Below are 72089 nucleotides of genomic sequence, written 5' to 3'. Positions count from 1 at the left end.
TTGGCGGCGAATAAAGGAGCTGACACGAGATTAAATAAAAAGCGGTGTTACTCTGGTGCTTCGCTGCGGACGACTTCAAAGTGCAATAGTATACTGTCTGCTCTGAAGCCTGCCTTCTCCATTGCCAGCCAAACGTCGCACTGTCACCTACGGTGTTTCCTTGGCACGGCGAGCACGGCCGAACTCATATCCCGTCGCCGCTTCTCTTCAGCATTGCACCCCTGAATACGCTCGTTCCTTTTGGGAAGCATCGTGAAAAGTGCGGCATATTCAGTGGGCACCTCGTCCGGCGACCAGCACATGACCGCGAATAGGAAATAAGGACGGCACGTGTATATTCCACTCTTGCGCTTGCGCATGCGTTTCGAAACAATAACAATACGTTTTCGGGAACGGGAGGGGGGGGGGGGGGAGCGGCGCTGACTTAAAAAAATGCTGCCCCATTTGAAAAGCGCAGAAAGAACACCTCGCGCGGGGACGGTTTCCATATGAGCTTGCGTCTATTACCGGAGGTGAGGAGAATAGGCGGACTTTGGCGGAAAGCAGGGCCAACTCTTCGCGGCATGAATTACGAGCGTGGTGCCCATAAACAGCGGCTGCGTTCCATTTACTTACACCTCCAACAGCGCTGTACAAAAGTGTGAAGTGGTGTACTTCCGGTATGTGTATTTAGATACGACCAGAAGTACACCTCCCTACACTTTTCTGCACCGGTGCAGGAGGTGTAAGTAAATCGAACGCAGTTAGTGTGACCACTATCGAGCAGTTGACAGCACTCTCATGTATGAGGACTCTTCGTCTATATGCCGATCGCCGCTGACACAACACAGGCACAACAGCTGCTATAGATACCACAGACGCCTGTTCAGCCGTAGCTCGGGTTGTATCAAAACCGCCTAGATAAGAAAGCCTAAGTAGGGTATTTTCCTGCGTCGCTAAAGAAGGCCTTCATAGGCCAGACATTGAACACCACAACGGCGTCAGCCTTCGAGAAGGAGTCGTGTTGTATCTGATTGGACTAGAGTACCCGCCGAACGCTGACGCCGTAGTCGTGTTCAATTTCTGGCTTTCGGTGGTCTTCTACAGTGGCGCTGGAAAGCACTTAGGCTTTTGTTGTCTAGGAGGTGTTATTTGCATCCGGCCAGTTCACGGGACCTGCAGCATCTACAGGCTGGGATGCTGCGACCAAGGTGACACATACTGGCGCTCTGGTCGGTGGTGCTCCTACAACCAGCCAATTACAGTTATGAGGGCAATTTTTAAATTCTCCGTCGGCTCCTGTTATCTTTTTCGTTGATATGGTGGGGGTACTCTGGACAAATAGCCGGTATAGAACGCTAAAGATACCACTTAAATTCGCGTTCCGGGAAGAGTAGCTTTCTTGTCAGTGGGGCAAGAAATTACGGATTAGCCAGATTAGTGCACGCTACGTAAGGACACTGAAGAGATACATGATAACGCCGCTTTCTTGTCTTGCTGCTCGGTATGCTTTCTCATTACCTAGTGTTGATAATTTAACTCTAACATAAAATAAGGAAAAACTGGAAAGCGCTACATATGTAAGACGGTAATGCGCAAAATTTTCAAGCCCAGTCAGACTAATATCTTCCGAATTTCTGAACATTGGTCCCCATTTTGAGGCATAAAGGTGGCAGCACGGGAGAGAAATGCGTTTCGTACTCACAAAGCGTAATTTTCGAAATATTACAAGGAACGCACGAAGTCATAATATTGTCTCTTGTTGTTTATTTAGGAAAATGAAATGTTCTGAGTGCTCTAGAGAGAGAGATAGAGATAGAGAGTAGATGATTAATTTTCAAGAGCATTAACACGCATATCCTTAAAAACGTTTCCGACATCTTGGAACCTATCGCAAATGTTCCATCACATGGTCAATCCCGTAATACTGTCATAAACAAGGTTGAAAACAATAGATGCCGTGTTTCGCTTAAATACTCCCAGAAAGCATGCTAAAAAAAACTACAAGTTCAGCTAAAGTTTATTTTCATTACACTTTCTACCTTCGATTGTCACTCTTCAACCAAATTTAATTTTTTTAATTATTATTAGGTTCTGCAAGACACCAGGACAAAGGTACCTGAGATCGGTTCCGTGTGGAATATCACACACAGTTTTGTGACTTTTTGTTTCATTTTTACTATCTTAATCTTTGCCCTTATTAAAACAAATACTTTTTTATCTCAATAACCTAGCCTTATATGTGATATTTTGTGGGGAGAGGTTAACCAGACATATTAAACTCCTGTCCAAACAAAATTCAGCTCAGTTCTTATACCATGCAAACTGCTCTTAATTGATATGAGTAAAACAGGTGTAGATAACACAAACATCTGATGATATTTTAAACAGCGCAACATAATGCAAGCTTACCGTCGATCGATATTGCCCTTCCCCGGGCAATGTTAAATTTCAGGAAAGGCCAGGTGAACTAGAATGAACATACACAGTTCAGCTGGCCTTACCTGAAGTATTAACTAACTGGCCCAGGCTTTAAGCCTGTTACAATGTTGAATATCTTGAAATATGTTTGCGCAGCCCCCATCAAGAGTTATGATTTCTAAGTTCATTCGCGCGTATCTTTGCCAAACAAATCACGTCTTGTCGATGATTTGAGAGGAGCCAGCTTTGTCCAATCAAACCTTTAACCTCACGACCTTCGCTTTAGTGACCTCAGGTCTTCCAAAACACTATGCCCATACACACAGACGAATGAGCATGCAGACAGACGCAGATGGGAAGGCTCACAAGGGCAAGACGACCGCCAATCGGTCATTCTGCGAGACAGACACACGGTCGAGCATTTTCGCTGTGGTCTTTCGATTCTCGCTCGTAGAATGCATTTTTACGCAGACAGGGTTAGCCGCGTACCCTCGTGTTTCACGACATACGCACCAACAACGCCAGACCCACATGCACCAGCGTGCTTAGCCCAGTCGTAAGTGAAGCCAGTACTTTCTACATACTCGTATACACCACTACGGCGAAGCACACTCGCGCTCAAACACATACCTATGTGAATACGGTTCTATAAAGGGACCTTATTATTTTCTCAAGACAGTATACGTAGTTTTTTTCGTACACACACACACACACACGCCCGCGCGCGCCCGCGTGTTTGCGTGTGTGTGCGTGTGTGTTTGCGCGTGCACACGCAAACACACACACGCGCAGCACGCGCACACATGAACAGACAAACACACATAAACACACACACACAGGAACAGTCAAACACACACACAGTAGATTCGTGGAGGCCCAGTGGCGCCTCCTGAGACTAAGAGTGCCTCCGCGGTCATAAAGACCTATCCCCCAATAGCTCGCACACTTCGCCGGAGGAACAGACGCATGGGCTCGGAACTTGCAGAGGTGCCCTTCTCATTTCTAATCTCGAGGGAAGGGTCGAAAGAACAAAGAAGGAAGGTGGACGTCCATCCTGATGTGGCAGAGGACGACAACGAGAGTTTCCGTCTCGCCCCATACTCTCGGCGTGGCCACTCGTCGATCCCAGGCGCGGCTCTGTTTGCCTATCGTCCCGGGCTGGGACTCGGGCCGCCAATACCGCGTCCGCGCGACCTGTCCCCGCCCTCTACTCGACCGATCCCCTGCAGGCTCCCCGATACCACCTAGGCGACAAGGCCTTTCCCCTTCGAACGTAATCATTAGTGGGTTTAAAACAGCATCATCTCACTCGCGTCAGACTTGCCGCCAGCGTGTGGTGCGATGTCTCACAAACGGGAGCGACGCTAGTCCGCTACAGCGCCTCTTGGAGAGGGGATCGACTATCAATGACGTCATCGGCAGGCCTTGTTTTCTCGTTGGTTCTGGGCTCACTCGTTTCGCCCCGGGCAAACTCGTCCCATTGTCGGCCGAGTGGGTCTCGGGTCCGCCGCCCTGTGGGCGCTGTGACCGTCGCTGCTTTCCGGAACGGGCCGCGGAAGTGCTCGGATTCAGCATGCATTTATACGCCTGTGGCGCGCCTTTTCCGAGTCCTGGCGGCAGCTTCTTATTCTAGATTATCGCCCGCTCTAGCCATTTGTCTCGCTCATTAGGTTTCTCCTTATTTTTAAATATTGTTATATTGTTATATCCCTTTACGCTCATTTCTTCCACTCACTCTCTCTCTCTTTGTTAAATTTTGCTTAAATGAAAAAAAAACGGTTAAAGTGCTGGCGAACTGGTGTAACATGATGATTGAAACATGAGACTGTGGTTTGAAAAACAGAAACTCGTCAAGGAGGAAGAAAAGAGGGACAGACAACGTACTTTGGTTTGAGTTATTCTTTTTACAGCGCTCGTTTTTTTTCTTTTCTGAACAATGAAAATGGTATTTTTAGGAGGGATGCAACTTCCTCTGGGTACTGGTATTCACCATTGCCTTCTCAACTTCTTCCTAGCTAGCCGTATCGCAGTCGGAACATTATGTATGAAGACTCACAGGCTCTAAAGCATTCGCTCATGAATTCATTCAAGTATCTGGCTGTGCTCCCTCCGTGTGCAGAGCATTCCTTTATGTGCACTGAGCTAAAACAGCAGTACATGTCTTAATTTTTTATATTTTAATATTTGTGTCTCTAACGTTTCCGGTTTAACTTCTGCGTAGATGTAAATTGCTTGTTTTCTCTGCATGTATTCTTTCGATCTTATTTTACACCGTAGCGACAACACCTTGAAAATAGAGCCATGTAAAGTACAGACTATAGTAAAAAAAAAAAATTGCAAAGTATTTTTTATTGTCAAAATAAACTCCGCATTCACGAACTCCCATTCTCTGCTTGAATTTGGGACTAGTGGTCCCCACCAGAGTACCAGAGTACCAGATTTAATCACTATGTTATTCGAAAGTTATAAGTGATTTTGTTTAGTGTTCTATAGAAAAATATCGACCGACTGAGGTGTCAAAAATACATGGAGCTAAATGGCTAAAAACGGAACACGTTTTCACAATAAAACTTTCAGGTAATGAAAACTACTGAATGAAATGACTGTTTGCTCCGAAACTTTGGCATCTCCCTATGACAGCTAGCGCTACATTCAGGTGGAGAAGAAGCGTTGGGCGGTGCGTAGTTTATTTTTGTAGTAAAAATACAACAAAAAACATGCATTTCTTGTTGTTTTTGTACACGTCGTAACTTTATAGTGCCTTTGCGCCTTTTGTTTTCGGGTTTTACGCTTTTCAAAAAGTGGGAGTAAAATTGGGACTCTATTTTCAAAGTTTGTAGAACTTGGGGGTACGAAATCGGGATTTTCTCAAACTACTAGCGAACTCGCGTTTTTCGGGTTATATACAATATCAATTACACTTTCTAGATAATAAGTAGTAGTAGTCGGTTTCAGGACATATCTTGTTTTATTTACACAAACAAAACACTCAAACCAGTCATTAATGTGCAGATAATCTGATTAAAACGTGGTATAAAAGCTCTTTTGGTCATTCCTAGATACAAAATTTTTTTGTTGACATTCGTAAAAATCTGCATACCCAGCATTTCTGTCCTCACCGTGTACCTGTCCAGACTTCAAACATCTCTTAACTAAAAAAAAAAAAAAATTTCATTTATCCTTTTTCAAACAACTTCTAATGGTTCGGCTCTCGCCCGATCGTATTTAATTTTGTGGAAAGTGGACACTCAGTTTTTTTTTTTTTTTTTTTCATTGAGTTCGTTGAGGATACTACAAGTGGCGTCTGAACATATGTATATGTAGCATGAGTTAAAGACGAAGGCTCAAAGCCGCGTAAAGCCTCGAGTAAACACGTCATTACTACTACTACACACCACTTGGGTGCGCTTGCCGCTATCCGCATTTGTTATTCAGTCTGCGCTAGTGTACTTGCCCGTGTCTCTAAAATCTGCGGAGGGATTCTGGTATAGATAGGACTACGTTTGGGAGTCCGTTTGTGTAGGTTCGTGTTTCCATGTCCGAAGGAATTCGCACCAGCTGGCGAAGCTGTGTGATTGCGGGTCCCTGCAGGTGGTAGTGCAATATACCGTTTTGTTTTGTTTTCAGGGGTGTAGCTGCGTTTATATCCATAAGTATTTTTCAATCGAATATTATTCCGCATGCGGTATAATAAAGGTTTTAACTGTCTCTATTCTGCATGTGAACCTTCGCATGTCTACGCAGTGTCGTGTGCGTGTTACTCTTTATTTATTGATATACTCGCGCTCGCACGAGTGTTTATTACTTTTCGCATGCGCGTTTGTCCGTGTGGGTGAGTAGGCGTGGGCAGTCGTCCGGTATTTTTTTTTGTTCTGCGTCGACACGTGCTTGGGTTCGATTCTATTTGCTTTTATTCTTTTAACGTCAGCACAACGCTCCGGATGTCATTAAGACACACTCTCTTCACCCAAAGATGGGTCCCTGTCGTTCGCACAAGGTAAGCAAGGCACGTGCAAACTTCGTATAACAAAATCAAAACAAGCAGAACTAAACACGCGCCCCACGTGCAGAGCTTCAAAGTAAGGCGACTTCTGCTGAGCTTGTCCGCAGTAGTTCGCGACTCCCTCCCTCGCGCGAGACCGCGCATATGGCAGTGCGCTTCTCCAGTCGGCCCGACGTTAGAAAGCGCCGGGGACAAGGAACATCCAGCGCCGTTTCCGCACTGCCGTGCGCGCACCCGACTTGGAGAGCCCCCGAAGCCGCGATACGCTCGTTCGAACCCGGCTCACGTCGACGCCTCCACGCTCAAAACCTCAAACGACGACGCGGAGGAGTGGCGGAACAACAGTGTCTCGTTTTTTCCCCGCCCGAAATGTTGACGCTCTCCCTTCCTCCGTCGCGTACCTTGTTGACGCTCCTCATTTCCAGCGTGGCGTGGTCGCGTCGAGAAAAGACGACGACGACGACGAAAACCGCGTCGGAGACCCCCTGGAACGCGAGGGACGAAACCCAGTCAAATGGAGCGCGAAGCAAAAAAGAAAGGAAGGAGCCTCCATCGCCACAGAAAAGAGGAAAGAGCTCACGCTGCCAGCTTGTTGTATACCTTACCAGCCAAAGAATAATAACGGGGAAAGTTTTATGGTTGTTCGGGGTACAGCGTTTACGGAACAAGTCTCGTTGAGCTTGCCTCGTCCGTCCCGTCGTGGGCTTTGTTAGTAGTTTTTACTCGTGTTTTCTCAGCCAAATTTTGATTAGTTGGATGTCTCGGTAGCTTTTTTTTCGGCGAGAAGCTTGCTTTCGGGTAATCGCCGTTCTTCCACTTGTCTTAGCTCGAGCAGCCACAGTAGGGGCTGCAGCGCTGTTTCTGAAGGGCGGGAAGGGCCTCGCGTTTTTTGCTGCATCGGAGGCTCTCTATGTAAGGTCGACAGCACCATCGAGACACACGTTCGGACGGGTTACGGTCTTGGGTTTTGCTAGTTTGCGTCCGGTTAGGTGGCGGTAGGTAACTTAAGTACCTTTTACCTTTTTTTATTCCTAGCAGTTAGGCCGCTTCGTTTGTGTGTTGGCCACTTCCCTTGAACGAGACTTGAAAGAAAACAAAATAATAGTATGTTTCTCTAATAATATTACCTATGTAATTTCGTTTCTAGTACGTATTTCGTGCAATTTCTTTTTAGAAGGCGATGAAAGCTAGGTTTAATGGAACTTGAACTGCTAGTAGAGTTTTCGAAGCGTGGTCACGTTTACAAAAAGCAGACCAGCTAAACTAGAGTAATATCTTCTCGTAACCAAAGGAACAACAGTGTAAAAACTGAACGTGCCTTTAGGGCAGCTATCCCGTAAAGGTAACGGATGGTCTCGATGAAGCGAACTTGCAGACAGCATTGCCCCTAGACCACTTGGTTGAACCAACTTTTACGCAGTGTTATATCGACGCGCAAAATATGTTATAAGACTTCACCATATTACGCCATTCAGTTCTAAGATTGCCTGCGGCACTGCGCCATTTTAATTGTTTTATCGGATACACCGACCTGTTACGATTCGCTTACAAACGGGATGGGGTCCAAACACTGTAGGAAATGCCTGCGCGTGTACTTACCCGCAAAACAATCAAAGAGGCAATCATTGCTATCTAGGAAATCAGCTCAGCGAATGATGGGGCGAAACATTTGTTTAGACCTTAAAATAAAGTCTGCGCTGTGGCATTACGCAATGCCACAGCGCAGACTTAACTTTAAGGTCTAACAAATGTTCCGCCTCATCATTCGCTGAGCTGATTTCCTAGAAAGCAATGATTGGCTCTTTGATTGTTTTGCGGGTAAGCAGACGCGCAGGCATTTCTTAGAGTGAAGCAACAACCACCCAATTCGCCTGTCAAACAGTCCCAACATATCACACCTGCGAAGTGCCTAATGATATATCGTGTACGCTTTGGTCACATCCCGTGCATCTAGCAGACAGCGAGACGCTTTTTGACGGTTTTTGCGACACAAGACCACCACAATGCGTTTTTTTTTACGACGTGCTATTCGACAACTTGTCGCCCGGTAAAGAAACGAGCGATTCATATTTCGCGGTATTGTTGGAGCGTTCCAACTGATAAGAACAAAAAAAGAAAATAAGAATTTCCTGATTTCTGGATTGACACCCCTGACTTGCTTGATCCTGCCTCCTACAGTTCCTTAGTCTAATTTTTTCACTCGTCCACGCAGTTAAGAAAAGTATTCCAATCGACACGATGAATGGGCCCTTCTATACTTGGTTTTAACCTAGTCTAGACGCAGCTGACTCTACGAGTTAATGGGATCAATCGAGAAACGTGAAAAACGCAAGTCACTAGAACCTATCTGTTTATGATTTGTTCAGCAGTGATAAAATACGTACAGAAACACGAGAAATACGCCTTTTGACGCTGCCTGATTCGTTCAGTCAGCTCAATTGCGTCGGCTGCGTCCAGACCACATCGTGGTCTGGACTTAAAGTGAAACAAAGTATATATTTCCCATTTTGGTATGACAATCCTCCTTTCATTTTTTTGATGTTCAAAACAACCTTATTTTTTTTTTCTTCTCGAGGAAGTTTGTCAAGAACACGAGGAGGTGTCGAAATTGTGCAATATTGCGAAATCACGTAGATATATATTATTTCCTACTAAATCGGTTATTACTCACCCATTTTAGCATTCATTGCAAAAAGATAGGGAGAAAACTTGAATTAAACATATTGAACGAGCTTATCTTGTTTAAGCTTAGACGACAGGAAGTCGCCAATAGACTGCTACATCCCCGCGCCCTCCTATGTTCACATAACAGAGTGAAGGGTGCCGTCGAGTTAGTTAAAAACGACTTTTTCAGGTGAAATAACACCGAACAAAATCATATATAAAACAAATATGATGTTGTTTTTTTTTGTTTTTATTTTTTTCAATAATTCTCTTGTGTGTATACAGCCGGAAGTTAGTCAGCCCCAATGGACGACTTGTCTCTCAGCTGTAGATGAGCAACATAACCAGTGCAGTAAAACCGCTAACCTGGGGTCTTTGACGTGCACAACCAGTAATGTTACACTACCGCGCGTGGGTAGGATGTTGATCTTCATCGAAACAGTCGGGAGTGGGGATTGAGCCTAGGATTCCTGGAAAGAGGGTACAAGAAAGGGGGGGGGGGGGGGGGGGGGGGTTTGCCATCCGGCGGCCGTGCATGTAATGTGATGTGCAAGCGCGCCCGTGAGGGTGCTGCGGTGCAGAGCGCGTCCATCCGTCGGCTGACAGAGGCCTGGGTACATTTGATCGAAGCCGGTGAACTTTAACCGCGGAAACAATATAACTGCCCTAGCACACCAGGTACGTACAAGAACCTAGCCGAGTTTGACGAGGGCTGGATACGCGATAGCTGAATGTTTTATTATGGCGCGGTACTTGGCTTCCTTACACTACTGGTTTGAGCGAATATAACTGGCTTTCGTGGACAGCTTTATCAAAAAGGGGGCCCCGAATACGCGCGCTGCTGAATTTTCGCGACGAAGCGCGGCTTATATTTAAGCTTAATAAACGTTTTATATTGTTCGTAGTTCTAATAATGGGTGATGTAAAACCAAATAAATCAATGTTCAGCAATTTATTCAATAAAACGAGGAAATATAATATTTTCTTGTTTTATGTATGTTCACTGAGGACATAACGTTGAGCATATCAAAACCAAATCCGTTAAGCTGAAAAAAAACAGTATATAAAGCAACCAAAGTTTCACCTCACATCATGGTGACACGTGACATTATAGTGTCCTCCGACTTCGCAGTGCGGTTTAAGATAGATGTATGCTATTAAAAACTGTTGACGAGGAGTCAGAGCGCGCGGGAGCGCCAGGGAGCCGAGCTCTGACTGGAAGGAATCATTCGTGGGTACACACAAAGCTGCCTTTGTCTCTGATCACTGCCCGAACGTGTTCGAAAGCGAACGCCGAAAGCAGGACGCCAGCGTTTGCGTTCCAACGCGTTCAAAGAATAAGTACTGACAAGGACAGCTTGCTTTGCGTCTGCCCACCGAACATTCCAGTCAGAGCTCGGCTCTCTCTCGACCCCGCGGGAACTTGTCTCCTCCGCTTTCTGTTTTACCCGTATAGGTGGGGACACCGCGGGCGTCGCAGCTGCTAGATAAAGTCCTCTCCTCACCTTGGTTGGAAGCGGTGACACCAGATGGCTCCTCGATATGCGGCTAACGGCAGACTGTCGCGGGCCTGGTTTCCCTTTTAATTTTGTTTTCCGGGGTTGCCATGACATGAAGACCTTGGCGCTCGCGCTACGCATGTTGCTTCGAAACTACTTCGTCATTGATCCTAGTTGCGTGCCTTTTTATGAAAGCGCTGGAGCGCGGAGAACCCTGACGCAGTGTTCAAGTTATTGTTCGTCAAGCTAAGAGAAGACGCTCCGAGCGGAATGAGTGCGCGTCCGAAATACATTAAAAAAAAAACGCATTTTTTTTTTTGTGTTGTTGAGTTCTCTGGACGGTGGAGATGTGGTCGGCTAAGGCTACACGTGTCAGGGCCAATACGATTTTATGTGGTCGATCACGTCGCATCATTCGCCGTGCTTTCTGCGCTCCCATATATTTATCTTACACGGTGTTTTACAGGGACGTCCCGACAGAGTGTGACCTCAAAGTGCCACATGAAGTCAAAATCACGTGACATCAGTTTACGTCCCTTGACACTAAGACCAGAAGGTGTCAGGTGGCCTCACCGTGTCGTGACGTCATAATGGTACAGTTCCACATGACGTTAAAGTGTCGCGTGACGTCACCGCGTCGCGTGATGTAATAATTCACGTGACACCATCGACACACAGTCACGCAAAGTCGTAATCTCACGTGACTTTACAGAGTCACGTCCTTCACGGTTTTATGCGACGTCGTTGTGTTATGACGTCACACACCTCTAAATATTATGCATTTAGAACGCTTTTGAACAGATGTCAGAGCTTCTCGTGAGAATATGACGTCATCGAGACAACATAAAAGGGACAAAATCCCCGAGGCTGGCCATCTAAATGCTATGCGTGTCAAACATTGAGTGCTACTGCCAGAAACCGAAATATGAGTCCGTTCAATTTATTAAGAGACCGCCTCTCATTTAGAAACCGCGAGGGTTTTAGCGGCGACGAGACGCAGACATTTCTGACACAGGGTCGGTTCTCGGAAGCTCGGTCGTCATCGCGACTGTTGACTCGGGACGCGGCGGCGAGGTCCCCGCTGCATAAATCAAAAGCGCGCTCCAAGCGGTTCTAAAAAATGCAGCTCCACGATTCAGATCTCGAAGCGGGCCTCGAGCCAGAAACCCTCGAAATCTCATGGCCGGCACACGCGCGTCATTCTCGAAGTCACTTTCAGCGAAATCCTTGAAGAGTTTTTCGAGGAACTCTCGTGTCCACGCTGAATTATACAGCAAAGCGGCTCTCTCTCTCTCTCCATTGGCTTCTTCCTTGCCCAGCCCCCATCCGTCTCTTTCGGCAAATCCTATGATCGCCTTCTGCGCTCTCCCATCGTTCCTTACTAGGCGTAGGTACGCATCCTAAGCACCCGCGGTAGTTTTTTTGTTTTGTTTTGTCTTTTGACATTCAGATATGCATGCACAGCCCAGTGACTAGAAACTTCACGTCCGGGCGATAAGCGCAGGAACGGTCTCCATATTTTCTTTCTCTAGCTTCCGGGATTAGATTTGTTCCCCCGCTTCTTTAGGCATATTTTGTTTCCAACCGTTTTTTCGTGTTTGTACTATGCACCAACTTATGTTTACAAACAAACAGAAAAACCCCTTGTGCCAACCAACCGGCGGCGCGCATGCGCGATGGGGTGTGGACAAGAAGTGACGCTTCCCTTGTCACCAAACCATTGGAATGTAGTGTTGTCCGCGTCGGTGTCTTTCCCCACGCCCTGTTTTACGTTGGAATCGTTGGGTCACGCCTTCCTAGTATTGTCTTACTCCTTTAGTGAAGGGAGCTAAACTAACGAGACTCGATAAACCGTAAAACATGGCGTTTATATTGTGACGTGCGGTGATTCGATCCGCATGAACACAGCAGAACGGACGCTAGACCCTGATTCACATGATGATATTCTGCTGTGTATTTTCAGTCGCAACGCCGCTCGGGCTGCCAAAGCGTGAACGGTAGCTGCGATGCTCGACGGCGATACTGAAACTCGCAAGCAGTATCCGACCAAGTAATGAGGCATAACATGTGGGTGATGGCCGCAGGTGACAATTGTCAAAATATCCCTGAAACTAATGTTTATACCGAGCCAACTTAGCCCAAACAACCTTCAAACTCGGAAGTCTTCTGTGGCCTCAATATGCATCTTTTAGCAACGTTTATCTTCCTGCTTCTTATCGAAATTGTGATCCGACCACGATTAATGCGCTTGTATTCTCGCCCACCGACAGGGCAGAAAACACGTAAAAAGTTATCTTCACCATATTCTCGGCGTTTATGGAACAGCCCCATTCGCTGCGTTTTGGCGAGAAGGCACGTTTTTGTCTGATTTCTCGCAAAACAGCAAAGAAATGCCCTTTCCGCTAGGCGACTTTCGCCCTCACCCCCATACCGGAAGTGCGCCGAAGCCCGTGACGTACGAAAGTTGAGTTGGTTTGCACTTGCGCTCTCTAGGATTGGCAAGTTGCCAGAGAAAAAAAAATAGTTGAATAGTGAGCGGCATGTTTCTTTGAGCTTGAAACAAGTGTCTGAGTAGTCGGTGTGGGTGAGTTGTACACTGCCCTGGAACGTCGCTCGACTGCCATGCAGACTGTGTACTTCATTGACTAATATCCAGAAATGTACACGTTACTGTAATAAAGTAATTAGATGTCTTTATTCGCTCGCTTCTCAATAAATAAGTTACTAAGTACGTTGCTCGTTACAGATGCTAAAAAAGAAAAGCGGAACCTCCGCTTGGAAATAACGTGTTACACTCACGTCTTGTTTAATGCGTCCCCTAGCTGTCTTTGGAGTTTTGTGTCTTTACTTTGTCCCTCTTGTTTCCACTCTCCGAGGATTATTATCGTTATTTCTGCCCAGCTCGTTTGCACATTTGCATTAATTGCATTGTGTTTTATATGTGTCGTCGTTAATATGTACTGGCTATTTAACGAGATTTAGATGAACCTGTGGCAATACTGATATTCCTTGTGCACAATTTTTAGGTCGATAATAGTTTTCTTGTCACGCGAATCGCAAGCGCGAGCTGCACTGAAAAAAAGAAGAAAAAAAAACAAGCCCGTGAGTCTACTTTCTCGTACAACACTCGAAGAGGCAATGACCGCAGCTAAGGGAGGCAGTTCAGCGAATGTCAATGCCGAAATATACGTTTATACCAAAAAAACGCAGTCTGTGTTGGGACATTAAGCAATGCAAGCGTGACGTTTAGCATTGATTAATATCACAACTCAGACATCGTTTTTTTGGTCTAAACATATGTTTCGGCGTTGTCATTCGCTGAGCTGTCTCCGTAAGTTGCGATGATTGGCTTTCCGAGTGTTGTGCGGAGCTGCTCAACAAAAATGAAATATGAAAATACACCCTGCAAACACGAAATATTGACACACGAGTAACAATCTTACTGTCAAGATAAAATCAAAAATAAATTAATTCTTGTTTTTCTAAATACAAAATATGTCTTTAGATCTAAATAGAATCACGAAAGAAAACTATATTAACATCGACTTAGGATAGGCAGAACATGTCCCTACAGAACCATATGGTCATCGTTCGGAAGAATACTACAAATCTATGATATCTTCAGGGAATATGTATAAAATTAAAATATTAAAAAAATAATGCGGTGTAGTTGATCAAACTCAGAATACATTGTCGCATATGTTAGCCTCGCAGTACTCCTCACAACCAAAAGCATTTTGTTAAGTTCTTTAGAACACGAGGAAGACATTGAAGGTTTCTCAGATAGCTGTGGAACTATATCAAGATAATACGGAAAAGCCCATTTTGTAAAAATGTATCTAAAAGCATACCATTGTTTACCATGGAACACCCTAGATATATAAAAATACAAGTTTTGTTTAGGCTTTACAAATTCGTTCAAATAAAGCCGTGAAAAGTACTTTAATGGGATCGTTCAGGGCTGCTGTTTTCCACCTCTGCTAATTTTCGTTATCTCTTCGCAATGACGGGTTGATACAGAGAAACGATGCTGAACATACAATGATTTCAAAGTTCAAAATATTTTATTTGTACGCTGTAATTCGCATGAACCTAATGGTCATATGCTCGGTTGTTATCTGTCATCGTTGCAGTGAAGCCGTCAATGGTTCGCATCCGGTCCAAGCAGCGCCCCCTGGCGGCTGGTCTGGCGGCCGAGATTGAGTGCGAGGCCGCCGGGTCCCGTCCTGCTCCGGCAATTTCCTGGTGGCGAGGCAAGGCCAAGATACCCATGGACCACGTCAAGGTGAATCCTGAAACTTTTTACATCCACCTGCTGAGCTCGTTTGCAGATGCTTCGAGAATGTGAATTCTGAAACTTTTTACATCCACTTGCTGAGCTCGTTTGCAGATGCTTCGAGAAAGTTTGCTCGATTCATCATAACATTTGTAACTTGTCGCCGCTCCGAAAAACGTTTGTACTCTTTTGCGAACAGTATTTGACCAGGATACTGTTCACTGTAATGCTACACAATTTTTATGAATATGCCATTGAAAAAATTTCCGTGCCTTTGTTTTCTTTCTAAACACGCTCAGGTCAATTCTGGTTGAAATAAAGAAGAATCCGTGTAAATATCATGGCCTAAAAAAACTTGAAGAGCAAAATGTGAGATCTCTCAAGCAATATTGTACGAGCAATATTTCGTATGTTTGTCAATACTGGGACGTGTTTTTCAATTTATTTTTACTTACACTTATTAATTCTTACGACAGCAAGTCATATTAATATCTTGAACATTTCAAAACCGTCTACCTTTCACACATCATTAGGAACAAATTTAAGGCAATCTTGCCATATCCTCTATATGCTACTTCCCTCTTCCTTGCTCGCTACCTCGGCCCTATTGGGTTGTTGGTGCACTCGCAGATTGTGAGTTCAATTCCATTTGGGTATTAGCAGAATCGTCCTTGTGCAACTGTGGTGGCCACTTTGTCACGCAGGTGATGCTGATCGGAAACCGCATCTTCTCCGTGGTGGCCTACACGCCTACACGGGAGGACAACGGCAAGCGACTGCGGTGCGTGGCCGAAAATCCAAACATCGTCGGCAGCTCAATAGAGGCGTCATACAACCTCGACGTTCACTGTGAGTGGACTGTCTTCTGTGGTTTTTGACTGAAGCCAAAAATTGTGTACATGTGCTCCTGTGTCTGTGTGCACGTACCTGTGCAGTTGTGCTTGATTGAAATGAGGTCAATGACTACGCGGTAAAAAATTATACAGAGAACACTTTCTGACAGCAAATGAGAATGACGAGTGGCGCGGTGCGTGGGGAGTGTGCGAGGCTGCGCGTTATCACCGCTGCGCGTCTAGACCAGGTGTCTCAATTCTGCCGTGTTATTTGCGAGAAGATTGCGGGCTCACTTGACGGCTCTTTGAAAACGGCCGCACGAAAGGATTTTGTCAGATCGAATCAGCCAAACCTCCCTCAGCACTGAGCATAATTTTTTCCAACTAAGACTAATGAATAACGATCACATTCGGTGTAAAGCACTTGGCGCCTTCTAGTTTATTCTATTTCGTTTCTTTTTTTAGCTTGTACCGTTACGTCGCCAGACACCGAGCACAATGTTATTAAAACCAAGAAACGTACAGTGCTCCATTTATCTAACCAGATAAAACGTTGTCGACTAAAGGGAAATATTTTCCTGATAATGCTTGTCGTGTGTGCGTGAAACTTACAAATTATTTTGCCCATCAACACGGATTTCCAAGATAATGGCAGAAAGGTTAGTCAGGCAGCTCTTTGTTTCTTTTAAATATTTATTCTGTATCCACACTTGAGAGCTAAACAATGCTATCAAGCCTACTAAGTACTTCACTAACCCGCGATGCATCCGCATCGCACGACGAGTCATGAAATATACTTTCTTAAGCGCACTTTTTGTTTCAATACTAAATGTTCTTTTCCAATCGACCTTAAAATGATCGTCATGACTCTCACAACTGGCCCACAAAGCGGGGTGCACAACTCCATCGATGGCTTGATTACCGTCTTCATTTATTTTATTACGATTTGTGGTATCTGGGTTAGCAAGTATGGACCGTTATTTTCATTCATGGGCACATGTGTACACAAGTGTGCGCGCAGGCGGAATTGTGCATAAATTTATATATGTACTCGAATATTTCTGAAAGCGTAATGTGTCGTTGTGAATTTACGTTACCGTTGTTGTTTTATATGCCGTGCGAATATTCGTACTTTTGTATGTGTGTTTTTGAGTTGCAGCGGGTGTGTTCATCTGCTGCAGTGCATATGCGTTTATGCCTGGGCACCAGGTTTGTGTACCCCCGCCTACGTATATCTCGGTACGTGTTCGCACTTAGTGCCATACGATTGGGTTAGTGGCTTTGAGGGTGTGACTTCTACGCGCGCGAAGAATCAGAAGGAGCTGGCGAACGTAGCTTCATCCACCCCTCACATCAGAGTAAGAGATCGGTCCTTTTGGGCACCCCAATTCAACCAGTTGGCAATCCCCTCATTCGCGACTACACTTCCGTCTTCCCCCTGCGGCAGACAAACCGCTAGTGACGCTGCAACTGGGCAAGCGTCTTCGACTGGAGGAGATCTTCGAGGGCCAGGACGTGTACCTGGAGTGCAGCATCGATGCCAACCCGCGCGTCTCCGAGGTCGTCTGGCGGTTCGAGGGCAACCAAGAGGTGCACTCAGACCCCGCTGCCAAGGTCATCACCAGCAACCAGTCGCTGGTCTTCCAAGCCATCCAGAGGCAAAACGCGGGGCGCTATGTTTGCGTCGCCATCAACTCTGAGGGGGAGTCCATCAGCAACGAGGTTCAGCTGAGCGTGCAATGTGCGTACCCCCATTCCGCTTTCCGGATCACTTGATACCTGACCGGCCAGCAGGAACGAGGGTCCTTCTTATGAGTGGCAGTAGGTGTATAATACGTTTCGCCTAAAGTCCGAGCGCTACCAACGCTTTGGGTCAATAGGGCCATTCAACCTTTTCGAAAAGCGCAGGATCACTGTATTTTCCGTCTTTTTGTGCTTGCTTCAACCCCAACCGATCCCACCAAGCGCGACGAACGCGTCGCAACATCGCGTTTCTGCTCTGCGCGTTTGTGCTTGTGTTGCCAACTAGCTTTTGTCTTCGCTCAGACTTAAGATAAAACAAAGCGTTACTACAAAAAAAAAAAAAGGCCTCAATATTTATTTTAAGTGAGTGAAATGAGTGAACCACGCACGAATAATCTATTTTCATGAGTGGTCGAATGGTTTACCCTATAGTATTTTATGCATACAAGCAACGACAATGTACACATTCGGTGTTTGTGACTTTAATCACGCTGCTTTAAGGAATATATCGAATCAAAAGTGTTAGTGTTCGGAAGTATCTGAACAACGTTGTACTTAAAATACTACTTCAAGCCCGTTCAAAAAACTTCTGCTTTACTTGAAGTCCATCCACTGTGTACGTACTATTGCCTTGCTTAAAGTATTTTTCTTTGGTGCTTTCTCGAAAACGTGCAACTCCAGATTTCAAAGTACGTTTTGTCCACTATGAATAAATCTGGGAGGCATATTTTACTTCCACCAGAAATGCGAGTAGACAACGCATCACTCGGTTTACTGGAGCGGCTTTCATGCAGTTCTTAAGCTACCGTTACTTCTTGTTCGCGGTCAACGCAGGTGAGGAGGTTACAAATTATTAGGGGAGAACACTCTATCGGCGAGAGGATTGCTTGCGCAGTTACGGAGCTGACGTCATGCTCTTTACCCTAGTACGTTTAGTCCCCTTGTGTGCAAGACAGTACAAGCGGAGCCACATGCAGAAGTCGGAGGAAGCTGAGTTTGACGCCATTGCCGAAAATAACTATTTTGTGCGTACTCGACTCGATTCAGTGCTTGTGAATAGGGCCAGCTGAACATGAAAAACACAGAGAGAAAAAATTGTAACATTCGCACCGCTGGACTAGCAACATCTAATAATGCCTCTTTTCCTTTTCTGCTAATCCTTGATTACGGTTTTCTCTTTCCTTACACTAACTTGTCACTACCTCTTTCTTTACACTAACTTAACAGATATCTAGGCTACTTGATGCTAGGTATCCGGAAACACTACTGGTATCAATATGTGAAAAGATCTCCCAGAAGTTGATGCGCGGACAGGAAGGCATCGAGCGAACAACAAAAAAACAGATTGGAAATCCCATAGTGGTAGCACCCAAAATTACTGGATCGGAGAAGTTGACAAGCTCCCAGAAAAAAAGTGACGCGCTGCCATTCACTGCCGCGTAGCGGCGCTCGTGTCCAAGCGCGCCCGATCCGTTCGGTTTGTCTGGCTTCGGTACCTGTGGATACGCTGTGAAACATCGTGTTTGTGTGGGTTCACAAAATGTATTACTAAGGGGTGTTGCCAGTGTGATAATGTCCGCATTGAGACAACATTTCCTGGGATATTTGAGGTAAATTTAAGCCCGCCGTGCCTTCTTAGTTTTGGCAGTTTTCCGACATTCGGCACCAAGGCAAGCAAGCAGCTCGGAGAAATGGCTGCGTCTATCGTTCGTGGTTTCATTTCCTGCACATAGACCGTTGTGTTTTGGTCGTCTGCAGACTAAAACACCGTGAACTTTTCTCTTCTGGTGTTCTGTGTTTGTGTCAAAATATTCAAACGTAAACTCCTGCATACATACCGAACCCATATTAGGAAAAAATGCCAATTTGAAGACGTCTTCGTCATTCGAATAAATCGGGCTGTTTTTCTATTTTTTATTTGACTACGTCGAGACCTGCTACTGCTAAAAGCAACTGGGTTATTCCTCTCGTGTGTTTTTTACGTGTGTGACAACCTCGCTCCCTTGAGTCTGCGTGCCATTTCAGAGACATGTGACTAATGGCTAAGAATTTCAAGACATCATTTTCGATCAGCTGATCAGCGCGAATTCGTGTGTATATATTTGGAGATTTACGTGTGAACGTGAGGTAGATATTAGAACCGTTATTTTACAGTACCTGCTGCAGCTTCGTGGAAACAGTGCACGAATTGTGAGACATCCTCGTTGACTATGTGAAACGAGTTCATTTGTGTAAATATAAACATGCTTTATGTGCTTGAGAGGAGAGCAACATGCTTGTTGACGTGTTTATAAGCGCGCGTTAATTTAAATTCGCTTTATATTAACTTCTGTTCTCTTAACGTTGTAGTTGTCCATAAAAGATAATGTTGTTTCGTTGATCTCGTGACGTTTCTGCTATCCGATGAATTATAGAGTAAAAATCTAAGAAATCGTTAGCGTGCATAATTACAATCGTGACTGCAGCAGAATCTACTTGCAGAGTTCATTTCTTAAAAAGAAGTGCGCAAGGGCCGTCGACGTGCCACCGACTGCCTAATTTCGGAATAAAAAGCCAGCGTCCCGAGCTTGCCCAGATCTTGGCCGGCCTTGCGAACCGGGCGGACTGCGGCGACAGCGCCACCACTCTCGCGTGAACGGAGGGGGCCGGTTTTCCGAAGCGCGGCTAATGCGGAGCTTGTCAACTGAGCTCATCTTGTAACGTTGGTAGCACCATATCTCCATGGCTCACTCACCGGCTAAAAAAGATCACAGGCCGGCAAGGGGTACAAGTGATAAGCTCCGCGCCGTACAAGGGGTATTCAATGTGCGGCAGGGTAAACGAAAACCAACGTAGGCACCAAGAGGCATGTGACATCGCACACAAAACAAGGTGCGCCAAATGTCAAAAGGAAGTCATTTATAACATTACATTAACATGTGGAAGGTGTTATATTGGGTAGACAGGGCGCTGTATTAATGATAGAACCAGGGAACATGTCACATCTCTACGAAACTTGACAGCAGCAGGACACCTTGCAGCCCATTGTCGCGCATGCCAATGCGAGGCAACGTTGTGCAACGTAAACATCGTGGGCCGACATAAAAATCAACTCGCCCGTGAACTACTAGAAAATCTAGCCATCGAAGAAAACAAAAACAAAAAAAGGCGAGGACTGTGTTAGTGCCCCTTCCGTTGCACTCCACAACTCAGAGAAGATTTTCCTGCGGAATGATATGAGTTCCAGGGAAAGGTAGAAGAGGAAGATCGCTTTAAAGAAGGCAGAAGAAAAGGGATAAGAACATTCCGACAGCAGAAACGTGAATGCGTTCAAGGAAAATAAATTCCAAATTAAGTGTAAAGAGAAAGAAAACCTAAATCAATTGTAAAGATTTAAAAAAAAATCTAAGTGAGTGTAAAGAAAAAGAAAACCGGAATCAAGGATAAGCAGGAAACGAAAAACAGGCATTATTAAATGTTGCTTGTCCAGCGGTGCGAATGTTATAATTTTTTCTCTGTGTGTTTTTCATGTTCAGCTGGCCCCATTCACAAGCAATGAACCAACTTGCTAAGCTTAAGCCCAAAACTTGATTCAATATTCGCCACCATTTCGAAAAATAACTGATGCACGCTCGATTCCGCCGGGGGCAATGCATGCCAGTGTGAAAGACCATGAAACATTGTGTTATACGTAGTTGCATTTTACTTCAAAAGTACATTGATTTAATAGTACTTTAAATTACAGTGCATTTATAGTACTTTGCATCAGGTACAATGCGCTCGGTGTACTTACTACATTACTTGAAGTACCTAACCTCAAATTTACTCTGTACTTTACTTCAAGTACTTTTCAGACACTTAACCAGAAACTAATATTACTTGCCAGATTGTTGCCTCATGTGTCCACGTGGGCCTTAAGCCGACTTCGCTTTGTCCAACCGATTCAATTTCTACTATTTTCTCACTCTTTTTTCTTTCGCCCTTATTGCTCGTTGAATTAAGCCAATTGGTCTTCACTTTCAATTAGGTATCAAAACGGGCAGTTTATTATTAGATTAGGTGGCCTTCATAAGAAAGTAACGTGACTATAACTGTGCTAAAATTTATGAAATACAACATTGGGTAATTAAGAATTATACATGCAAAGATATCACTTTCGCGTAATATCTCCATTTTTTTTTCGCGTAAATATTTATGAACATTTCACTGTTTACCTGACAGAGTCACGATATCGAAGAGAGCACTGCTCTTACCCGATTGTTCCTTTCTTTAATAGTTCGACACTATTTAGAGCTTGTGACGCTATAGTGGCGTCTAGACTTCCTCCAGAGCGTTTATTTTCTGGTTTGTCTCCATATTCTCGATACATCTATAAATAGCGCTGTGGCCCATTAAAAAGAGTAAACGTCCGTGATCTTAAGTTCGGTTCCTCGCCATTTGGCATTACTCGAGTAAGCCAGCCATACAGTTTGAAGGAAATCCGATCTCTGGGCACAATTAGGGTACCGCTTTCTTTTATATAGCATAATGGCTCTTTCAGTAGCCCAAATATGACAACCCGTTGCAGCAGTAATATTAGTAAAATTGCGTGCAACAAAACGCCGCACTGGCCCATGTCTAAACTGAGAGCTTGAATTGATACGCTTTTTATATCTACAAAAGCACGTTGAGCTTGCATAAACGCGGCCTAATTACTTCAAACCGTTAGCCTTTCTCTTCAACAGAAAAGTGTCAGTAGCTTAGAAAAAAAGAACGCAATAATAGCAAAATCAGTATGGCTTGCGATGTCACCATCTGGACACAAATTGATGCGCACATCAAGTTATTATATGTATAACTACAGCGCGAAGCAAAGGGATTGGGGCCTGGTGGAGGGGACCGGATACCTCGGTTAGAGAACGTATTGATTTAAGATTTTGCACAGAGGTGGCCGAATAATGTCCATAAAGGGTATACATATTTAACAAAAAAACGTTTCCGAGTAAAAAATTTGAAATGAAATACTTGTAACCCCTTCATACAGTGGCCTTGTGCAAACCAATGTCGTCGTATCGGCGCAACGGCCCTTGCATGTGGACAGTGCTGCAGGCGTCGACAGGTAGGGTCGGCACTGAGGGCACCGAGTGACGTACTTTTTAGCATCAGCTTCGATGATGAGTCCACTGTTCTCGCTGACTTGTTTTGGAGGTACAAGAGAGCAATATTCACTCTCTCGTTGGGATCTAAGTGAAGCGTCAAGACGAATTCCAACCCAAAACAACACCTTTGAATGTTGCAGACAAGAAATGAGACACTGTAACAAGCAGCGTGCAAAGCAGACGACGACATGTAGTAAAACATAATTCATCAAAAAAGACGAAACGACACATTGATAGTCTTCTCATTTTATCTTAACTTTTTATGTTTTATTGGTAGAATGAAACGTCCGTGCACTCAAAATTTGCGCAGTAAAAAAGCGCATCGCGTTTGACTCAGAAACGTCGCCTGGTAATGCCGAGATCGAGGGAAGTGCCCGTCGTGTGCCCCTGCAGAGAGCCTATACTACAAAGAGCTTTTACCTGCTATATCGGGCTCACGTGGTTCATGGGGCACGTTTGCAACTAGAGTTGCAAGTAGACGAAGAAACCTTTTGACCGTCTGCAAAAGTCTCCGCCCTTCCGGCTGCACTCCTCGTCACCATTTGATAACGCTGCTCGCGCGTACTTTCGAACAATCTTCGCTGGAGGCGCCCGCCATTAAAAGACAAATGCTCCCCATAGTTTGAGATGGATTCTCTTTTTAACCTAAGCTCTGTAGAAGTCTGTAAACGTACGTGCCGCCATCTTTCGGTTGTTTTGCCGGTCATATAACTTTTGCTAGCAGACGGACGCCGTAGGTAGGTAGGTATATTTTAGATTTCTAACTTTTTACTTAGGTAAATTTTTTCAATGAAATTTATGTACACCTAATACACGTTCTTTGGCCACGCCCGTACAAACTCTTAGCACAATACATTAACAAACCGATTCATGCGTTCCCTTTAAACAGTCATCGATCCCTTTGTTTCACGCTGTATGATCAGTTACAGCATAAGACCTGTGGCAGGGGTAATTCTTAAAAAACAAAAGAAATCACAGACAAAAAGAAAATATCTTTTTGTTACTTACTATTTGTATAATATTTCACAGTGGCAGCTGCAAAACACTATAGCACTGACAATTCTATCCAGTAATCACTGTTGTTTCCAAGGATATTCATGTTATTGTAAAAGCGCCTGTTTTCCGGTGTCGGATGTAATGATGCCAGGAAAATATATCGTTTTTATGGAGCGCGTCGCGATACCGTTTTCGTCCTGTACATTGGGGCTTGAGCGTTTTAAGCATAACCTATGTTACCCCCGGCTATACATGGCCATTATAATCTTATACGATCATTGGAGTGGCCGTTCCACCATGCTCTCAACGAAAAAAAAAAATGCAAATTCAATAGTGCAAAATGCAATCTGCAGAATGTACGAGCAGAACCACCTGGCCACAACAGTGGCCCCTGGTATTGTGACATTAATGAAAGTTAACTGTAGGTGTATACTTTTTCTTCCACCCATCCAGATTCTCCTGTCTGTTCTTCGCGGCAGCGCACCGTGTACCCCGCCGCGGCGCACGAGATGCTGCAGGTCTCCTGCGACGTGGACGCCCATCCGTCCGCGGTGGGCTTCCACTGGTCGTTCAACGGCAGCCTGCGCAACCACGAGGTGCAGACCTTCGTGTCCGAGGGCACCCGCAGCATCGCCTCTTACGTGCCGCGCGAGAAGGCCGACTACGGCTCGCTCTTTTGCTGGGCCGCCAACAAGATCGGCCGCCAGAAGACGCCCTGCGAGTTCAAGGTCCTGCCAGTCGGTACGTAAGCCGGAATCTTACAATGGTCCCGCGCAGGGGAAAAATATACTATCACAATATATCGCAGCCTAAGGGACGTCTTCTGAGGTCTGCACGTAAAATTTACGCAAATATAAGCTTTACTGTAAACGCAAAGACAAAAAAAAATCGAAACAAAATTAGACATGAAAAATTGCCTCTGTTTTTGTTGAATGATTATTTTATTCATCGCTGTTACAGAGACTGCTTATTGTAAGAGATACCATATTACATCCAATTTCTTTTTTTAAGATTTGTTTTCATAAACGGTAAGATACATTAATTTTTAGTTTTTGCGTCACAAAAATATTCCGGATTGTTAATTTTTTTTAAATATTTTAAGGATTTTCTTTTTTGGTGTTTTAGAAAAGTATTATTCTTTTCGCGGCTACAAAATGAGAATAGTGCTCCTAAAAAGAAGTGCGGTCAGTTGCGTGATAACTCTAAAACACACAAAACTACGTCATTTTTGGATTCTCGAGCACTTGGTATGCGATTTGCAGTGAATTTCGCTATAACCTTAGGCAGCGGCGCACCGAAAAATGTTTCGTAAACGAAGGGGTGCCACGGCTTCAATGCCGCGGGTAGAGACGCGACGGGCGGTGGCCACGCAAGCCTTTTTAAGTGTGCTATCGTGCTGTAACGACGCCGGTTTCTTTTGCTGGATTTGAACCTGCTCGAGTACCGAAGCACTATAGACTGCTGTAGAAATTAATGTAAAAGAAAGCAAATCACTCAGTGGTTTAGTACCGTATACCATTTAGGCAAGTCACACGACCTCAACAACCACTACTATTTCATCTTCTCTTCATCCCTTTCCATGTAACTATGTGGCAAGAACGGATGCTGCAGGGAGACGAACCACCGTTAAAATGGCGGTGATGGTGATGATAATGTCTGGTTTCTTTTTACTGGAACAGGCGATTTTTTTCCCTTTTTACGTTACTGTACTTCAGCCGGCAATCTATAGGTTTGTTCCGGGTCTAAGGGAGTGTTTTCAGGGTCAATACAATCGACTTCATTGTCGCTTTGGGCAGAATCTACATCGCGATAGCCGTAGTCACTTAGTCCCCTCTTCGAAGTGGGCAACGATCTCGGGGGAGTTTCTGAACGCGTTATGTAATTCACAAAGCAGGATGCACACACAATAAAGATTGCCTCGAGATCACCTGGTAAAAATGTCCTACTTTTTTAATGTCCGGCGCAGAAGCCCAAATTAAGTGCGCTGTGCTGAACACTTTTGACTCCCAGCACGCGTGCCTCTCATGATAGAGACCTACGTAGGTTTTGTCCAGCCTTCATTAGCGCTTCAAAATTTAAATAGGTTAGCGGGTGCCTCAAATCAATGGCAAGTGACCCAGCATGTTTTTTTACAGCATTTACATGTTGGTTTCTGCGAGTTTGCTTGGGTGGTTCCTATGATGGTTCCGTGCTACCGAGAGCCGCCTCAGTCCTCAGTCACTACCGCTTGATTACTGCCACTTCGCTATGGCCTGCCGATTCCCGCGAGATTCGTAAAGAGAGCGATCCACCTTATCTTAGCTTATTGGTAAAGGCGTGGAACAGGGATCATGAGCAATGCTTTGGCTTGGCTTGGTCGCCAGCCAGTGTGGCCGCTGTTCAGCGCCACCAGGCTCACCACCATTCACTGCGGGCGCCTCGGCCACTTCGTTTCCATCGGCAAAAAGAACCACACAGCAGACTGTTCCCAGCGATGCGGGAAACAGAATCGAGCGACCGTGGTTTAGTAGGGCCCTTATCGGCATGTGTGTGTGAGTATGTTCGTAAGCGGAGTTGGGGAGTTATCCAAGGAGTGTTTAAATAGAACTCAGTGCGTCATGGTGAATGTGCCAACTGTCGCTGACAGCGGAAGAAAATGCCGTCGTCATCGTCTTCGTCCGTTGGCAAGGCACCACACAAGAAGGGGGATCTGTGGGTTTTCGGCTTTCAGCGCTCTTTCCCTCTGGCTGCGGCTGCAGCCAGAGTGTCAGTCGCTGTCGCTTGCTCTCTGCAACGCCGATTGCTGAGAAATAGCTGGCATGACGGCGTCTGTGTTGTGGAGCTCTCTTATTTGACGGGGATAATTTCACGAAGCGCTTAATATCGATGATGCGATCCTTTGTGAATCAGTCGTTTTGTGTTTCCCAACCGCCATCCTCCTGACGCTGTTTGATCGTTTATGTTTATATGACAAAAAAAAAAAAGTAAGGGCTACATGAAATTTAAGACTTTATTACATATACAGTTTATTCTGTGTCGAGTGCTGTTGCCACGTGACCGCTGGCCGACTACGTTGGTTGCTCACTTGCGCTACAGCGTTGATACGGACGCAATGACACGCTTCCCAGAAACACTCGTTGTTTTTCTTTCTATTGAAACGCGCTGGAATTATTATTTCAATTAATATTATCCGGTACAAAAACATTGTTTATTATTTGACTCTACCGCGTTACCCCTAGTCTTAGCCGTACACCATACCGCAATGCACTATTAGGGAGTCTTTGTAGACCACGTTTCCCACTCCGCTAAGCCCTACGCAACGAAGCAGCAGCTACTGCGCCTGCGCGCCGATAGCGTTGACTGTAGATGTCCGGGTATTGTAGCGGATTGTGGAGGGCGTTGCGGGTCGGCGAAAACGGTCTACGAAAACTCCCTATTAAAACCATACGCCCTTCGCACGCTAGGCGTGACAGAGCTACTGAACAAGATCTACTCTTCTCGCATAATTATGATGTCTCAAACTCTAAAAACATTCAGCGGAATATTATCCAGACAGCCTCATGTTATTCTCAAGGTGGAATTCTTATCGCTCGCTCTGATGTTCTTAATCCTGAAGTGACTGGCGTCGCGCGGATTACTGCACTTGACGCCGCTGTTGAGACGCAGCGCCGCCTTGCACGTGGGATCTGGCAAACCGAAGTAATTGGAAGTGGAAGCCTTCCGAGTGAGGAGGAACCTAATGTTGAACATAACAAAAACTTGACAAGCAATTTCAAACACCGAAAAAAACAAAACAACCTAATCACTGTTTAATGGCATCGTTGCACCGCTGGCTTCTTGTCTGGTGTTTAAAATTCTAATTAAGAATCCGGAAAAATTGCCGAAGAAAGGATTAGCGCTGTTTACAAAATCTCACAGCGTTCAATTTCTCGCTAGCGTAAACGCTGCTCTCTTTTTTCCTGCGAATTTTCTTGTTCTGTGCGATGATCGGGATTTCCGCGCTTCGGTTGTACGAAAATGAAGGCTCTCTTAAATAGTGAAGTATAGTTTGTTTTTATATATACTTCCGGGACGTAATTTTAGTAATGAAGAAAGACGAGGCAATTTACAAGAAGCACACACTTTCTCTTAAAACGAACAAAATAACGAGGACATTATCTTGGGTAGATGAATAATATAAATACAAGTTGAAGCAGAAAGGGTCCACAGGAGCGGCAAAGAGTGGTGCTTTTTAAATAAGGGTTCAGCGCATGCATAAGCACCCCTCACGCAGTGGAGAAAGTTCAGATAGCGAAAAGAAGTTGCGCCACGTCTCCTGCGCCAGGGGAAAAAAAAAAACTATGGTTCCCAGGTTAATCCAAGTCCGAAACGCCTATACCAACGCAAGGTAGACAGTCGTGGCATTTGACCACTCCACCGTACCAGTCCAAACAGAAGATAATTTTCTTTGCTGTTTTGTACGCAACAGTTTTCTATGAATATACAGGGGACTCAATCAAATGACGTCGTTATACGGTGGTAGTACATAGAATAATAGCCATGTATATTATACAAGGTGTCCCCACAAAACAAGTGACGATTTTGTTCTGTCTGTCGTCAAAATATGTTACGGACCGCTAAATGCTCAGCCTCCACCCAAAGTTAGCACTAGCGGACCGAACCAGTTTCGGTGCAAACAGGTGTCTTGTTAAAAAGGATATGAGATTTTTTTTTTATGAGAAAATGATTGTTGGCAGAGCCGTTAATGCACGAAGCTGGACTGCGCCAATTACCAAAAGTGGGTCCCATTTTGCCATTGAAATTTTCAGAAAATAAAAAAACTGCAGCAAACAGTCGAATGTAATAATGGTAAGGTTTGAAACTGTAGCACTTGATTCCGACTGACAGCGCTGGCTTCCGGCGAAGAATGAACGCTGAGTAATGCGGTGTTTATTTTTGCCGTAGAAAAAAATAATATGGGGGGGAGAGAGGGAGGGAGAGGGGGAAACGTAGTAGTGGGTTGTACATCGAAAGGTTCTTTCGACTGTGTCGGCGTTCTAAACATTGCGAAGCAACGATATCAACGGTCCGTTCTAAACCTCCACCGAGCGCCCTTTTACGACATAAGGTGCGGTTGGCCCACGTGCTTCTTTCCTCTCCAAATTCACGGCCTTTGTTGCCCCGGCCCGGTCGGGAACCGCTCCCCAAAAGAGTCTTCCCCAAAATCCGAGACCGCTCCCCAAAAAGGGTTGACGCTAGAGCGAGAGAGCCGCCGGCGGCAACAACTTTGTATCAGAGAAAAGCGAGGACCGCCTACGCGCGAAAAAAAAAAAAAAAAAATGAACAGGAAAAGGTGGGGGCATATCCCGGACGGCTGTCTCATAAATATTCACTCCGCTTCCACTGGCGCGTTCCTTGGTCGGCGTTTTATAAGCGCGGTGCCCCCGCAGCACGCGGCCACGTCGACGTCCCTGAGGCCAGGCTTCCTGGGCAGCTGGTTCGCAATAAAGTGCCGAGTTTGCGTTAATTGGGCAGTCTCGTTAGTGGGCCCCTTCCTGCCTCCCTCGACCCTCCGGGCGAGAAAGAAATTTTGACGGGAATCTCGGGTGGGAGGAAAGCCCGAGAAGAGGGGAGGGAAAAAGGGAAGCACGACACGGTGTTTTATTTTTTCTTTCCATGATCGGGTCTAAGAGGAGGCCCAGGTGAGGAAAAGAAGGAAAAGAAAAGGTCTACGCAGAGCGTTATCGAAGCGAAATAAAAGAGGAAAGAAAAGTGGAGGAAGAGATGAAACAGCAAATGATTGTAGAACCAAAAACTAGAAGGCAATCTCTACGAACACTAAAATAAAATAAAGAGAAAAGAGTAAAAAAAAGTAAAATGCCAGAAGTGATAACCTCTCTACTGGCGTTAACTTGCCAAATAGCGAGCTCTTTGCGGTTAATTTAACCTCAACCTTTCTGGGTTCCAATGAAGAATAATAAAGATCAGTGTAGTATATTGTGTTCTAAAAAGCATTCGAAGCCATTCCCAAAGGATAAGTGTTTTTCAACGCTAGACATGATTTCTCTTTTTCTGGGACCAGAATTAAGAAAGTAAGAAACCTGCAAGTATATTTCTTTTTTAGCTCCGCATAACTTGGGGGCTGTGAGTAACACTAGAAAAGAGGCGAAGTGCGTTAATTAAGTAGAAAACTAAGCTAGCTAAGAGTTGTCCATGTTGATAAAAAGAGAAGGACGAAACAAGAAGATACACGACAAAGCAAGCTCCTAAAGACATATGCCCAATTCGTCGCAGAGTGAACGCGACAACATGTAACATGTGTTGTAAGAAACACGCCAATGCGATGGTCACAGGTGCTATAAGAATACCGTATTACACACCACACTCTTTTGAGGCCACACATACGTTGGCCGGACGGGACGTTGCCTGAACAACGAGCTCTGATAAGTATTCGAAAGGAGCCACTGCGGGAGGACACCTGCCGATTCACTGTATAGAGTGCCTGTGCGAACCGTAATTTATTTCTCCCACTATCTAAGTACGACACAAGGACAAGGTGACATGCGAAGGGCTTGAGGCATTTCACATTCCTAGAGGGGAAAGAGAACTGCATAAGTGTGGCGTCAGTGGTGTTGTGTAGGAACGAGCTGCAGTTCCTGAAAATTACAATAAAGTCCAGCGCGTGCCCTAGTAAGCAGTTATTATGGGTGGAAGTGGCACGTGTGAAAAAGTTCTTTGCGTGTATTATTTCTCCTTTTTTTAAAGTAAAAAAAAAAATAGTTTCGAGTAGGCGTTTGTCTTTTAGTGTAGGTTCCTTTTTCGTCCTTCTCTTCTGCGGGCATAATGAGAGCATAATGCCGTTAGAGAATTGATTCCTTGCCTCATTATAGTCGACGCGCGACTAAAGTCTCTGGAGCCTGAAAAAAAGCGCCTTTCCCTTTCATGCTTGCTTGCCTGACACAAGCAAATACAAACGTGAAAGCGACTTAACCTCGCAAGGTGATTGACTGACTGATCTTAATTGCCATGTCAATCGCCATTTTGGTCCATTCAAATCTTCGAAGCTTCCAAAGGGTTTTTATGGAGCATCGCTATGGCGCACAGTTATGAACGCGTTCCTCGCAGGTATAAGCGTCTTTGCCACCACTGCGTGAAATAACTTATAAATCGTGCTTATCTCCGTAGATCTCTCAAAAGAGTACTGTTGTTCTGGCGTATTTGAAGACGGGTAAAATATTTGTTAATGCCGCCAGAAACCCTCGCTGCGTGTGGTGGCGGTTCAAAATGCGCGCTTCTTTTGCTGGCCTATAAATAAAAAAAAAATTATGGTTGTTAAAAAAAAAAGTAAAGCAACCTGTCAATAGGAATTGAAATCGGCTTGGGGCTTGGGAAAGGGGTCATTGTATGAATTGAAATGGCGACCGTCCGGGGTGCTTTGCGCCACATTCCCAGGACCCAGTAACTTTAACCGTGAGGTGAAATTTATATTTCACCTCACGGTTCCAGGAATGGAAAAATTGTAAACGGTCTTGAATCGAAACTAGCCCACTAAATAGTGCCCCTGACATCGTTCCCTCCGCTCTGCACTTACGTCGCACTGCTGACGCCACTGGGGGACAAGATGGTTCCGGAGCCAGCGCAGATCTGATCGACGGCATGGGAGCGCTCCGCCGACCCCGTCTCGGTTCGAAGCAGTCCACGAGGTTGACATTTATCGGTCCGAAATGCCCACTATAACTATTTTAATCAAGATCCGTTGATTCTTGATAAATGTGTTTACTTGGCTACATACACACGAGGTGAAAGGAAGGGTTTAGTCTGTTATTAACCCGCCTGAAGCCTGGCACGAGGAGAAGAACCGAGCACTGGATTCGCTTGGTTGCCTTCTAATCTGGGTACACAGTACAAACTTAGGCCCAAAGCCAATAACAAAACGCTTTAACGCAAGTTTCCGTGCTAAGAATTGGTCTCATTAAAGCAACAAGCATCTGAGTGTTGCTCTAAGAAGTGCAATTTTCCTTATTAAGAATTGGTCTCAGTAAAGCAACAAGCATCTAAGTGTTGCTCTAAGAAGTGCCTTGTTTGGAATACTGCTAGCGAGGGGGATATTCTACTCCGCGCGCCGGTGGTTATGGCTCCAACAATAATGCTGGTAATTTTTTAGAGGAATTGGGTTTTATCTCATAAAGCCTCGGATATTAAAAAAAATAAATATTATTCGGCAATCCATTCATGAAGTGCAGCGATTTTCTAGTAATGATACATGACCCATATCAGTAAGAGCTCCACGGTTATAAAAGGAGACGCCTTACTTGAGTAGCAAATGATACAAAAGTACGCAAAACGTATAAAGACACCTTTCGGTTATGAAGATATTTTGTTCTGAAAATAAAATATTAAGTGAAAATTTTTCACTTTCGTCACAGATTCTACTCGAAGGTTACCGAACCTAGGAGCGGAGACAACCAGAAACTATTTTTTTTTTCATTTCCGGTGCTTTTATTTTTTTTTTGAGAGAGGACTTTTTTAGGTAGCAGCCGACGGTTTCATCGTCTTGTTCTTTCTGTGCTTGAAATGATGTATTCCTAACCTCCATCAGAAATCACATGGAAGAAGGCGATGGTACGAAACGACAATGAGCTGAGAATAAAGGTTTTTTTTTTTCGACAAACTAATGCCAGTAACAAAGAAAAAACCAAACGGCGAGAAAGCCGGACCGAACGTCGACGGCAGCAGCGAGCAACGCTGCGTCGACGTGACAGCTGGCTGGTGCGTGAGTGAATGACTGCAAAACAGCGCTCAGCTCCTTATCCACTACACTCGGTTTATCGAATAATTCGACATATAAGGTTCGTGTGTGAGCTAGGCCGAGGCTAACTAGGCAAGGACATTCTGACACTTCTTATATTTTACTCTCCAAGTAAGAATAAAGACGAATCTCCTAGATGTACGGAGAAGCGTGTTTTCTCGGTTATGCACTCGGAAATATCAAGGCGGTTGAAAATCAACTTTTCTTGCAGTGTTATACGTAACTTCAGCAGGGTACACCGGTCACTGTGGTACGCCTACTAATCTCGGTCCTTCGACGGTATACATCACTTAGAATTTGTTACAAGAAAGCACGCTCCTAGATCTTCATTGCTGGTAGAAACATATGGAAATTTTAAGCGACAAAATTCAGGAACTATACACATCATATACTGCGCGACATGAGGCACTCTGACAACTCTTCAATTTCGTGAACCACGCGGTTTATGTCCGATGTGAGAGTTAAAACTATACCCAAGGCCCCTCGTGCCATATGTGTCTCGTAAATATTTCTGGCAAAGTTTCCTAACAGTGGGTGAGCATTCTGGCGGTATCATAATCTTTTTGACTGTCTTGTTCACAGATGAATGCAACATATATTTTCATCTCACACTGAGGCAGTGTTGTGCCCGTTACCGAGAAAAAGTAACGAAATAGCGTTACTCGTTAGCTTGGTAAAAAGTAACCCGTTATCGAGCTACGTTACACTTTTACAAACGTAACGATACACCGTTACCGTTACTTTTCAAAAATAACGAACGTTACTTTTACGTTACTTTTCTGTATCGAGTACACATGTTTAGCAGATATGTATGATAAACCTCCTTAACAAGCTTGGATAAAGATAAAAATTTACAGAGTGGTTTCATAGTGTTTTGATGCGCGAAGCAGCTTAATTTTCGGCATGCAGATTAGGCATTGAAACTGTAAATTACCTGATTCTGTCTCCTTTAGGTGATACATTTCCTTCAAACCTGCTGGCCATGGCGACGGTCTTTCGTTGTTCATGCCCATATCCCGCGCAGAATCAGTCGGAGTTGTTAGTCAATCGGCTTTTATGAACTACAGCATGCGAACGGGGACTGCTGGAACACAACCAGCCAACCAAAACCCGTCATCTGTACGCCGGTTTTAGTAACAGTCCGGTCCATACTATTACCAGAGACTGATTTACTTCACTATCTGGAACAGGACACCGGTTACCAGCACACTGGTTATAATCACTCGCTGCCTCTTATCAGCAGTAGCTCTTAGTTTTTCTGTGAAAAAAAAATGTTTCGTGTTTGTAAGTTTTCTTTCCAGGTTTATTTTTTTTTATCATGACTTTAGGGAATTAAAGACTAATCAAGCGAAAGATTCTTCTCTGTAGAAAAGTGAGTCAGGAACTTTCAGGCAGCGAGGGGGAGAGCGAGGGTAAAAATATTCCACGAAGGATTTTTTTTTTTTTTTTTTTTTTAACTAGAGAAATGAGCAAATCGCTTCGGCACTAGTAGTCCACTGTTGTAAACGGATGTCTCTTCACGGCTCCCCGCCCCCCCCCCCCCCCCCCCCCCGCTGTCCACTTCTGCTGCACAAAGCAGGGGGGGGGAGAGGAGGGAGGGGAGGAGGCTGTAACGCAGTCGTTCGTTCAAGCCTTGTAAGTGGTGACACTATGAAAAAAAAAAAAAAGGAAAAAGGAGGATGAACCGAATTAGCTGGTAGCCGAAGGTTTTTTTCGCCTTCGAGAAGTGAGTTTTTTTTTTTTTTTTTTTTTAAACTTTTTTGTGACAGATGCTGGTTCCGTGCAGCGATAAGCTGGTGCAGGATTTTGAGATAAGGTCGTGCAGGATTTCACCAGTTTTGGTCAAAAGTAACGAGTAACGAAATTTGACAGCCGATACCGTAAAAAAAGTAACGGAAATACTTTACTCGTTAGTCATTCAGAATACTAACGAGTACCTTACTGCGTTAGCGAAAAATGCAGCGCGTTACCAGTAAGGTCGTTACTAGTAACGCGTTACCTCCAACACTGCACTGAGGATTGGGAGCTCTTATCGGACTCGTCCATATGCACCCTTATCGCCTCAAAAACACAAAACTGGACCTCTCATTTGGATTTAGAAAACGTTTGTTTTTCTATACTCTTTAATCTAATATCAATGTGCAATAAATTTTCAATAATAAAATAATTGTTAGGTGTATAAAGGCAGTGTTTCAAAAAGAAACCATACGTGGAAAGTCAAAACCACAAAACCAATAACATATAACAATATTAAGGCACGTACAGTGTTCTATGGCCGCTCTAAAAAACATCCAAGGTGGAAAGCCCGACCCAGGTTTCATCTGTCTATTCATTGGATTCTGCCACAAGGAACCGATTATTGACTTTAAACACTGCGCGAGGCATATTTGAATGGACGCTTCGTTCGTGCAGCAACTAGCAGAACACCGCAAGGCACGGCTGTGCATTGAACAGTTAAACTCCTAAATATCTCAAACACTAAGCACTCTTATACGCAGACCCACTGACAATACGTTTATGATAATTATATCACCTATTTCTGTTTTTCTGATGCGTGGTTTACGCTTGACAATCTTGCACTTTGTTCTATCTAAAGGCTCTCTCACATGCAATACATCTGCAGAAATAAATGAATGTGACAAAACGCAGGCCATTTGTGATTCACTCGCCACGGCAGAGCGCAAGGAGAATACCCCCTCGTCAGCCACCAGCCAATCGGTCTTGAGCGCCTGGATGAACTTGTGGTAGATACATTCAGGTTCCTAAAAACACCCGAATCAACCTTCCTAATCAAACTGCCTTAGTCGTGAATATTATTTCTTAAACAATCTAAGATTTAAAGTTAATATTTTAACATTCTTGACACCGAGCTATCTCGTCAGGTGCGCAGTAAACTAAACGACCCCAAGCTGCGGGAGTTACGAGTCAATTAAGTGTATCTTTTCCTCGACAAATCCGGCCGTGCGAACAAGTCTTAAGGCTGAAACACATAATCTAACAAGTCAGCGAAATATCAAAAAGATTATTTCACGCTAATTAATATAAATATATAGATATATATATATCGAAGATTTCTACTGCAGATAAATATCAGATATAACATTCTCCAAAGCATATTTTTGATTTCTGTACAATAAATATCCACTCACAATTTTTTTTAATGGAGTTAAAGTATGTTGCCGCGTTTTATGTATATTTGTTTATACCTCGGTAGTAATTCAGTTACAGTAATTGAATTAGTATAGTTTAGTTACACGTGAGTAATTTGTCATTGAAATTGCTTTCTTCTCAACAAAAGCAATCCAAGTTGTAACTTAAAAAATACCTTATTTATTGTGAATTTTAATTATAGCTACAAGTATTTCTTATGACCTTGTCAACTTCAAAATTAGTTTCCTAAGACAAGAATATGTGATCGTAGATTGAGTCTCTGCCTCATGTCTCTTTCTCTAAATAGTGGTGCTTTCAAAGCGCCGAGAGTGCGTCAGGGCGCCGACGGGGGATGCACATCTTAAGAGTTGCCAAAGCCACAGCAAAGAAGGGCCCAGAGGATGCCCCGCACAGAACGAAAGTGCCTTGCATTGTTAGGGGCAGCGAAAATTTTAAGATGATGAAATTTGGATGTGTTAATTTAATATCTAATCGCGAATTATATCTGCAATTTCCAAAATAATTGAGAATTAAGATTATAATAGATTCCTTCAGTGCATACTAACACAATTAATCCCGTATGCTACACCGCCGTAATACGAGTCAACGCGACGTTTGTGTTGTTGCGAAATAATAAAGCAACTGACATAAGTCATACTCATGTCATTACTGAACTGAGTGAAACAGTGGCACAAAATGGGGTTAATGCAAAACGCCCATAGTCTACTGCATCATAAACAAACAGATGATGAACTGAGAAATCAATTTTGGTGCGAACGAATGGTACCACACCAACACCGTCGAGGTCGGAGGTTGTCAAAGTCAAGTAAGTGCGAAGTAGTTGCTTTACTTTCTGAAAGTATAAATAATTGTCTTTAAACATTTCGTTGCGTTAGTAACTCTAATTATAATTTAACTACTTTTAGAAGGCACTAGGTCGAATTGTAAAAAATCAAAATCCTGAACTAGTTAACCCGAGTAAATTTGCGTTCAGAATCTTTAACAGCTTAAAATACAACCCTCCTATGGTGTTATGGTAACTCTCGGAAACCAAGCCCAAAAAAGTGAAATTGCGCGAACATGAATAGAGATAAAGCACGAAGTTCTTTACGTCCAACTGATAAAGCTAAACCAGAAAATGCGCATCATCTAATCATTCGGCCTTACATATGAATCGACCCCCTCATCAATATCGGCTCCTGAAGCGGTCTGCGAGAATGCGCCGTCCCATACTTTTTTTACCCTCGTGTTTAATAACTCTTTTTAATTTTTCTCTTCGCTCCATTATCACTACTCATCTTCTGCAGAAAACTACAATGGCTTTTTTTTTATATAGTCGCTTTTAGCACGCCTCGTAGTTAAGGTTTCGTTTCATGGAAGCATGAACGGGTGAAAGAGAAAGGGGACGTTTCACCGATGAAGCCTGCGGAACCTAGACGGTTCTGCGGTTTTTCGACGTGGAGGAGGAGGGGTTGCGGTACCGGGATCATCAATTATCCCCGACGAAACTTCCGCTAGCTGAAAATTATCAGCACCGCAGGTTTTTCCTGGAATTGAACGCTTACGTAATGGGAGGCGACGCCTTTGAGGTGCTTTCTTCTTTTGTTGTTAGTGTTGCTTTTTATGCGCGTGTGTTTTTATGGAAGAGTTTATCTGTATTCGCGGTATGATAACGTATGAAATAGGTAAGCGCGCTGTCGATGTCGATTCGATCACTCAGTTTGAAGCACCTGTCGCACCATGAAGTCAGCGTGAGGAGATTTTTGTGTGAATTAGCGCGAACACACACAAACACACCGATCGCGGAGATCAATACCCCGATAATAAAGTAAACCGCATACCTAGAAATAAATATTACATTGTCGTGTGTTTTAAGTTTAGGTTCGGCATCGAGGTTGGAGGAACGGTGGACGATGTTGGCCGTCTGTATTTAAGCATGGATCAACCCCCCCCCCGCAGTACATTGCTTGCGCATATCAGGTTTAGTTCGTCAAGCCTTTTTATGGGTTTAGTCAATTTCATTTCACGCCAGAGTCCTTGAAGCACGGTCGCAATCCATATGAAGGTGAACGCGTGACAGACAACGGCTCCGTAGTGACAGCGTCATGTAACATCGGCTGCGGCCGATTTCGCGCCTTACCTCTCCCACCTTGCCAAGATTGTTCCTCGAAACAGATACGCACCAGCTGCCGTAGCTTCATGGCGTTGCCAGGCGGCGATCATGTGCTCGCCTGTGCGGGTTACATCGCTACTGTGCGGGTTACACTGAATATACGAACTATACAGTAACCTGACTTTGACTCTGTTCAGGGCGGAAGCACACGCTCGCACATATTCATGAAACTTGATCACAAGCGTAACCGGTCTCGATTGTTATAAAAACATACTTAGTTTGGGGTATAATTACTCGCTACTAGGTTAATTGCATATCGCTTTAAAAGTTACAACCACTTTCTCTTGATTATCTTAGTTTCCCTAAGGGGAATAAGGGAGTATGATCGCTGAGCACCTTTCACACGTGGTGCGAAGGTGCTGCTACATACTGAAGAGGTTTGATCAGTTTCCTGCTAAGTTTGACGAAGAGATGGCGCTGTACTGTCTGAAATTCATAGAACCCATTTCGTATACATAAAAAAATTCAAGCGAGTGTATCCTAACGCAACCTAACCAGCCTAACCTTGCCAAACCAAGCATAACCTATACACTAGAAAAGAGGTTATATTTGGACACCTTTTGTCAGATATAATACACTACAAAACTTCAATTGGACGTACAGCGCACTGACTTTGAACCGACGGTATCAACTTTCAGGAATGGCTTGACAGCCGAGTTTGACTTAAAATAGCTAATGTAAGTGTGACTGACTGCAAAAAAATGTGATCGGAGGTTTCTTGGCCCTACTGCAAATCCTCTGTTTTTCCCTAGCCTTTGACACGTACTGTAGTTGTTTAATATGTTATAACGCACCGGTCATCAAGCCTCTCGTAAAAGTTGGGGCCGTCAGTTCCACGTCAGTGTGCTGTTCGTCGAACTGAACTTTTCAGGTGCCTTAAATGGGACAAGGAGTGTGAAGTCTACAGACTTTTATTAGAGTGTAGCCTAGCCTAACCAAACTCCACCTTTTCAGCGGATACTTAGCTGGCCTGGTTTTACGCTGTTTAAATATGAACAACCAATTTGACGAATTGTCATTCGCTTCTCCACCTTATCCATATTTGGGTGACACTTAAATTAGAATAATGTAAATACGTAATGGCAATTACTTTTTTAAGTACCTTATTTTTGTACTTAATTACTTTTCACTAAAGCTAAACTTTAACTATGATTTAATCTGCTTTGAACCTCAGATTTCGATCATTTTACACTACAATTACAACCACGTTCTTGAAGTTGGGATCAAACCGTATTTCGAAATATCTGTGGTATTCCAGTGCCTTCCGGTGGTCACGCAAGGGGTGGAAAGCTTTTTCCGGTTTGAATAATTTTTTAATTCGCTTGAAGGGAAATACTTGGGGAACTTTCGTGGACTCTGCTATGCGATCGATCTTTTGCCATGACAGGCGTGCACGCCGGCTGCGAGGATATTCTTGTATTTTGATGTTCACTGCGCATCTTTCTTGTTTTTTCTGTATATTTCCCACAAGTAAACACTCAGTCAAAATTGGTCCCTCGCTGACATGCACAAAGATTCGAAGTCCAGCAACACCATTCAATGTCCTGCCGCACTTCAGCACACATTTTACGGTGATACCGTGGCCTACAGATAAGGCTATGGCAATGTGATCTCGACGCATATCATACCACTTCATTTTTATTATAGCACTCTGTCGCTTTTTTCTGCAAGTATGTACGGCCTCCACCTCCACCAATTGGAGAAGGGATTTTATTAGCCCATAGTGATCATCCAACAAACACGCATGAGTTCGTAGCGAAATGTGATATCCACCAATTGGGAAAATTTAGGCACATTGAACGATAAATAGTACAAATTGTATTTGTGTTGTCCGTCTCGTTTTTTCTCCGCTTCGGGGTTACCGCGTCACTATTTCTTTAGCCTCATAACCAGCTTCATTTTTACATCCCCGTATTTTTTATTGCACAGACCACATATCATCTTCGATCATAATTGTATTGATTGTATTTTTCGCCGTAACTTTTTTTGTTCAAATTTGTGTACATTTTTGAGCGGGCAGTCTAAGAAATCCAGCCGAGGACACCACGAACCAACAACAAGAAATGAAAAACATCTACCAATCCCAAGCAGAGGAGTGAGGATAGGAAACCTTCGACGCTAAACCGAAATATGTCAACTCCGTAATTGTATTGCGACACTGGTACCATCTCGGCCGGGATTTTAAAACTTCGTTTTTAGCGATCGGTACAAAGTGCTCCTTCCAAAACTACTTAATTTTTTTTTTTTTTTTAGTGCGATAGCATTTTTTTTTAAATTTCTGTTTGCTCTTTGCGCATGCTTTTTTTCAACCCGTCCCAAATAACAGCACCGTATCGCCCAATTGTTTATGTCTCCTCGTGGGAACCGCGTGTTCCGCCCGGATCCGCCTTCCAGGTGTATGAACCTGCGTATCGCGGCAGCTCTGAAGTTCGAATAACGATCCAGGGGGGGGGGGGAGGGGGGGGATTGAGCCAGCTTCGCTGACGTTACCGAGAGCAAAGCGCATAAGCGTACTAGTCAATAAAGACATCTTTCACAGGTCTACTTTTTTATTTTTGTGCTTGTTTTCTCCGCGGGGATGTCGAGGCAGGTATCGCATGGACGAGGCCGTAGCCACAAAAGCATCAATCTACGAAATGGGTTTGACAAGGCGCAGTCTTCGGGTAACGAAGGAAGCCAGAACCTACGGAAGGCCAACGTTGGGAATAGATTAAACATGAGTGCAGCGTCAGCGCTCGGCTGAGGTCCAATCGGTGAGAAAACAAGTTCTATAGCTGAACGAAAATGCAAACCTCGTGTGTGTCTAAGCTGCGTCCATCATTGGCCTCGTCAAAGGCGCAATCAAAAACACGCCTCAAACAGCGTCTGAGACGTGTTTGTATGACTATAGCCAGTCATGGGCACGTTACCAGTAAAAAGTAACAGTGTTACAGTTACAGTTACCTAGGGGGAAAAAGTAACTCTGTTACAGTTACAGTTATCGGATTAAAAAAGTAACGTGTTACAGTTACAGTTACCGCAGAAAGAGTAACGCCGTTACTTTCTCGTTACAGTACAAAAATTGGACACAAGAAACCATAAACCAAAAAAAATATTTTATTTGTTACACTGTAGTGAGAAGAAAGATGAACTGCTGAGAAATTAGAAAACATTAAAACCGAAGGGTGCTTCTTTTTTGTGTCATTCGTCGTTTCAGAATTTTAACGATTATAACTTATTTGCAATATTTGTTATAACTTAATATCAACTGTTTTTCAAAATTGTCATCGGAGAGCTTCCCTCTCTTGATGGCGAACACATCGCGTCCTTTGCTGAACAGGCGTTCAGCCGGCGCGCTTGACGGAATCCCCGTGTTGAGCCTGATGAAGATCCTCTTTATCATGGGGAACCTTGAGAGCCCGGTCAGATCGGTCGCGGGGTCGCTCACCCACTGTTGCACCTCCGTTGATGATGGTAATGCTTGAGGCAAGTGGAAAAAAAAATCGTCTTCGTCGCCATCCTCTTTGCCTGTTGTGTCCTCACTGCAGTGCTCCTCCAGCGCACGACATTCTTCCTCGAGCAGCCGTACAGTTGCAGCTTTCCGCTCGTTTTCCATGATCCAGGATAGCTTGAACTTGGGGTGTACCGCCGCTGCAAGGGCCAAGTCCTTGTCTTCAAGAAGGCGCCTCTGTCTCAAACGCCAACTGTGGAAGATCAGTCCGCACACGCGCCTCAAAACAGCAATTTCTCTCTCTTAAAAACACGTGTTTTCCGGGTAATCGCTTCAGCTGGAGCACTGCAGAGAATCCACAACAAAACGTCTATTGGAGTATTTCTTGGGGCTGTCAGCGGGAAAGGCAATTTACTCGAGCGGTTCCGAAGAGAAAGAATAAGTTAAACAAGCGCCGACTTTCCGCCTAATATGGGGACGGCTTCCTTGGAAACTCATAGCGAAGAGGGAGCGGCGACCGGCTGGGTGTAAAAGCGACGTACAGCGCGGACATATCTGACAAAGAGGAAGGGAGAGGGGGAAGGGCAGACACAGCCCAGACGGAATACTCGGAGACATGTCGCATGACCACCGACACCCGCAGACGGTCCCCACAGAAGAAGATTGAGCCAAAGTCGGTGAAACACACATTGTTTGCCTCCCCTACCACCGCAGGCGCCGCTTCCTTAATCTCCCGGTTTCGTGCTCGCTCGTCCGTCTCGTCTATGGTCCGTCGTGGGCAAAACGAGGCAATTTTTTTTGTTTGTTCAATTTCTTTTTTTTTTGTCAGCCAGGAATTTTAATTTTATAGTAAAAAGTAACTGTAACGGCCTAAACAGTTACAGTTACCCAATAAAAAAGTAACAGTGTTACAGTTACAAGTTACCAGTATTAAAGAGTAACGCGTTACAGTTAAAAGTTACCGAAAAAAGTAACTAGTTACCGGTAACGCGTTACTAGTAACTAGTTACTGCCCAAGACTGACTATAGCCTCCTATATACTGACAGAGCCTGGCAGATTGCCACGAGATATGGCCGCCAAAACGGAAAAGATGGATCAGCACACAACGGATGAGAGGAGAGCCACGTGACTGGCGCCCCGTTGTGGCCAGTCGCCTAAACACTTATCCCGAGAGAACAAGTGTGTTTCGTGTCCTCGCCGTTGCAAAAGCTGTGCGCTGACGTCCAGGTTCCCCGAGAAAAGGCTCTCTGATGCCCTGTGCTACCAGATCGTCGCGCTTCAAATCTGCGACCGTGCACTCTATGGCTTCGTCGTCGAACTGCCAGGCTTTGCGAATACAGAGGAGGCTATGGTATGACGGTCACTTTGGCCACCCAAAACGTTCTTGTGTACGTGTTCGAAATTGATCAAAAAAGAAGTGATGTTGAAGAACGGTATATAAAATTTAGTGTTCACCGAGCGCTCGTTAAAAACTTGTTTAAGCGTGATAAACGCGTTTATGAAAGAGGAGTACATAGGAAGCAGCCTCTGCCGCGAACCCGATAAATTTTGCCTATTCGTAAGGCAACGTAGAGAAGAGTCAACTAGGAACATATTTTTACGTACTTACACGGGTTATGGAACTTGTCCCGAAAAGGTAGCCAATATATTTTGAAACTATTTTAGCGATTATTATTCATCGGTCCTTCCCCAGAACGCGAATTCTGACGCTAGCAATGTTTCTAATCACACTTTCTCATTACAACTAAGTCAATACTGGTGAAATCTTAGAGGAAATGAAAAAATTAAAACCAAAACGATCCGTTGGAGCAGATCTCATACCTAGTTTTATTGTTAAGAGGTATGCTGATACTGTTGTCCCTTTACTAAAATATGCATTCAATATTTCAATTAAAAAAGTGTTTTTCCAAGTCTATGGAAAAAATATGTCGTACCAGTACACAAAGCTGGTGACGTGTCTAACGTAGAGAACTAGCGCCATGTATCGTTACTATGTACTTTCTCAAAAGTTTTTGAAATATTGATATACACCCGTGTTTATTTTTACTTCGTTTGGAAACCGAGCACCGTTCAACATGTAAGTATTTGTAAGAGGTCGTTCGGTTGAGGCTGAGTAGTGAACCTTTGTTTACTACTCAATGTATACACTGTGCAGTTTGTTGTTGCGCGAGGGCAGGTCGATCTTATTTAGTTAGATTTATCGAAGGCTTTTCATACGGTGAACCACAAATTGCTTTAGCAAAATAATTTGATGGCCTAGTTGGTTGAACATTGTGCACACAAAAGGCGCTCTGTCCTGTCTTCTCTTTCTTTCCTGTGTTCGTCCCCAGTCGCGCTAATTGTGTGCACAAATTGCTTCTAAATAAACTTTCCTTATATGGTGTGTCGTCACTACTTTTATTGTGGTTCAGTAGTTATCTGAATGATCGTCAGAATAACGTACGTGTCTTGAAGAGCTTATCAGACATTTTAGTACCAACTTCGGGTGTGCTTCAATGGTCAAACCTAGGGCCGCTTTTTTTTCTTGTATTTATTAGTGATAGTAAATACTGTGTAAGAAATACGCAGTTGCTCTTATTTCCAGCCGATATCAAGCTTTATATAAGAATTCAGTCGACGAATAATTGTGTTCTTTTGCAAGAGACGTGGCCCGCATCTCAGTGTGCTGTTCTGATAACGTATTAGTGGTCATTCCCGAAAAAACAAAACCTGTGACGATGTGTAGAAAACGTAAAGTAATTTCCATCTATCCAACGCGGTCAAACAATTCGTGACTTAGGTGTTCATTTTTACAGCTACCTTAATTTTTTATACCCCGTTACCCAAATCGTTACCTTTTCTTCTCGAATGCTAGGAATCATATCACGCCTGACGCGTGATTTGTTTTAATCCTCTGCGCCCTTCGCTTGTTTTGTTCTTTGGTTTGTGTTACGCTCGAGTTTTGTAGTGCTGTATGAAATCCGCTGACGGTGACTGATGCACAAAGAATCGAAAACGTTTAGACACGATTTCTTCGCATCGTGTATGACAGATATTTTCAGAGATGTTTGTTTAACTATGAATACATCCTTAAAGAGCTTTTCTTACGCGCCTGGTCGAAAAGAAGGGCTGCTGGTGATCTTCCATTTTTAGATAAAGTGATTCATGGAGGTGTAGATATTAATTTGTCGTCATCATGACACTTCCATGTGCCCGCTCGTTTTTTCTAGATGTTCACGCATATTTTACCCATCTATTGAAGCAAAATTTTCACCAATAATAAGAATTCAGAAATGTTTGAATCACCTGTCTCGTCATATTGACGTATTTTCAGAGTTCTCTGTTGTTAAAAGGGAGCTTGAGTTGCAGCTTTTAGGCTCTGTGGCACTCTCGTCGAATGTGGTTATCAACCTGGACTGTGTTTTTGATTTTGATTTATGTGCCACCATATTCTCACCGGCTGGTTGTTTTGGGGAATCAGAGATATAAAGCATTATTACTATTATTAGTATCATTATCATCATTATCATCACTATCATCACCACCATCATCATCATCATCATCATAATCACCATAGTTATGTTTGAAGCAAACTTGCTTCCAACATGATTAAGGCCAGTCCGCACATAACTTTGTCATCGTCGACATCATATATGGCTCATGTATGAGCCATATATTAAGCTTAAACTGATGTGTAAAATGCTGTTCTAGGTCTTCGCTATCTAGGAGGTACGTACATAGGCGAAACACTTCTCCAACTTGGCCGAGCATCGAGTACTAGGTCACCGATGCATTGCGGCTGATTCGGGGCTGCGATCGTCTCAACCAGCGGCTCCTCTCGGCTCTCTCCCCGCAGGTCCTCCCAGAGCGCCGTACAACTGCACGCTGAGCAACCAGACGGAGGAGGCCTTCCTGGCCGAGTGTCGCGAAGACCACAGCGGCGGCCTCCGTCAGCGGTACAACCTGGAGGTGCACGACATCTCGTGCCACCGGCTGCTGGCCAACCTGACGGCGGACCGGCCGGCCTTCTGGGTACAGGGTGTGCCGGCGGGCCTCAACTACGTGCTCGTGCTGTACGCCGCCAACGAGATGGGCCGCTCCCAGCCCGTGCTCCTCAGGGCCGAGGCCGCGGACCGCTACTGGGACGGCGCCCGACACGGTACACCTCAATTTCGTGCCTACGTCCGGCTGATACGCAGTCGCGCCTCTCGATGGAATGCGACTCATAGAGTTCGCATACTAATCTAAACTCCAATTAACATCGAGTCACGCCACAGACGACGCAACCATTCGATGGAGCCAATGGAGCTACGCCGAATGTGCCTAGTTTAGGCGCTGGCCGTCTTCGCCCCTTTGCCATCACAAACTAAGCCAATGACGGAGTATACAACAAAAGGTCCACCAACTTCCCATGTCCTTCTGTCGTTTCGTCATGGCGAGGGAAGGCGGAATGGGCCCATGTTGCGGTCGATACTGTAGTTTTGCCCGTCTTTTCGGACGTGCATTATCGCCGAATGTAGCGGAAAAATTGTTAAAAATATAGGTTTTTCATTTCCTCAAACAACTGTGTAATGTCTTCTAATCAAATTTAAACGGTCACTTCTTAGAAATCTCATTTTATGCACTTTAGGACTTAAAAAATAAAGGTCGCTGTCGTTTTCTTCTTTTTTTTTCTTCTAGTGGTTTTAAGGTGACACTGACATTTATGTTTAAGAAATTAATTTTGCGGAAAAAGTAAAAAAAAAAAAAAAGAACATTTGACTTTAAGAAATTAAATCTGGTTGATTAAATAGCACTGCACGGAACAGACTACTCGCCACATTTTGTCGTTCCTCGAACGTATTAATTGGACTCTATCTTGAGCGTGAGCACCCATCTGCTTTGTCGCACTCTGCAACAGTAGGAATGACCATTTCTTTGTTTTCGCTGCAGGAATAAAGACGTTTTTTTTTAAAATGTCGCCAGCTGCAGCACTGGCTTGCGATCCCTCGAGTATTGCAAGCCAGTGCTCATTGCGCTGATTGTGATGCGTTTTGTTACCAACCTCTCTTTGGTTAGATACAGCTTTAATGCGTATGCTCATCGTGACCGCTTATCTGAAGAAGACTACCAACGACTATTTTTGTTGACAAAGGATATACCAATAGAGAAACAAGCATTGATGTTGTTTCTAATTTGATTCTAATTCTTCTTGTACCTCAGGTGGTGAATGGGGCGGGTGTGAGCAGGGCAACTCCTTGGTGGTCATTCTGGTGGCTGTCACACTCTCCACTGTCTTCCTTCTCCTTCTGCTCGTAGTCGTGGCTCGGTGTCGCAGCAAGAAGAGATTAAAGGCAAACTCAGGTAAGACGTTTCCTCTCTTGCCCCATAAAAGTCCCGCATGTTTTCGCGGCTGTTTATCGCATAGTAATTTTATTACCACTTCAGACAGCAAGTTTTGATTCGTACAATAAAAGCGAGTCGGCTCACTTTATTTGGATATCCGCACTGAAGGCAATCTCATAAGTAAGCGCATCTGTTTTAGCTTTATCTCCTTCGTAACGTTCGTGATTATGGAGGTGCAACGCTGGTGGCATAGTCATTTAGATATGCATGCGTGTGTGATTTTTTCTAACACTCCAGATACCGTGTGCAGCATTGGAAGCTAAGGCCATGAGCTGGTTGGTCGCTCAGTATCCTAGTAACACCGATCGACCGATCAGCGCATTTACTTTCTTTCTTTCTTTGTCTCACTGCCGTGTTTCAGAGTAGTGGTCTCAACATCCTAGAAATCTCCCCCCACTTTCCTCTGCTTGCATTATTTATGTTCTTTTAGTAACTTTTTTTAATGTTTGTTCGGGACGTAGCCAGCGTAATAAATATCTAAAATTGCACTTTATGTCAACCCGAAGTTTTTAGGAAGGGAAAACATACCCTTTACCTGGTCTTTGTTGTACATGTCGGATGCATTTTCATAAATTAATATTCTTTTAAAATTTCTTATTGCATCACAAGTATTTATTTACGTGTTCTTGATGCTTTGGCTGGAAAGTGTCTGTCTCTGCTAGGGGAGTAGATAACATAACCGAGGTTCTTGATTGTCTGTGGCGTAGAAGCTGTTCCGACAGGCGATGAAAATGCGTACCCCAGGGAGAAACATCAACAACCGGAGGCGCACTCTGGACTTATATTAAAAGCCCACCTTTCCTAAAAACAAAAAGAAAAATTATTTAAATATATTTTTATGTGCACTGACCCATGACATTAAGCGAGCTTCATATATGTCTTCTGTGTCTTTCTTTTTTCCTTCCAGGAGATAAAATAGTGCAGAACGGCAAAACGTAAGTGTTTTTCTTTGTATTGCATGTTTTAAAACAAGCCTTTTCATTATATATATAAAATTTCCAGGCATTTTACCATCGTTTGCCTTTTTTAAGACACTCAATATATAAAAAAAATATTCTATCTGGACAACGTTGTCGACGGCAGCGCAAGTTAAGATACAAATAAAAAGCGATATATAATCCAGTCAAAACAAATTCTAATTAAACTTGAAATATTATGCCTTTCTGGCACATTCTAATGAGATCCGTTGCACATCGTCAAATTATGATATGTTTGTTTTTATAAATACAATAGGCAAATATTGATCCGCGATATTCGATGGCGATATTAGGCTGTCTACGGTTCGCAATTCGGAAATTAAGACGAAAAAGTGCCGAAAGTGCGTGCCCGATGTGACACTAAAGTTTAGCTCGGTTTTCTACAAACACGTGACCCTTAGATAATACGACGCTGACGTTACTTTTTGGTTGAAAATTCCCTCGATTTTTAAGTCGTGGTTTGGGTATCTATTTTGGTTCACTCCATAAAGCTTTCAAAGAATACCGCTGAGCAGAATATGTCTTTTTGCTAAATGACTCAAGTGCCTAGAAGCGTGTGCGACGGCAGTTCCGTGTGCTGGCGTCTGCTGTCGTCACTCGTATAAATTAAAAAAAAAAACTTTTCCACTTGTGGGCTTTGTTCCTCAATATCGGTAATCCTTTTGAAAAAAAAAATATTCCTTACTGAAAACACCAGTACAAACTAGATTATGGCAGAGAAAATCGAACTAAATTTTTTGCTGGAAACCTGATTTCCAGTTTGCAGACAATTGTTTGCAAACTGGATTTCATATTTCCAGCGAGATATCCGGTTAGATTTTCTGTTCTATATTATAGTTTATAATGTTGTTGTTTTTTCGATAGGGTTGGATAACATTATAATTTACTTGTTTTCAAAAAAAAAAAAGTGTTTTTTGTGTGGTGTCGGACGAGACCTTTCACAGGTGGAACCTCCTCAAACTTGGCCAAACGCACAAACGTTTCTTTAAGCAGACAATCCTAGTGTTCTACAGAAGTTTGCAACATCTTTTGTGCCAAACGTCTTGTTGATGAGGGACGCCTTGCTCCTTGAGCCCACTTCATCGCGCACGTGCGGCGCCACTGTCGCCACTAGACGCGCGTCGGCTTGTTTGAAACATCACCTGGTGTTAGTACTTTTAAACCGGAGTCACACAACGAATACATCCCACAAACGACAGTGTGAATATACTGTCTGAGGAGCGCTTCCTCCTTATATAACAGTCTTGTCGCACTGACCCAGCAAAAACTGTCTTTAGACATGTTCTAATCATACATGTACATGAAGCACACATGCCTTGAACGTGCTTTAGGGGCGTCCGCAGATAATTATGTCATCGAAAATGCAGTGAACACAATGTATTTTGGAAGATGCAGCAAGAGCAGTGTGACAAGTTCACAAAATTCCATGCGCAAAAAGTACAGTACCCAAAAACTGGTTTCATGATCCCGTTTATGCTCAGTGCGTTTAAATGTCATTATGATCCTTTGGACGCTCTGTGGACCGTATATATCTGCCGGAAGTGCGTGTCTTCCGACCGCTCTGACCTTCGCGAGGAGTTGAAAAAGAATAAACGGCAGCAGAAAACAAAAAACAAAAAACGAACATCACGAATGGAAGGCTGAAGGGCAAAGTCGGAGAGGCATTCTGACATATGTCTCGCCACTAGGAAATTTGAATAATATTGATTCCATCTATATATATCAGGATTTTGATTAATTTAGCTATCGAGTTTCATACTAAATCGAGCGGAGTGGTACACGGTGCGGCACTGTTAGTACAAACAAACACTGATAAGTTTTTTTTTGTTTTTTTTCAATTAGCAGTTTTGGTTGTTTGAGAACAAGTCAAACTGGTCATCATTTGTTCGCGCCAACAGTGTCGCGCTGTAAGACTGAGCGGGCGCCATAAAAAATTCTGTCGTAAAAATTGCCTATTCAGGGCAGCAACCTCGGCGGAAACTGTAGTGAACTGCAGAAAAACGGCAATGTCGCGTTGACGTCAACGGGGTTGCGCGATGTGCGCTCATTAGGAGAGTGCAAATGACATTCAATGTGCGTTTTGAGTTATTTTCAATCTTGGGAAAGTAATTTTGAAAGATGAAATTGTTCGGGTTCGCGAAAAATTGGCACGACATCATGTCAGAACCCAGACATTGTGCATGGCTTATGCTCACGTATTTTTTCGAACATTGTTATGTTGGAAACAGATGCATGCATGGTATATATAAAAATATCCTATCAAAAAACGCATCAGTACCATGGATACTAAAATGAAAATTGCGTGCAGGTCATGCCATCGTCAATGTAGTATCCAACAGAGTGTAAAGACGGTACCATCCGCTTTTTTTTTATAAAAAAACTGTTTGCCTTGCAGCTTATAGGAACACTGGTAATAATTTGGGACGGGACTGGTCCGCAGTATCGGCAGAGAGTAAAAATTGCACCAACTGTCTTTAAAAAACATTAAACTGTTTGAATTGCACCCTGAGAGTGATTCGGACGGGACTGATCGGAAGTATTCACAGAGAGTAATTTTATGGAACGTAGTAACGTGTCGACATTTTTTGTTCAAGTAGCTGCTGATATTTTAAGAAGTTGTCGTCTAGTTGGAAGTATTAAAACATTAAGAAAATATCCCACTATTGTGAAGTTTTGCGCTTATTAGGAATGTACAAATGACATTCAAGGTGCATCCTGGGTTATTTTCAATCTTGGTAAATTAATTATAAAACATGAAATTATTCAAGTTCGAAAATAATTCGCATGACATCATGAGAATTGGAGTTTTAGCTCCGAATTCTCCAAAGGAGCGCAAAGCTCGGCATCGTTATTGTATTCGAAAGCGTAAGCCCATATGCATGGCTCAGCGGAAAGCAAAGAGCTTCAAACCCTGCAATTCGTAAATCGCTCTCTGTCTACCCCCTTCTTCTGGTATATCGCTCTCTGTAGTATATTGCTCTCTGTCTACCGCCAATGGTAGGGGCAAAGTGCCTGGCCAATCGGCTGCAGGATAGGCTAGTATTCACCTCTACAAAGTCCGATACAGATTGCCGGCTCGTTGCTATGCCTTCTTGCTTCAGAGCTCAACCGTGGTTGCCTATTGGAGTTTTAGCTCCGAATTCTCCAAAGGAGCGCAAAGCTCGGCATCGTTATTGTATTCGAATGCGTAAGCCCATATGCATGGCTCAGCGGAAAGCAAAGAGCTTCCATCCCTGCAATAGACTACTTCCATAAAGCCCTGCATGCAACACGGCGCGCGTTGCACTCTGGGAACTAGTTGGCCAGGGAGGTGGGTGGCATGGTTTCGGTTTCGATTGACTCGTCGACAAGAGATTATACACAGAGCGTGGACTATTAACGGCCGTTATCTCATGTTTTCTGGTCCCGAGAGCGGCATATGTGATCTCTAAACTAACCTAATTGGCCAGACCTCGAAGGTTTAGCGCAAGCCTGAGACGTATAGCTTGTCTTAACACATGCTTGTTGTAATTTTGTACTTGAGCCTCCCTGTTAGCGTTCCAATCGAGGTATGTGGACGAGCCAGTGCTGGGAGTCTCGACGCTGAGAAGCTCGGGGATCTTGCTTGTGAACGAATCAACAAGCTGTAGCAACCAATAAGTGTGCGTGCATTGAGCTCGCGCGTTTACATTAGTGTTGTTGATCAGGAAGTTTGTTCGTTTCGTGCGCCCATAGACGAAATATTACTTTTTGCAATTACTGTTTTTCTTAATATGCCTGAGTATGAGAGGTAAAACTCGGAGGCGCCATTGAAAAGCTCAATTTTAGCACACTTCTTATCTCTTATCTGTACTGACCCGCAGCACTGCACGAAGTGAAGTCCCCACCCGCTTGCATTCCACTAATATTCAACATCGCGTATGCGCATAAAGTTATCCTGCCAATCATATAGGCAATTTCGCACATACAGACCATTTTAAGAAAGCAAAAGTCGAGCACTTGTGTAAAGAATGTCGCACCGTTCGCCGGAAGTGCGCCGGACGGGCATGAACCACTATGCGGTGCGCCAAACGAACGAATTCAAAGCGCGTTTGACGGGTTGCTAATGGCCTAATATTTGTTATGTGTTTGCTATCTTCCTGCCTGAGTATGCCGAGATAATTTCTGACACACCGGTCAGGCACAGATCTTGGGCGTCAGTAAAAGCTCGTCCAAAAAGGCTTAGCGAGGAGTAGGGGACGAATTGTTAGGGCCTCCGTCGTAGCTAGCCGATCCCAGCGTTCGCGAAAAGTTAATCTTCCATCTGCATAAAATTTGAGTGGGAAATATATGATGACACAAGGAAGACATCATAGTAACTTTTGTGCAGTGGTGAGGTCGAATTTATTGCGTTTCCTCAAAAGTTCATGCGTAAACGCTGGGCTCAACTTTGATACCCTGTGAGGATGCAGCTTGCTTTTCGCCCAATGAAGTAACAAGACGCGAACGTTTGGCAAACAAAATACGTGTAAGGCTCCAGATGAACAAATTTCAGTTCTAGTTCACTGGTACTAGACAGGATTATTGAAATTGAGCTCAAACATTCACTCGTGGGGTGAGGTGACTAAGCCACAACTTTCTACGTTTGCATACGTACGCACAATATCCGGTGTTTCGGGAACCAAGGAAAGTGCCCCGGTCTTCGTTTTGTATGGCTCGAGAATGAGTGTATTGTATGTTCGCGAAAAGTCAGATAATCGAAAACGCAAGCAGCGCGTTCCGTCGCGGTGTGATAGCATGAGATGAAGCTGCGCAGTCGAAACTGAAACTGAGTGGCCAACTAGTTCCCAAAGTGCACCGCGTGGTATTTTGCCGCGATGGGGCGCGTCGGTTTTGGAAGAAGTCCATTAGTAAATCGCTCTCTGTCTACCCCCTTCCTCTGGTATATCGCTCTCTGTAGTATATCGCTCTCTGTCTACCGCCAATGGTAGGGGCAAAGTGCCTGGCCAATCGGCTGCAGGATAGGCTAGTGGTCACCTCTACAAAGTCCGATAGACATTGTCGGCTCGTTGCTATGCCTTCTTGCTTCAGAGCTCAACCGTGGTTGCCTATTGGAGTTTTAGCTCCGAATTCTCCAAAGGAGCGCAAAGCTCGGCATCGTTATTGTATTCGAATGCGTAAGCCCATATGCAAGGCTCAGAGGAAAGCAAAGAGCTTCCATCCCTGCAATTAGTAAATCGCTCTCTGTCTACCCCCTTCTTCTGGCATATCGCTCTCTGTAGTATATCGCTCTCTGTCTACCGCCAATGGTAGGGGCAAAGTGCCTGGCCAATCGGCTGCAGGATAGGCTAGTGGTCACCTCTACAAAGTCCGATACACATTTTCGGCTCGTTGCTATGCCTTCTTGCTTCAGAGCTCACCCGTGGTTGCCTATTGGAGTTTTAGCTCCGAATTCTCCAAAGGAGCGCAAAGCTCGGCATCGTTATTGTATTCGAAAGCGTAAGCCCATATGCATGGCTCAGCGGAAAGCAAAGAGCTTCAAACCCTGCAATTCGTAAATCGCTCTCTGTCTACCCCCTTCTTCTGGTATATCGCTCTCTGTAGTATATTGCTCTCTGTCTACCGCCAATGGTAGGGGCAAAGTGCCTGGCCAATCGGCTGCAGGATAGGCTAGTATTCACCTCTACAAAGTCCGATACACATTGCCGGCTCGTTGCTATGCCTTCTTGCTTCAGAGCTCAACCGTGGTTGCCTATTGGAGTTTTAGCTCCGAATTCTCCAAAGGAGCGCAAAGCTCGGCATCGTTATTGTATTCGAATGCGTAAGCCCATATGCATGGCTCAGCGGAAAGCAAAGAGCTTCCATCTCTGCAATTAGTAAATCGCTCTCTGTCTACCCCCTTCTTCTGGCATATCGCTCTCTGTAGTATATCGCTCTCTGTCTACCGCCAATGGTAGGGGCAAAGTGCCTGGCCAATCGGCTGCAGGATAGGCTAGTGGTCACCTCTACAAAGTCCGATACACATTTTCGGCTCGTTGCTATGCCTTCTTGCTTCAGAGCTCACCCGTGGTTGCCTATTGGAGTTTTAGCTCCGAATTCTCCAAAGGAGCGCAAAGCTCGGCATCGTTATTGTATTCGAAAGCGTAAGCCCATATGCATGGCTCAGCGGAAAGCAAAGAGCTTCAAACCCTGCAATTCGTAAATCGCTCTCTGTCTACCCCCTTCTTCTGGTATATCGCTCTCTGTAGTATATTGCTCTCTGTCTACCGCCAATGGTAGGGGCAAAGTGCCTGGCCAATCGGCTGCAGGATAGGCTAGTATTCACCTCTACAAAGTCCGATACACATTGCCGGCTCGTTGCTATGCCTTCTTGCTTCAGAGCTCAACCGTGGTTGCCTATTGGAGTTTTAGCTCCGAATTCTCCAAAGGAGCGCAAAGCTCGGCATCGTTATTGTATTCGAATGCGTAAGCCCATATGCATGGCTCAGCGGAAAGCAAAGAGCTTCCATCTCTGCAATTAGTAAATCGCTCTCTGTCTACCCCCTTCCTCTGGTATATCGCTCTCTGTAGTATATCGCTCTCTGTCTACCGCCAATGGTAGGGGCAAAGTGCCTGGCCAATCGGCTGCAGGATATGCTAGTGGTCACCTCTACAAAGTCCGATAGACATTGTCGGCTCGTTGCTATGCCTTCTTGCTTCAGAGCTCTACCGTGGTTGCCTATTGGAGTTTTAGCTCCGAATTCTCCAAAGGAGCGCAAAGCTCGGCACCGTTATTGTATTCGAATGCGTAAGCCCATATGCAAGGCTCAGAGGAAAGCAAAGAGCTTCCATCCCTGCAATTAGTAAATCGCTCTCTGTCTACCCCCTTCCTCTGGTATATCGCTCTCTGTAGTATATCGCTCTCTGTCTACCGCCAATGGTAGGGGCAAAGTGCCTGGCCAATCGGCTGCAGGATAGGCTAGTGGTCACCTCTACAAAGTCCGATAGACATTGTCGGCTCGTTGCTATGCCTTCTTGCTTCAGAGCTCTACCGTGGTCGCCTATTGGAGTTTTAGCTCCGAATTCTCCAAAGGAGCGAAAAGCTCGGCACCGTTATTGTATTCGAATGCGTAAGCCCATATGCAAGGCTCAGAGGAAAGCAAAGAGCTTCCATCCCTGCAATTAGTAAATCGCTCTCTGTCTACCCCCTTCTTCTGGCATATCGCTCTCTGTAGTATATCGCTCTCTGTCTACCGCCAATGGTAGGGGCAAAGTGCCTGGCCAATCGGCTGCAGGATAGGCTAGTGGTCACCTCTACAAAGTCCGATACACATTTTCGGCTCGTTGATATGCCTTCTTGCTTCAGAGCTCACCCGTGGTTGCCTATTGGAGTTTTATCTCCGAATTCTCCAAAGGAGCGCAAAGCTCGGCATCGTTATTGTATTCGAATGCGTAAGCCCATATGCATGGCTCAGCAGAAAGTAGAGAGCTTCCATCCCTGCAATTATTACATCGCTCTCTATCTAACGCGTTCTTCTATCCTCGCGGCGTTGTTTTCGTGTCGCATCTGTAGTTTGGCTCCGACTTGGAGTACACAAAACTTCGTCGAAATTGCGAGCTAACCACACTTATCGTGTCAGACTCATCGAGGTATTAGGCGCTGGAAAAATTCAGCCGTTTGCGTTAGGTCTTTATATCCATCGCTTTTTGTTCGCTTTCCGCTCACTGAAGAACAAGACAAAAGAGCTCAAGTACAAAGCTAATCTCCAGAGCCATATATTGGGAGTGTTTGGCCAATGCGCGACACACGTCAACCAATCAACAGACGTCGACGTCACAATATTGGAAACCACGTTTAAAGCGTAAAATAGGAGTGTTCAACTTCGCAGCAGCAATGATCGCAACTACGCCGACTGCTCTGGTTTGAAACGAGCATTATTTTATTATACAGTTGAATATGGACGTGAGGAAAACCTCACACGCGCCAAGTTGTCAGCCACCAATACTTATACCTTTTTACACTAGCGACGCAGAAAGGGCTTAAATTAGTCGAGTCGCCTTTTTAGAGCTCACGAGCACCGCCAAAGGACTGTTTGGTGGCCTGTGGTTGGCCACGAGATTATCGCCTATTCAAACCAATGAATGGCCAAACTCTCCCAATATACGGCTCTGTTGATCTCGACGTTCCACCGTCTCCTTTCGCAGGATAAATTCCCTCTGTTGTGGAAAGCATTACCGTGGCAACAAGGAGTCCTCTTAATGAGCGAGCGCGAGGACGCAGCGTCGGAAGCCAGCAACGGTAGACGCCATATTCCGAATGCCGTCCGGTAAATTATACGCAGCAACGCTAGCCAAAGTACGAGAAGCAGTTGCGGTGGTCGACACAAAGAGGAAGAAGTGGCCGCCTGGAGAATCATTAACAGCACCGACGGGGCTTGATACAGTGTGGTCTGCTTCCAAGCCTAGCTTGAAGTTCAAGCTAGCGTTGCCGCTAGCTTAAACTTGAAGACGGCATTCGCCAAAGCCCTAGCTGGCCTGAGGAGCGGCCTTCGCGTATGCGTCAATTAATATTCGGTGACCAGAGCAAACGTACTTTATCGTGCGAAGGAAGACGACGGCGTGGCGAGATGAGGTGGCTGCTTGCGCTCTTCAGCAGTGTTTTTCAATGAGTGGAACGGGAGTAAAAATTTCAAAAAATAGGCATTTAATGCGGATGGGTAATTTTTTTTATACTGCCAAATATTTCGATGAGCCAGCCCTACAGAAAAAGCATGTTTTGCGGCCATCCGCCGGCTCCTTTATTTTACTCGAGAGTATAAATTACTTTTCTGTCTGTTTCTTGGTGCCTTTTGTACTTTTAGATTGTATTTGATACCTAATAAAGAGACACCTTTACAGAAAATTAAAATAGTAGCCCTCAAAACAAATTTTTTTTGGCTTTTAATAAATGCATTATAATGGCTCTGACTTGTTACAAAGCTCATACATGCTAAGTCACTCGCCCTTTTCTTTCAACACCACGTGGCAACACCGTAGGTCAAGACGTTTTTTCCGTGTCGCCTGATTGAATTATGATGCTCTAATGGTTCGACACTTTATATTATACTGCCCGAACCCCGATAGGGCCACAGACCCAAAAAAATGCCACAAGCCCTAATGTAGTTGCAAGATATCTTAGTGAGGTTGAACAATTATAAAATATTTTTTTAATCAAGTACGTGTTCCCTAAGAAAATAGTGAGAATGTTATTTGCCTGCCGTAGGTATTATGTTGGCAAACATAAGTGTGCCAACTGCACCCACAATCACTCTCCATTGCTGTTTTTGTCTTCTCTGGCAGATCTCCGCGCACCTGCGACGGCTCGGTGACCCTGACCACGTTCAACTGCGTCGACGGGGAGGAGCTTCGTCCCACAGTCCTGGATACCTCCCCGACAAAGCCACCCTTTCACGCGGACTACATCACCGACGTCAACAACCATACTCCGGCCTTTTGGCGCCAGAAGATAGTGGACTTCTGATATCCGGACGTGCTCCCGACGAGCAGCGCGATGGCCATGACCACCTTCGGCGACGGCGCCGGGGCACTGTCTTGAGGAGCGGGACCCGTACCCAACCTGTCGCAGGGTCTCTCCCACGGTGGCCCAGGACAAAGTGACCTCGCTACGAAGAGTCTCTGTGGCACAGTGCCGTGACAAAGTGTCGTCCTGAGAGTGTTCGAGACAATAGCTGCCAATACTAGATGTACCGGCGTTCTCAACCGACATGGCTTGAGATGAAGGCTCGGAAGAAGTCTGCGAACCGCATTTCCTTCAGGTGGTGTGACTAGCAGGACCAAGTGCATCCGTGCAGTTTCAAACGATTCATGCGACCACCGAAGTTTACGCGGTTGCTCGTTTTGGCGTCTCTCACGGACGTCGTCCCCTGAGACGTGTTTCATTTCAATGATCAACAAAGGCGGCGGCCGCAACGCATAGCTCAGCGATATCTGTTGACTCGGCAAAAAACTGAAAACCACCGTTCCCGCTCTGGAGCTGTTAAGTGTTTGCAGCTGACAATTCTTTCAACGTGAAGGTGTTGGGTAGTCTAAAACCTATCGTGGTATTGAACTGAAGTGCTCTGCGAGTACGGGAGCTGCGGACAAACGAACTCCCAACTCACGCTCTGAGTGCGTGGCCGGGAAGAAAGCCAAGGGGGAGGCTAGGATTGCTCCGTGTGCGTAGGAAAGCGTGCTCATGTGAACGCAGCTGACTTGAGCCGCAGCTTTGAGTGTAGGTATGTCCGTGCGTCCAATGCCAAATGTAGAAAACGTGCAGCCAACGCTGTACCATGCAGGGGACGACTCGACGGAAAAACGAGGAAAGGGAGAAAGCGGTATCGCAACAGCTCGGAATACATACGTCCCATAGAAACGCATGAGCTGTGGGGGTCATCAAATATTTATGTGCACACCCCTCCGCTGTAGGCATTTACTCTCGTTGATATCTACGCTGCCGGTCTTCTGCCAGAAGTTACGAGAACGATCAGAGGTTTTCGCTTCGGGGTTTTTTCTTCGGAGAGGTTTTGTGTTTACTTCGCGGCTACAGTTTCTGACAGGAGCGGATTTCCCAGGTGGCGCCATCGTCCTACCTTTGTAAGTTTTGTCAGGCATACGCTGCTACGTTCACGTGTGTACATATTATATTATATATTTTATACAGGACGCTATTGTGTGTCACCGGAGGCTTGTCATCGAAGTTACTCATATATATAAAGATATATATAAATATATAAATAAATATATAACAGATGTATTTAATTCGCTGTGAAACGAAAAAAAAATACTTCTGTGTGTGCGTGTTTCGACTTTGAAGTACTCTATAAAATGTCAACGTGTCTTTTTCTTTTGTAATCTAAGTCTTTTTTACACTTCACGCAAGAGGTAACGCGTATTCGCTGTATCCGAAACATGCGCGTCTTCTTTGATCGGTGGTGCTTTATTGGCGCTCCCAATTTCAGCTGCAGCCTTTGTTGTCTAACACGGGAGATTGCTCAGGATGTAGAGGCGAAGACTTTAAATATTTTTCCCTTTCTTTGCCTCACACCACGGTGGCTAGCGGGACAATGTCTGTAAAGGAACTGCAAACAAACTCTGGCTTGCGTCACTGACGTCTGTCTCATATTTGGGGCATCATTGGTGCGCGAATACGGTGGTTTTGGTGAGACTTGGCTAGTGTGCCGAGAAAAACAGTGGAACCTGGATGCAGTTAAACAATCAATTTCAAGTGTGAATAAACGAACCGGTGCAGAATGCTCCTCTTCGCTGTTTGTTTGCCTTCTGTCTCGACAGTGGCGTCATTAAACGACTGAACAAGATGGTTAGGCTGTATACACGTAGGCGAAGAACTTGAAAATCCTAAATATGCAGTAACATTAATAAAGAGTGCACATCTTTTATACTAAGAAAAACCTGAAAGAGGTTTATTTTGTATATTTTATTTGTTTGGGTGCCTGGAATGCCTTGTGAGGCATTGCAGTAAGGTAGGCACATACAAAAATAAGATATATTGACTGCACTGTACAAAATAATACAAATATTACCATTGATAAAACACACTTTCAGAAGTGAAACTGTTAGAAAACAACGTTCAGAAATACACTTGCACTTCGCTAAAAAAACAACTTTGACAATGCTATTTTAATTGTCACGAAGCAGCCTGTATGTGTTGAAAAAAAAATGTTTTTTTGGTAAATATCATATCTACAAATTCTGGTATGCCTAAAGGTTTGCGCTATTTAGAACACCAGGCACCAATCCTGTTAAGATCACTTAGATCAGTGGTTCTCAAACATTGATTTCACCGCACCCCTTCTGAATTAGCGGAGATAATGAAAGACCGCGTTCGTGGTGAGGGGAAGGAAAAGGTATAGAGTAATTAAAAATTATTTGGTAAATGAACACAACTAACGGCTAGTATGAAATAGACTTATCTCACTGACACACACACAAGGAAACTCACCCGAAAATCGGAACCTTTCTTTTCAACTTGAAAAAAAAAAAAAAGAATTTTCATTGCCTGGCTTCCCTGATGAAGCATGGCTTCGCGGACTTCTAGAACGCCTTCGCGAACTCCAAAGGATCTGCGGAACCCCATTTGAGAACCACTGAATTATAGTATCACAAATAACACAAGCAGCACAGATTTCACCAATCGTTGGTGGCCAATGGCTGCCAATGGTCCTTCGGGCAGTAGCCAGGCAGTGGCCAGCTATTGGCCGATGACTTGCCTTTCTATGACCATTGGCCAGTGGCCATTGGCTATCAACCATCGGCCAAACATTGGCCTATGAATGGTCACTCTTTGGGCATTGGCCAAAAGACCATCGCCCGCAATTAGCCAATGCTTGGCCAAAATCTGTGCTGCTTAGGAGTGGCGTCACAGGTGACATATCTGTATAAAAAAATTATCCGCCAAAAGTTAATGCTAATGTTTTAATATGTGACTAAACATTTCAAAATTATTTTAATAAATATAAATTAGCATGGGTTCAAATGCCAACTTTTACAGAACATCAGGTGTGACGTCTAATTGCCACGCATTGCTCTGTTGAACATCTACTTATAGTTGCCTGAGTTTATTGCGCGTCGAATCTCTTTCTGAAGTCCCAGAACATTTATAGACCTGTTAGACATAGTCATAGGAATGTGCAACTTTAGAATAAAATTCAAATTATTCAGTGGTACTTCAAAATCAAAGGCCAAAATTACGCTCAAATTGCAAAATAAAGCTAGATAGGCTCAGATGAACCTTGAGGCTACTATATATTTTGTGCTCTATTTATTCGCAGCACCCTCTGGTTAGAGAAATCGGCCTGCAAATATCAAGCAGATTTTATGGCCTAATTTATGTACGAGGGCAACATTATTTAGTTCCCAATAGTGTTGAGAAAAATAGCATTTTGAAGATTTAGACAAAGTTACTAAGTAACAAGAAGTAATAAAAGCGCGGGTTTTTAAAACTGAATATGGAATGCAATCCGCACCCGATTCTGTGCCGTTCTATTTATTCTAGTTAGCAACTTAAAAGTAGCATGAGCATCCAAATAAATTTAAGCATATGATCTATAGAGGAAAACCGCGTGAGTAGAATGACGACCAAGAAGAGAGGCACACACGATACGTACTGACATAGCCTCCTCTATACTCACAAAGCCTGGCAGTTCAATGACGGAGCTATAGAATACCCGGACGCAGATTTGGAGCACGAGGATCTGGCAGCACAGAGACTTTCTCGGGGAGTCTTGTATTAATTACAAAAGTTTTGCAGCGGCGAGGACCCAAAGCATGGTTTTCAAACCCGACGAAAAAAGAGCGTTAGCCCAAGGAACACGACAAGCACAAGCGGACATTCCATCGCTCGGGACAGGTCTTTTTCGGCGTCTCGCCGCAGCAGTGCGATCGTTACAGGACTCTTGTCTGCCGCTCTACCTTTTCACCCTTGGCGGCCCCATCTCGTGGTGATCTGCCAGGCTTTTTCAGTATAGAGGAGGCAATGGTACTGAGTATCAACTGAAATTTTTTGCAATAAAAACACGAAAACTTAGATGACGCATAAGGTTCGCCTTTGAGAGTGGGACGCAACAACGTTATCGGGCCCCGTTCGCATGGCCGACTCATTCGCTTCTCGCTTTCTTCCTGGCAGTAAGCAGAAAGTGCAGCGAACACGAGGGCCTAATCAGTATCGTGTCTGGCACGCAACCGAAGGAAGGTTTGTTTGAATCCCGACTAAAATTGTTCTAAAGTCTCTTTAAGGCAATGAATTACATTATAAAGTGAAATAATTTGAGAAATGCGGCCACATTTAATTCGCAATACATGTCAGGTTTCTTAATCACTTTCACTGCACGCGTGACGTCACGTTTCACCTGAGTGCAGTGGGTTGTTTGAAATTCCCACTCGAGGTTATGTGGCTGTGACTTCATGACCCTATCGACCAATCAAAATTTTCTCGCCACGCCGGGCTTTTCTGTCGGGTAGGGAGTTGCGCTAGTTCCGCCGATCACTGACCTCAAGCACATCCTCCTTGTGAAAGAACAGCGATATACATTTAAGGGGGATTTGTCGAGCACGTGAGGGGAAGAAAGAAGTGTCTGAACGTCGTGCTCAGTGTGTGCGCCCGTGCAGCAGGGTCATTCTCCTGTTTCTGCTTTAACAAGATTTCAGTGGCAATACAATCCACTAGAATACTGCAGTTACTAATCACCACTTGACCTAGGCATCCTTTTACTCGCTCCTGTAGCGTTGTTTTTGACTATCTACTCTTGCCAACTGGGCATAATGTCTATTCTAATAAGATATATAAAATGAGATATAGTTTGAATTCAGTATTTATAATCACAAGTCATATCCTCCGAAAAAAAAACGACTTAAAATTGCATTGCTTCACAGCGCTTCACCTGCCACCTGTTACAAGGTTTCCTTGGACAATTAAAAACGCGACCCTACTCCCTGGCGATTGTGGTTAATAAACTGCCCCTGCCAGAAAATTTCGCCATTCGCTTCTAGCTCGCTTATCTGTCCCCGGGGAAAGTATTCGCCTTTAACTTGTACGCCTAAAGTAGCGTGTGTTCCGGGAGAAACAAACAGCTACTTCAAAGATAAAAAAACAAAAAAACAAATGATGAGATAATGAGTGTATGCGGTTGCATTATTGCCGCGCATACGTAGCCGAATCGGCAGCGCGTTTGCCTCACACGAATGAGGCTCGGGTTTGATTTCCGGCACTGCGCTTCGTTTCATCTTTCTTTGTGAAGTAGAAGATTCGAGAAGGTGGCAGAACCATCTAGCCTATTCATGAACAGAATGTATACTTCTAGAAGGATTGAGGCTAAATATTCTAGGCTCCCAGGCAAGGCTAAAAAGTCAGGCTTGGTATTGCGTTCGATTGTGCTACTCCACCAACCTTCGACGCTGGTGAAGCTGCCTATTTCTTCTAGAAAGAAGAATCGGTTTCGTAAGAGGAGTAACCGAACTTGAAGGTGTGCGTACCATGGTCCTAGTTACAAATTTCCGACAGAAGCCGCAACACTTTACCAGAGGTACCGCCCTTGCAACACGACATTGACCCGAAGCTTCCGGCTACTGAACGACGACAGCTACTTGAGCTTATCAGCGATTTCAGCGAGCACTTCGGCACGTCCTCAGGGGTTCAACAAACGACGGTGGCGAAGCGCCGCATTGCCGCCGACGACGCCGCCGCCCTATTCACCAGTCGCCGTATCTACTCTCAATGTAAGTAAGATATGTAATTCAACAATAAGCTCTGGAAATACTCTACGAGGACATCATCAAACTCTCAAGCAGTCTTTGTGCCTCTCTAGTTGTGATCATAAAGAAGAAGGACGATACTCTAAGCTTCTACTACGTGGACTACCGTAGATTGAACACCTTTACCTAAAAATTTAGACGTATATCCGCTTCCCTGCATCCATGTCAGAGCGCCAGTCCTCTGAAGAGCTCTGGGGCGATGGCCTGCGCCTCCCCGCGTTCTGGACGTGGTTGCTCTTTCCAGGCTTGCCGCGATGCCCAGCCGACCGGTCTACCATCGGTCTGCACCATCATCCTGCCACCGCCGTCTTCGGCCGTCGTCGGCAGTGGCGGCGGAAGATGTTGAAGTTTGCGTTGTCCGGCTTTCGTCGCGATGGTCCCGGTCCCTATCCTTGTGGCCTGGGTGACCGCGGTCGCTACCTGGATTGGGTCGCCCCGCCATGGTGGACGTGGTGGCTAATATGTCTGCAGTGGCCGCGGTGATGCGATCGCCGCCCTCTTTTCCCCTTTATAAACATAAGAAACGGACCGATGAGCGCAAAATCAGGCGCGCCGCGCGGGGCCTCTGGAGATAAAAGTAGATAAGTATTTTCAGGCGAGATATCACCTTTCCTCCTCTCAAAGGGAGAACATATTGATGGGGATTGAACAGGAAAGAACACTCAAAATTTGAAGGGTGTCGAACAATTGTATTTGCCAGGCGCGCATCATGATCTCCCTGTTAGCTGTCACCGACGTCGCAGGTTGTACAGCACGGGTGACGGGGAGGGGGGATAAGGAACGCGACTGCTGCTGCCATTGGTCGGATGCTGCGAGAAACCTTCTTGGCTGTAGAATTGTTTTAGAGCGGTGACATTGGTCGGTCCTGTGAACTGACCACTGGAGCAGTGAATGAGCGTGTATGTAAGCGGGGACAGCTTTTTGCCAACACGAAATTGACCCTCCCACCTGTTCGCCAGTGAGCACGTGAATCCGCTAGTTCCGCCACTCAGGGGATGCGCACGCCTGAGAGCCAAGTCTCCTACCTCAAACTGCGAGTTCCCGCGTCCCTGGTTGTACTGCTCTGACACCGGCAGCCTCAAGACTCTCTAGAGCTTCTCTGAGGTTGTCCGAGAATCGCTTATGGTGGTCGTCTGCAAGCTTCGCGTAGCTGCGGCATTGTGACTCGGGTACTGTTGAGCGAAGACGTTCGAAAGCGGGGAAGCAAGGTTTTTGGCAAACGTTTGTTGGGTAGGGCTAAGGCCAGTCGATTGTTTAACTGTGGTGTGGGTGGCGAAGGCCATATTTGGGAGCTTCGTGTCCCTGTCCTTGTGGCAATCTGTATGCGCAACGAGCATCATCTTATGGTTCCGGATAACCCTTTCAGTGATGTTCGCTCGCAGGTGATACGGTGAAATACGCTTATGCTCAACTCCGAGGACTGTGCGCGCAACCAAACGCCCTTCGCTAGTAAAAAGGAAGTGTTGTCGGAAATAAAACTCGTCGGAAAATTTAAGCACGCGAATCTGTGCAGCAGATATCTCAGATTTTCTGCGAGTCCAGTTTCCGCAAAGGGAACAACTCAACCGATTTTGTGAAATATTCGGTTACTACGAACAGACAGTGATTCTCGCGAGGTCTGCGCGGGAATGGACCCATGGCGTTGCAACAACTGATCTGCCAAGGGCTCTGGCTTACAATCGGTTGCATGAGACCTGGGGACTGACCACCAGGTGGTTTTGGTTTCTGACTTTCTGACCATCAACGTGCATACCTCAGAAATGTGTGCCGCATACCGGGCAGGTTACGATTTGGGACTCATTGTCAAACGTTCTGTTCTCACTACTGTGCCCGGTAAGTGCAGAGTTGTTGATGTATGTGATTAAACAGTTTGTTAACTATCTAGGTATTACAGTCAGGAACGCGGAACTGCTCGGGTAGTCATCGTTCTGAGAGATATAGGGCAGCAGGAGCCCATCGCTGCTCAGCAAGTAGGAGTCTGATTGGTCGTCACTCGTGCAACTAACCGTGCCCATTGCTACCAGCCAGGCGGTCACCCGCTGACGCAGCCTGTCGTCCTCTTGAGCACTTACAAGTTCCTCTCTTGTGATTAGTGCTCCCCATCGTGATTCAGGTGACCACTGTGTAGTATTAGCGTCAGCAACCCGTCCTGGGCTTTCCGGCGTGTGCCCCTCGTGGAGGGGGGCGCAGGAAAGATCATCAGCAATTTTGTTCGTGGCACCAGGATCTACACGATAGTGTAGTCGTATCGCTGTAGCGGAAGCGCCCAAGGAGCAAGCCGACCATCAGGGTTCTGAAGTATTCTCAGTCATGAAAGTGCTAAGTAGTCACACTGAATCTGGAACATTGCGCCATCTAGGTACGTGTCAAACCGATTTAACGCATAGACTATGGCCAAAAGTTCTCGTTCCGCCACACTGTAGTTCCGCTAGGTGGAAATAACTGTCTGACTTGTGAAGGCAACTGACCGAAGCACAAAGACATACTCCTGCAGTAGAATAGCACCCCCGCCGGAATCGATTGAATTTGTTTGCAAAACGAAAGGTTTCTTTAAATCGGGGAGGTGCAGACAAGCATTTTCAGTCACTGCCCCCAAAAGGGCAATGAATGCACTCTGTAGTTCAACATTCCAGTGCCACTTGATGCCCTTTCGAAGGAGGTGATTGCGTGGCTGACAATTCTCGTGACAGTAGGTAATAAAATTCCTGTAAAATGCAATCATTCCTAGACACCTCTGCAGGCATTTTACATCATGTGGGCACGAATACTTGTAAGCGCATGAACCTTCTCCTCGTTAGGACGGAGTATGCCATTGTCAACGAGGAAACCAAGAAGGCTGATATTTGGTGCAGAAAACTGAACTTTTCCAGCGTGAATCGTGAGACCTGCACTACGCATTCGCTCGAGTATCACGTTCAAGTGCTCGACCTCTATGTCGAACGCGCGCGCGAAAACAACTACGTCATGTATGCCATTGCAAAGTTGTACTTTGCGTCACCAAGTACAACGTCCATCAGACGTTAAACGCTTGCTGGCGAGTTTAACAAACCGAACTGCAAGCGAATAACTAAAAAAACAAATCCTCTGTGGCAAATAAACGCCGTTTTCTGCACGTCCAAAGACTGAATCTGGATCTGAAAGAGCCCGCGGCTGCAATTGAGCGGTGTGAACATGGTGAACATCAGAGGAAATACTAGGAAAAGGGTAATTGTACTCTCCAGACGCGTTGTTAAGGCGTCTGTAGACTACACAGTCTGGCGGCCGGTTTTATCATTTTCGGAGTAAGGACCACCAGAAACGCCCAAGGGTTATTTGACTCACTCTTTGCACCGGTGTCAATCCTGTCCTGGGGTGCCCTGTCCAGGAGTTCCTTTTCGTGCCTGCTAATGGGGGGGGGGGGGGGGGCGGATTGTACCTTCAGCATGGTGCGTCACCGGTTTCGATTCGGCGCAGCAGGATGCCTGTCTATCCTGGTCTCTCCGTGAACACTGGGGAGAACGGCTTGAGAACACCCTCCATGAAAAGACCCGAAGCAACGTTCAATGAGCTTGAACCGAACAATATTGTACAGAGCACAAACGGCAACACGGTACAAGACGCGAACACTAGCGAGACAACTTAGACGACAAAAAGGGAATGTTAAGTACCTGTTGCAAAGGCGAAAGTCTTCGATGGCATAGCAATGAGACTAGACAAGACACTAGGAACAAAATCAAAATAAAGTTAAGACAGACAACTGATCAAAAACTAAGGGCGGGGGGGGGGGGGAGAGAGAGAGGTACCCAATGATTGGAGACTGGCAGAATGAGATTGATATATAACGTCAATGGAAATAAAAATATCATAACATCATGCCGCGTCCAATAACAGTAACTTCAATCCTGTACAGACAAGCGATGCAGGTAGTAAAAAGAAGAATGAAAAAATGGGCCGAAAACGTTTTAGCTGAGCTGCAGAAAGTGTTCCGAAGAGATACAAGATCAGGTGATAACTTATTCATCATCACTCAAGATATAGAGGTAGCACGAATAGGAAAAAAATAGTTATGGATAGCATTTCAAGACATTAAAGGGGCGTTCGACAATGCGAGTCAGAAAAAAAACTTGGGGTACTGCTGAGACAAAATATGATTCAGATGCACGCTTGATTAGGCTCTTACAACAGGTATACACAAATAATAACGTAGTTATAACACGGGAAGCCGAAATTACAGAACTGGCAGAAATAAAAAGAGTACTCTGGCAGGTTGTCCCCCCTCACCTCTACTTTTTATGGTATACCTGAGTAGTATAAATAAAATTAGAAGTGTGCAATTTTGACATTTCGACAAAAACTCCGAGACTGGGACAAAAAGGGACGGACAAACACAAAGTCTCGGGGTTTTTGTCGAAATGTTTAACCACCACCAGCTCGTTTGCGCCCTTACCTTTTGTGCAATTTTGATTTTGATGTGTCATATATACAGAGAGGGTGAAAAGTAAACCGAGTTATAACAGGACTGTGCTACGCAATGTTGGCAGATAGCCGGGATAGGTTACAGGAGCTGATTAAAATCTGTGGAGAGGAAGGAGACTCTTTGGGCCTAAAATTCAGTAGAGACAAGTCAGGAATAACGGTTTATAACGATGAGAAGGGGAACCCACTGAAAAATCTAGACCTTTTATTATAACAACTAGAGAACTGTAAAGGCCTAGGAGTATGGCTAAATGAGAGAAGACAATGCTTAGAAGAACAGAACGAAAATATTCTAAAGAAAGGAAAACGGCACGCAACCATTATGAAGCATAGGGAACTAAGAAATTACAATAGATATGAAGTTATTCTGGGAATATGGAAATGAGTCGTGGTACCGGGGTTGTAGTTTGGTAACGCGATATTACGCATGAAATCTGAGGTTCAGTCGAGCTTAGAGATTCAACACAGGAGCGTGGACAGACTGGCACTGGGGGCGCATGAAAATACACCAAATGAAGGAGTGCAGGGAGACAAGGACTGGGCATCTTTCGAGGCTAGAGAGGCGATCAGTAAGTTGAAATTGTAACTGAGGCTAGACACATTTGAAGATACACGATGGGCGAGAAAGGTATATAGGCGTCTGCACATGAAACGTTTTTGCCCCAGTCCCTGTTGTCATGTAAAATGTGACAACGAATAAATTTGATTTGAAATTTGATTTGATTTGAACACTAAATGGACAAACCGAACCCGAAAGCTAAAATTCAAATTTCATTCGTTAAGTGTGGATGCAAAGCAGTTTACCTCTGTGAAAAAATGGAAGTAAATGAAGCCTAGTGAAGGATGTGGGAGGAAAGATCGCAAGAAAAAACAGCTTTAACTGTGTATAGGCGACAAAAACATGAAAAAAGAAAGGTATGATAATTCACGGGGGAGCTCGTTGCTATTCGAGGCTAGAACAGGATTATTGAGAACTAGGACATATTGGGCAAGGTATGATAAAATGTGTACGTGGTGTCCCATACGCCGAGGGGAAGACGAGACGAAGACGAAGGGGGGTTCGTATTTGGCCGGATCGCTGTGGTTTGCAGACGAGAATAGAAGAATGGATGAAAAGTGCATTTTCATAACAATGAGAGGATCGAAAGACTGGTGTAATTATCTAGGGAGAATTGAATGACGCACAACTAGACTAGGCAGCTCAAGCTGCCGCCTGATAAAAAGGGCATAGCCGTTAGCATCCATCCATCCAAGTGTTTCCTTCCAAGGTCGTTGCCTGGGCACTTTCGAAGTGCAGCGTGAATTCCTGCAGGAAGAACAACTGAGGCCGCCGTAAAATGGGTCGGGAGGCGTCGGGCCAGTATTGTAGTCCTCTTGCCTGGTAAACGGAGTGAGCTCCATCTGGTTCCCTAGCCTGTAGTTTCCATCACGGAAATCATGCGTCATTTTCTCGCCTGCAATAAAATCTCGGCCCAAGATTACGGTATGGTGAGCCCCGGTAGATAAAGAAAGCGCTGACGCAGTGTCTTTTCATTAAACTAGATATTAAGCCTGACTGCTCCACCCTCTGATCTTGCCGAAGCAGAAGCTAGCCGCGAAACTTTCTCAGAGGAACAAAGCGTTATTTTTTTTCCGATTTGCATATATCATGTGCGTCGTCACAATAAGCGAGATAGCAGCCCCTCATCCAAAAGCGCGGCAAAAGAAAAACCAAGCAAGGTAATCGTCATGCGCGGTTCGATCATTCTTGTGATAGGCTGCAATCGACATACAGATAGAACAAGCGTAACACAATGTTTTAACACAGCTGTCGTATTTGCCGTCGCCGGCTGTAATCTGGGGTTCAGCGACCCGGCAGTAGCAGTTTCTTTATAAAATTTCTCTGCTACAGCTCGGATTTTCGCGGCCTCTTACCTCTCAAAGGTTGACCGGGACTTCATAAACCCTGTCGCCACTTCCAGCCCCTCCGCCATTTGTTTGATTCAGCATTGGCAATGCATTTGGGCTCTCTCTTTGGAAGTGACCGCGCTGCTCGAGTCGACTGCACCAGGGCGCTTTTCAGACATCCCCTTGTGGCCCCACTTTGATCCAATGATGGAGTGCCTCCGGTTGCTTTCATGGACCATTCTCTGCCTGTCCCGTGAAGGTCTTTGTGTCGCGTATGCCTTAGCGCCTGTCCAAGCACATGCGGATTTAAAAGAGCTTTCCGGCAGTGGCGGGTGCAGATAATACTGCTTAGCGAGGAAGGTCTCCGTTATGCCAAGGGCATGCCGGGCCCGCTCTTCAGGGGTCTCAATGTTACGGCCGTGTAAGTATGCGTGGTATTTTGGGTGACATTACCTTATGGCCCGAGCTATACTCTCCGAATCGCGAGCATCAGGTTTCGCTCTCCTTGTAAGTTCCATTGTTGCGCAAACATATTGGACTAGGTCTTCGTTCGGATGTAGAGTTCGGGACTTGAGTTCTCTCGGAATTTGATACTCATAACGAGGGGGCAGGAATTCATCTCAGAGTCTCCGCTCAAACAACGCTATGCTCCTGAATGTGGTTTGTAGCGTTAACCAGCCTGCAGCAGTTGACTGTAGCGCAATCGGTAGTATTCTCTTAATCATGAGGGATTCCGAAGCACCTCAGGCTTTGTAGGTGCCCAGCTCAACCAAGAGGTGAACGACGGACTTGGTATCGTTGTAGCCAGTGTAAACGGGCACACTCAGCTGTGGACGCAGCTCCGGCTTGGCTGCCTGCTGTACGCCAAGGCGCTGCGTGATGGAGTCATACAGGGCTGCCACCTGCTGGCGCAATGTAGTTAGGGCGTTGACTGTGCTCTCTTCATCATCCGTCGTGCTCTTCCGCAGTTTGGAAGGCATAAAGGAGAAAAAAAAAACGAAACACGCCAGGCCGACGAGCAAACAAACGCTTGCGCTTAAGCGCAATATTCGTGCACTACGCTCTTAGCCGTTTAACCTTTAGTAGATGGTACGTTTTTGCAAACTTGTATCTTTGAATATAGGAGTTACAATGTAACCGTAAACGGGCTGTACCCTCTACGCAGTGGTCACGTGGAAGCTCCTGCATAAAGGATATACTGTAGCGTGTGACATACACGCTTTTTTTTCCGTTTTTTTAAGGATTAAAAATGTGCGCGACCGTTGCGTCGTTTTTTTTTTCTTTTCTTTTTGCATTTTTTAGAGTTGTTTATAGAAAAGGCGGTAATAGCTACGTGGATGCCGTCTTTACGGTATTTTCGTTTGGTCGGCGGAAATTATATGAGATGATAAACGTCACATTATGCTCACTAATTAATCAAAATTTGATAACTAACCTTTCAATTAATGGCTTAATTGGTCATGTAGAAATTGCAGTCATAACGTGAGTAATGGTTATTGCGTAACCCAATCGAGGCAATTCGTGAAAAAACAACGATCTTTGAGATATTCATGGTTAAGATTTTGCCTTCGCTCGATTCAATAGCTCAAGCTGATATTAATTCGCCGGAAAGTAACGTACTTACTCCTGTCCCTCCGTCACTGTCATTTAAGTTTGACACGGGAGCGTCCACCAAAGGCACGCCGTCGAGATAGTTACGAGGAGGCTCGATAAAACTGCGTCACACCTTTACGCACCATAATCAAACGCGCCTCTCTGCAAGCGGTTTTGAATCAAGCAAGAAAAACGACAAATAGCTTAAAGGTTGCAATTATTTTTTGTGAACTGTCTAAATTGGGTCAGGCTTTAATAATTGTTCCCGTTATGACTGCAATTGAGACATGGCCAATTGTGCCATCAATTCAAAAGTTAATCAACATTTTTTGATTAATTAGTCAACAAAGTGGGGCGTTCATGCCCTCATCTAATGTCCGCCAAGTCCCACAAAAATGCGGCAAAGACTGCACCCACGTAGCAAAACCTCCGTTTCTTAAAAATACCGGAAAGACAAAAAAAAAATAAAAAAAACACGCTGTGTATATAGTATCTACCGATGTATACTTTTTAGCAAGTCAATTTCTCGAATTTGAGACCTTCTTGAGTATAGCTTTCAGCAACAAAATTAAACACAAAGCACCGTCCCTCGCCCTAAAACGGCGCTCATTTAAAGTTGACTATAGTCAATAATATTTGTGACCCTTGTCACTTTTACGCTTACATAGCCTCACTGATTGGCGAATATGAACATCCTGCATAAATATATGCGCTTGGGCGGCTTAAATAATGCAACAAATGCTGGGAACTACTCCCTTTATTGTCCAAGACTTAATGTAATTTTAAAAAATGAAAAGCCCTGTCTCCGACGATGTTCCAAAGTGAATAAACTTTTCATGCAAGGTAATGTTCGACAGAGCTCACACAGATCTTCATCGTCCCAGCTTAACAAGCAACGCTTTCAGTTTTCCGTTCATTAACACTCGAGGTGCAGTGCCCTTGGACAAAAGCAGCCTTTGGAGCAGTATCAACGGCTGCGGAAGTGCGATCACGAGGGCTTTCGCTGAGTATAACACGTTCTCCTGGTTTTCCGTCGTAAATCACAATCTTCTCAGCTGTGGCGTGTATGTGATGGAGAGACAAAGTGGGATTGTCTGGCACCTCTGCCTGCCGTATGAACAGACAAAAAAATTAATTAACACACCAAACTTGGGGAATTTTTCACATCATTGGTGTGCTGATCGTTTATCAATATTGGTTTGACAATACGTGGATTTTGTCTCTCGTTTAGTAGAGCTGGGCGTCGATTAAAAGTTTTAACCCGATTAATCGCCCCTTTAATCGATTAATTAATCGATTAATCGGTCTCGGTCGTTTCAATGCATAATATTTTCTTTTAAACAGTCAAAATTAATATATATATTATTCATTTTTTTAAATATCTGGTCAAGTGCACCACACACAATTTTAATAATGAATCAACCTCGATGTGTATTTCAAAACGTGTTCAAAGGCACTCGCAGATTATCACGTCAGCTGCATGAGACATAAGTTAATAGATATTCTCAGGCAAGAGCG

At 44.7% G+C, this 72089-nt stretch overlaps 1 protein-coding gene across 1 annotated transcript; it reads left to right on the top strand.

Annotated features, from left to right (window-relative positions):
- Positions 1 to 14701: 14701 nt before the first annotated feature.
- LOC120836324 (synaptogenesis protein syg-2) lies at positions 14702 to 56850 on the top strand. Its single transcript, XM_040218202.2, has 8 exons — positions 14702 to 14851; positions 15547 to 15691; positions 17123 to 17416; positions 23985 to 24272; positions 44888 to 45190; positions 46234 to 46374; positions 47324 to 47351; positions 56670 to 56850. Exons 1-8 carry the CDS (start codon positions 14711 to 14713, stop codon positions 56848 to 56850), a joined length of 1521 nt encoding a protein of 506 aa, XP_040074136.2. The 5' UTR covers positions 14702 to 14710.
- The last annotated feature ends 15239 nt before the right edge of the window (positions 56851 to 72089 follow it).

Source organism: Ixodes scapularis, unplaced genomic scaffold, assembly GCF_016920785.2.
Source record: "Ixodes scapularis isolate PalLabHiFi unplaced genomic scaffold, ASM1692078v2 PGA_scaffold5__190_contigs__length_132052651, whole genome shotgun sequence".
Classification (NCBI taxonomy): domain Eukaryota; kingdom Metazoa; phylum Arthropoda; class Arachnida; order Ixodida; family Ixodidae; genus Ixodes; species Ixodes scapularis.
This window is presented reverse-complemented; position numbering and strand designations above follow the sequence as displayed.

Excerpts from the sequence above, each read along its gene's own strand:
- LOC120836324 (XM_040218202.2), top strand. The coding sequence starts at position 14,711 with ATGGTTCGCATCCGGTCCAAGCAGCGCCCCCTGGCGGCTGGTCTGGCG. Across the intron at positions 17,417-23,984 it reads GGTTCAGCTGAGCGTGCAAT|ATTCTCCTGTCTGTTCTTCG; the intron begins GTGCGTACCCCC and ends CCACCCATCCAG. Across the intron at positions 47,352-56,669 it reads ATAGTGCAGAACGGCAAAAC|ATCTCCGCGCACCTGCGACG; the intron begins GTAAGTGTTTTT and ends CTTCTCTGGCAG.